The sequence below is a fragment of the Onychostruthus taczanowskii genome, unplaced genomic scaffold, assembly GCF_017590055.1.
Source record: "Onychostruthus taczanowskii isolate IOZ18803 unplaced genomic scaffold, ASM1759005v1 scaffold61, whole genome shotgun sequence".
Taxonomy (NCBI): Eukaryota; Metazoa; Chordata; class Aves; order Passeriformes; family Passeridae; genus Onychostruthus; species Onychostruthus taczanowskii.
In genome coordinates, this window is record NW_024503790.1 from 5,129,242 (window position 1) to 5,199,794 (window position 70,553).

Here is a 70,553-nt window from a genome sequence, read left to right on the forward strand (position 1 = left end):
GCTCCTCCCTGAGCAGGACATTTCCCTGGGCTGTGCCACCTGGTGCTGAGCTTTGCCTTGCCCTGCTGCCCCCCTGGCAGCGTTTGGAGCCCTCTGCTTCCCAGGCTGGCCTGTCCCCTCTGTCCCCAGCAGCCCTGAGCTCAGTCCTGGGCCAGGAGCAGCCCCCCCAGGCAGGGCTCGATGGAGAAGTTTGAATTTAAATTTGTCAAAAACCAGGAGTCCTCGGAGGAGGAGGAGGGAGCTGCAGCAGGGGATGGGAAAAAAAAAATAAATCAGGAAATGTTGCAGAAATGGAAGGGAAGGAGGGGTTGGGATAGATGGAGATGGATGTGCAGTGGGCTGAGCTGCAATTAATGATCTCCCTCCTGCCCTGGCCTGGCCCACGGGGTCGGGCAGACCCAATAATTCACTCAGAAATGTTTGCCCTCCTCCCCTCTCCTCTCCTGGCTGTCTCCTTCCCCAGTCTGGGTGGAATTGTCCAGCTGGATGTGAGTGCCTGGCCCTGGAAGTGCTCTCCAGGAGCTGGAATTTGGGTTTGAGGGGCTGGGGCTGTCCCAGGGGTGCTGCTGTGGGCAGGGAGGGCTGGCTCTGCATGCCAGCCTTGCACGTGGAGAGCATCCCCAGCTTGGAAAACTGCTGCCTCTGCTTGGGAAGGGGAGCTGAGCCCTGCCAGGCTGTCCTGGGTTATTCCTCAGCCTGATCCCACTCCCTGGCACTGGGATCAGCTCTGCCAGGCTGTCCTGGGTGATTCCTCAGCCTGGTCCCACTCCCTGGCACTGGGATCAGCCCTGGGTGATTCCTCAGCCTGGTCCCACTCCCTGGCACTGGGATGAGCTCTGCCAGGCTGTCCTGGGTGATTCCTCAGCCTGATCCCACTCCTGGCACTGGTTCCTCATCCTGGATCCCACTCCTGGCACTGGGATCAGCCCTGCCAGGCTGTCCTGGGTAATTCCTCAGCCTGATCCCACTCCCTGGCACTGGGATGGGCTCTGCCAGGCTGCCCTGGGTAGTTCCTCAGCCTGGTCCCACTCCTGGCACTGGGATCAGCCCTGGGTGATTCCTCAGCCTGATCCCACTCCTGGCACTGGGATGGTCCCAGCTCCACGCTGGCACTCCCCTGTCCCTGTCCCTGTCCCCACCTCCAGCTCTGGCTGGAGCTGCTGTTGGTCCCTGGGGAGCTGGCAGGCAGCAGCTGTGCCAGGCTGTGCCAGGCTGTGCCCACCTCCTGGGGGCTCTGGGGGCAGCCAGGGGCACGGCCAGCAGGGCTGGCTGCTCCTCACAGAGCTCCTGGGCTCTGTCCTGCTGGGCAGGGCTGAGCTTTGCCCTGTGCTCTCCTCGGAGGGAGCCTGGCCCAGCAGGACGGGCACAGGCAGTGCTGTACATTGGGTTAATTGGGGTTTTAGCCATTCTGCACCTTGTTTTTGCAGTGTTTTTAATCATTCTGTACATTTGCAGTGCTTTAAGCATTCTGTACATCGTTTTTGCAGTGTTTTAGGGCATTCTGTACATTACTTTTGCAGTGTTTTGTAGCATTCTGTACATCGCTTTTGCAGTGTTTTAAGCATTCTGCACATTGTTTTTCAGTCTTTTTGGGCATTCTGTACATGGTTTTTGCAGTGTTTTAAGCATTCTGTGCATTGTTTTTACAGTGTTTTTAAGCATTCTCTACATTGCTTTTCGCAGTGTTTTTAACATTCTGCATAGTTTTTCGGTGTTTTTGAGCATTCTGTGCATTGTTTTTGCTGCCCCAGGGATGCTCCTGCTGCCCCTGGGATGTTCCTGTATTAACCATTCTCTACATGGTTTTTGCAGTGTTTTTAACCATTCTGTACATTGTTTTTGCAGTGTTTTAACCATTCTGTACATAGTTTTTGCAGTTTTTAAGCATTCTGTACATTGTTTTTACAGTGTTTTTTGGCATTCTGTACATCGTTTTTGCTGCCCCAGGGGTGCTCCTGCTGCCCCTGGGACATTCCTGTTTTAACCATTCTGTACATCGTTTTTGCAGTGTTTTAACCATTCTCTACGTCGTTTTTGCAGTGTTTTAACCATTCTGTACATTGTTTTTGCAGTTTTTAAGCATCCTGTACATGGTTTTTGAGCATTCTGTACATTGTTTTTGCAGTGTTTTTTGGCATTCTGTACATGTTTTTTACAGTGTTTTTGGGCATTCTGTACATCATTTTTGCTGCCCCTGGGATGTTCCTGTTTTAACCATTCTGTACATGGTTTTTGCAGTGTTTTTGGGCATTCTGTGTGTTGGCAGTGCCTGGCAAGCCCAGGACAGGGGGGAAGGGAAGCAGCCCCAAGTCCAGGCGCTGCTGGAGGCTGATCCCCCCTCTCCCTTCCCTGGGTCAGGGCACTGGGGCTGTTTGCTGTGGTTTCAGGAGTGATTTGCTGAGTGAGAGGGGCTGGGAGCTGCTTCTGAGCTCTGTGGTGTCCTCTGGGAGCTGTGGCAGCTGTGAAAAGTTGTGTTTGAGGGTCCCAGGGCGAGGGAGGAGATGAGAATCTTGACTCCATGTTTCAGAAGGCTGATTTATTCTATTATTGTATGATATTCTATTAAAATGCTAAATTAAAATTTAGTATAGTATTCTCTACTAAAAAGAATAGAGGGAAAAGGATCCATCAGAAGGCTGGAAAGGACAGGAATGGAATGATGACAAAATCTTGTGACTGCTCACAGGTGGCTGGGATTGGTCACCAAAAAAAAAAAACAATCCACATGGACTAATTGAAGCTGCACCTGTTGGCAAACCAACACCAGACCACATTCCACAGCCATCAAATAGTTAACTGTTTACATTTCTTTTCTGAAGCTTCTCAGCTAGAATAGGAGAAAAATCCTAGCAAAGGATTTTCATAAAAATATCATGGTGGCACCTGTGCTTTGCCAGGGGTGTTTGATAGGGAGGTTAACTCGCTGCAGCATTCTCCAGTTCCAAATTAGCAATATCAGTGATAACCCCAAATTTACTCCAACTAATATTAACAAAACTGTGGCATTCCCATGCCCTCTGAACAGAGAGAAGCTGTGAGAGAAGACATAAAAATTGTTTTTTCCTTCTTCTCTGCTTGCCTCACAGCTTCTCTCCGTTCAGAGGGCAGGAGAATACCACACAAAACTACAGTGGGATTTAATATTAATAATAAATAATCTAATAATTTATTATTATTAATAATAAAGTATTAAAAACCCCATCTGCAGTTGCTGACCACCCAAAGATGAATCCCACCGGTGATGATCTGCATTTTGCTTTGCAGAATTTTGGTTATTTCTTTTGCACCACGTTGGGGTGGCTGCCCTGGGCCTGGGGCTGTGGCAGCACCCTCAGCTCCTGGGGCATCTCCCTCCTAAAGCCACTTGGAAAGCCAAAAAACTTCCAGAGCGTCTCCCACTTGCTTTTGGTGAGGATCTGCTTTTTCTGAGCCGGTTTTTCCTTGGTGTTTTTGGCTGGTTTGGGAGCTCAGGCTGCCCTGGTGCCCGTATTTGTAGATTTTAGGTGGCCCTGAGGCTCTGCTGGGCAGTGTCCCTGCTCTGCTGGCCCAGCCGGGCGTTCCCCCGAGCTCTGAGAGGTGACAAATGTGTCACCTGGGCAGGTGAGGTGTCACCGCCGGGAGGGCAGAGCTGCCAGCACCCCCAGGGCGTGGGAGAGCAGCCGGAGCTGGGAAAACTCTGCTGGGCAAGGAAGGGGAGCTGGGCTGGGCTGAGCTGGGCTGGAGAAGCAGCTCAGAGCCAGGGCTGGCACCTGAGAGAGCTGCTGGCTGTGACAGGGACAGTTCCTGTGGCACATCAGCCTCAGGAAGGGGGGACAGCCTGGGGTGACAGGCAGAGGTGACAGACAGGGGTGACAGGCAGAGGTGACAGACAGGGGTGACAGCATGGGTGACAGCATGGGTGACAGCCAGGGGTTACAGCTATGGGTGACAGCATGGGTGACAGCCATAGGTGACAGGCAGGGGTGACAGCGTGGGTGAAAGCCACAGGTGACAGGCAGGGGTGACTACCAGGGGTGGCAGCCACAAGTGACAGCCTGGGGTGACAGCCTGGGGTGACAGAGAGGTGACAGACAGGGGTGACAGCGCGGGTGAAAGCCACAGGTGACAGCCATGGGTTACAGGCAGGGGTGACAGCCACAGGTGACAGGCAGGGGTGACAGTCACGCTCCCTGCAGGGGTGTGGCTGCTGGAGCTGATCCCCGGGTGAGCTTGGCACTCTCCATGCCAGTCTGTGGAGGCTCCAGGCTTTCCAAACCCCTGTGCCAGCCTGTCCAAACTCCCTGTGCCTGTGCCAGGCTTTCCCAACCCCCGTGCCAGGCTGTCCCAACCCCCGTGCCAGGCTCCCAGCCCGCTGTCCCTCCCTGCCCGGGCAGGGCTGTCCCCAGGGCTGGCCAGGACTGCTCCATCCCAGGCAGCAAAGGGTCCCTGTGCCAGGAGCTGGCTGCTGCCACGCACAGCAAAAACACCAAAGGGTGTCCTGGGGGAGCAGTGACACCTGGGGGGAGCAGGTGACACCTGGACAGAGCAAGGAGCCACCAAAAGAGCCCCGTGGGCTCCCAAGTGGCTGCTCCAGAGAGAGCAGGGCCCTGCTGAGCTCTGGTGTGTTTGCTCCTCGTCTCTGCCCTTCTGGGTGACCTTGGCTGTCTGTCCCTCCCAGGAGCAGGGCTGGCAGTGGTGGCAGGAGTGTCACCTGGGTGCCAGCAGCCTGCAGCAGGGCCCTGCCAGCCTCGGGCCAGCCCTGCTGCCCCAGGGATGCTCCTGCTGCCCCAGGGATGCTCCTGCTCTCCCAGGGATGCTCCTGCTCTCCCAGGGGTGTTCCTGCTCTCCCAGGGGTGTTCCTGCTCTCCCAGGGATGCTCCTGCTGCCCCAGGGATGGTCCTGCTGCCCCAGGGATGTTCCTGCTGCCCCAGGGATGTTCCTGCTGCCCCAGCGATGTTCCTGCTCTCCCAGGGATGCTCCTGCTACCCCAGGGATGTTCCTGCTGCCCCAGGGATGTTCCTGCTGCCCCAGGGGTGTTCCTGTTGCCTCAGGGATGCCCCAGCCCTGCTCCCTCAGGGCTCTGCCCCAGGATGGGAGGGATCTGTCCTGAGAGCAGAGCCTGGGGACGCTGCCATGCCCCAGGCTGGGCACAGGAATGTGTGAGGAGCCTGCTGAGAACATCCCCAGGGTCAGGCGGGGAGGGGACAGGGTGACTCTGCTTCTCCCCAGCCCCCCCGGGCCCCGGCTGAGCCCCAAATCCCCAGATCCCCAAATCCGGCCGCGGCTGCCCCGGGGCAGGGCTCGGTCCGGCCGGGATGTGGCGGCTGCAGCAGCAGCCCGGCACATGTGACGTGGCTGCCACTGTCACCTGCCCGGGAGGGAGCCGGGCTCGGCCGGAGCAGCGGCGCCTCCCTGTCCCCATCGCTGTCCCCATCCCTGTCGCTGTCCTCGTCCCTGACGCTGTGCTCAACCCCATCCCTGTCCCTGTTCCCCATCCCTGTCCCCATCCCTGTCGCTGTCCTCGTCCCTGACGCTGTGCTCAACCCCATCCCTGTCCCTGTTCCCCATCCCTGTCCCCATCCCTGTCGCTGTCCTCGTCCCTGACGCTGTGCTCAACCCCATCCCTGTCCCTGTTCCCCATCCCTGTCCCCATCCCTGTCGCTGTCCTCGTCCCTGACGCTGTGCTCAACCCCATCCCTGTCCCTGTTCCCCATCCCTGTCCCCATCCCTGTCGCTGTCCTCGTCCCTGTCCCCATACCTGTTCTCATCCCTGTCTCTGTCGCTGTCCCCATCCCCGTCCCCATCCCCATCTCTCTCCTCTCCCTGTTCCCGTCCCCATCCCCACCCCTGTCCCCCATCCTGTCCCCATCGCTGTCCCCATCCCTGTCCCCATCGCTGTCCCTATCCCTGTCCCCGTCCCCATCGCTGTCCCCACACCCGTCCCTGTCCTTGTGCCCATCCCTGTCGCTGTCGCTGTCGCCGTGTCCAGCCCCCCGCGCCTTTCCCCGCCGCGCTGTGGCTGCAGCAGCGCCGCTCACCCAAGGTCACCGCAGGGGACAATAGCGCTGGGGACAGCCCGGCAGCGACAGAGCCCGGAGCCTCCCCTGTGCCACAGCGGGCACACACGCCGACCTGTCTGTCTGTCTGTCTGTCACCCGAGCCGGGTGGCAGCAGAGCCACCGGGAGCTGCTTCGGGAGCTGCCGGCCCGGCTGGGCTGGGATTTCTGTCCCTGCCACTTCTGTCTGTCCCTGCCATCTCTGTCTGTCCCTGCCACTTCTGTCTGTCCCTGCCACTTCTGTCTGTCCCTGCCACTTCTGTCTGTCCCTGCCACTTCTGTCCCTGCCATGTCTGTCCCTGCCATCTCTGTCCCCTGTGGAAGCTCCAGCACAGCCAGGGTGGGCACAGCTCGGGATATTTTGGGGTCCCCTTAAAGGTCGGCACAGCTCGGGGAATTTTGGGATCCCCTTAAGGGTGGCTCGGGGAATTTTGGGATCCCCCGAGGGTGGGCACAGCTGAGGACAGGAGGTGGCACAGGGCCAGCCTGGCAGCAGCTGGAGCTGCCCAGGAATTGCCCTCAGGAATTATTTGATTCGTCCTTCTCTTGTGAATGATCACAGGCAGAGCCTGGGCTTGGCTGGTGAGGGGCACGTGTGGCACCTCTGTCACGGGGATTTGGGGACAGTGGGAGACGTGTGGTGGGATTTGGGGACAGTGGGAGATGTGTGCAGGGATTTGGGAACAGTGGGAGATGGGTACAGGGATTTGGGGACAGTGGGAGCTGTGTGCAGGGATTTGGGGACAGAGGGACACGGGAGGTGCTTGCCTGTGCTCATGGGACCCCTCCCAATCCTTTGGGGTTCCCCGTCCCTCCTGCAGCCCCTCCCCGGATTTCCCAGTGCCAGGAGAGGGACAATCCCCGTTCCCAGCCGGGGGAGCAGGGCACCCTCAGCCCTGCTGCCACCAGAGCTGCCACCTCCCGTCCCTCCCTTTCCCGGTGACAATGGGGGCTGCGGGGGCTGGTGGCCACCGCGGGGCCCGTGCCAGGCCCGTGCCAGCCCCGTGCCAGCCGAGGTGGCACCGGTGGCCCCGTTAGGGCACGGCTGAGGTCGAGGCTGTCTGGGGAAGGCTCTCGGAGCTTTGTTTGTGTCAATATTTGGACTTTTCTCAGCCGTGATTATGGAGCAACCTGCGCCTCATGAATATTCAGAGCATCAGAGCCTGCCGGGCTCTGCCAGGGGAGGGGACAGGGACGGGGACACGGGGACAGGGGACACTGGGACAGCCTGGACTGGGGGCACTGGGGGTGCCAGGGCTGTGCTGGTGGAGGGCAGTGGGGCTGGGCATCACCTGCATGGGGGTGTGGTCACTCCAGTGCCACCAGTGCCATCTGGGCAGGGACAGTGCCACCAGTGCCACCTGGGGCAGGGACAGTGCCACCAGTGCCACCTGGGCAGGGACAGTGCCACCTGGGCAGGGACAGTGCCACCTGGGGCAGGGCAGTGTCACCTGTGCCCATGCTGGGCAGGGACAGTGCCACCAGTGCCACCTGGGGCAGGGACAGTGCCACCTGTGCCACCTGGGGCAGGGACAGTGCCACCAGTGCCCATACTGGTATCATCTCCCCACACTTTAAAGGATTTAGACTCTGAGTTTAGGATGAAATATGGCTTGAGGTTTTCTGATTTATTTCTTGCTTGCTTTCTTGGATTTTGGGTTGTTTGGGGGTTTGTTTTTTTTGTTGTTTTTTTTTTTTTTTGAGATTTTGGGGATTTTTTTCGGGGGCTTTTTTGTTTTTGTTTGTTTGTTGGGGGTTTTGTTTGCTTGTTTGTTTCTTATTTATTTCTAAATGTATCTCACAAATTGTAGCCAATAATTATATTACAGCCATTATAGCCAGTAAGGATAAAAGGCCTAGACTCAGGGATTTTTGTGCTTTCCCTCCTTTTTTTTACTTTCCTCTGCTGCCAGCAGCTCAAAAAGCCAGGGCAGCTCTTCTGCTGCTGGGAGAGTGGGGGGTAAAACCAAACTAAGAATTCTCCCTGATTTTCCCCTTTTGCCCCTGTTTATGCCCAGGCCCCACGTGCACTATATGATCCTATACATTGTGCTTTCCCTCCTTTTTTATACTTTCCTCTCTGCCGCCAGCAGCTCAAAAAGCCAGGGCAGCTCTTCTGCTGCTGGGAGAGTGGGGGGTAAAACCAAACTAAGAATTCTCCCTGATTTTCCCCTTTTGCCCCTGTTTATGCCCAGGCCCCACGTGCACTATATGATCCTATACATTGTGCTTTCCCTCCTTTTTTATACTTTCCTCTCTGCCGCCAGCAGCTCAAAAAGCCAGGGCAGCTCTTCTGCTGCTGGGAGAGTGGGGGGAAAAACCAAACTAAGAATTCTCACTGATTTTCCCCTTTTCCCCCTGTTTATGCCCAGGCACCACGTGCACTATATGATCCCATACATTGTGCTTTCTCTCCTTTTTCATGTTTTCCTCTGCTGCCAGCAGCTCAAAGAGCCAGGGCAGCTCTTCTGCTGCTGGGAGAGTGGGGGGCAAAACCAAACTAAGAATTCTCACTGATTTTTGCCATTTTCCCCCCTTTTTGGCCAGGCACCACGTGCACTACTTGTGCTTTCTCTCCTTTTTCATGTTTTCCCCTGCCGCAAGCAGCTACAAGAGCCAGGGCAGCTCTTCTGCTGCTGGGAGAGTGGGGGGCAAAACCAAACTAAGAATTCTCACTGATTTTTGCCATTTTCCCCCCTTTTTGGCCAGGCACCACGTGCACTACTTGTGCTTTCTCTCCTTTTTCATGTTTTCCCCTGCCGCAAGCAGCTACAAGAGCCAGGGCAGCTCTTCTGCTGCTGGGAGAGTGGGGGGCAAAACCAAACTAAGAATTCTCACTGATTTTTGCCATTTTCCCCCCTTTTTGGCCAGGCACCACGTGCACTACTTGTGCTTTCTCTCCTTTTTCATGTTTTCCCCTGCCGCAAGCAGCTACAAGAGCCAGGGCAGCTCTTCTGCTGCTGGGAGAGTGGGGGGCAAAACCAAACTAAGAATTCTCACTGATTTTTGCCATTTTCCCCCCTTTTTGGCCAGGCACCACGTGCACTACTTGTGCTTTCTCTCCTTTTTCATGTTTTCCTCGGCTGCCAGCAGCTCAAAGAGCCAGGGCAGCTCTTCTGCTGTTGGGGATGGTGGGGAAAAAAAAAACAAACTAAGAATTCTCACTGATTTTCGCCATTTTCCCCCCTTTTTGGCCAGGCACCACGTGCACTATATGATCCCATACATTGTGCTTTCTCTCCTTTTTTATACTTTCCTCTGCTACCAACAGCTCAAAAAGCCAGGGCAGCCCTTCTACTGCTGGGGATGGTGGGGATAAAAAACCAAACCAAGAATTCTCACTGATTTTTCCCGTGACCCCCCATTTTTGGCCAGGCACCACGTGCACTATATGATCCCATACATTGTGCTTTCTGTCCTTTTTTATACTTTCCTCTGCTGCCAGCAGCTCAAAGAGCCAGGGCAGCTCTTCTGCTGTTGGGGATGGTGGGGAAAAAAAAAACAAAATAAGAATTCTCACTGATTTTCGCCATTTTCCCCCCTTTTTGGCCAGGCACCACGTGCACTACGTGATCCCCTACGACGGGGACCAGTCGGTGGTGGACTCCTCGGAGAATTACTTTGTGACCGACAATGTGACCAAGCAGGAGATCGACCTGATGCTGGGGCTGCTGCTGGGCTTCTGCATCAGCTGGTTCCTGGTGTGGATGGACGGCGTGCTGCACTACGCCGTGCGCGCCTGGCGCGCCAGCCGCCGCTACGGTACGCTGGCCTTCGTCCTCCTCTTCGTCGCCTTCAGCTTCCTCCTCCTCGTCTGCCTCATCTTCTTCTTCATAGTCTTCGTCTTCCTCGTCCTCGTCTTCCTCATCTTTGTCTTCATAGTCTTCATCATCTTCTCATCTTCTCATCTTCATAACCTTCCTGGTCTTCATCATCCTCTTCATCTTCATCTTTATCTTCATCTTCCTCTTCATCTTCATCTTCATCTTCCTCGTCCTTGTCTTCCTCATCTTCTTCTTCATCGTCTTCTCATCTTCGCATCTTCATCGTCTTCCTGGTCTTCATCATCCTCATCATCTTCATCTTCATCTTCATCTTCATCTTCCTCGTTTTCATCTTCCTCATCTTCAGCTTTCTCATCTTCATTGTCTTCTCATCTTCATCATCTTCATCTTCCTCATCCTCATCTTCCTCATCTTCTCCTTCATCGTCTTCTCATCTTCGCATCTTCATCATCTTCTTGGTCTTCATCATCCTCGTCATCTTCATCTTCATCTTCTTCATCTTCATCTTCCTCATCTTCATTGTCTTCTCATCTTCATCTTCCTCATCATCTTCATCTTCCTCATCCTCATCTTCATTGTCTTCTCATCTTCGCATCTTCATCATCTTCCTGGTCTTCATCATCTTCATCTTCATCTCCATCTTTGTCTTCATCTTCATCTACCTTGTCTTCATCATCCTCATGTTTATCTTCCTCATCTTCATTGTCTTCTCATCTTCTCACATTCATCTTCCTCATCATCCTCATCTTCATCTTCCTCATCCTTGTCTTCCTCATCTTCTTCTTCATCGTCTTCTCATCTTCACATCTTTATCATCTTCCTGGTCTTCATCGTCCTAATCATATTCACCTTCATCTTCATCATCTTCTTATCTTCTCATCTTCCTCATCTTCTCCTCTTCCTCCTCCTCCTCATCTTCTCATCTTTTTCCTCATCTCCTCTTCCTCCTCATCCTCCTGGGGACAGAGAATCCTGGGGATGGACACACAGCCCTAGGGGACAGAAAAACAGAGCCTTGGGGACACCGAGCCCTGGGGACAGACACACAGTCCTGGTGACACCGAGCCCTGGTGACACCGAGACCTGGGGACAGACACACAGCCCTGGTGACACAGCCCTGGTGACACTGAGCCCTGGTGACACCAAGGCCTGGTGACACAGCCCTGGTGACACCGAGACCTGGGGACAGACACACAGCCATGGTGACACAGCCCTGGTGACACCGAGACCTGGGGACAGACACACAGCCATGGTGACACAGCCCTGGTGTCACCAAGCCCTGGTGACATAGCCATGGTGACACCGAGCCCTGGTGACAGACACACAGCCCTGGTGACAGACACACACCCCTGGTGACACCAAGCCCTGGGGACAGACACACAGCCCTGGTGACACCGAGCCCTGGTGACACTGAGCCCTGGTGACACACAGCCCTGGTGACACAGCCCTGGTGACACCGAGCCCTGGTGACACCAAGCCCTGGGGACAGACACACAGCCTTGGTGACACCGAGCCCTGGTGACACTGAGCCCTGGTGACACAGCCATGATGACACCGAGCCCTGGTGGCACACAGCCCTGTGTCCCCGAGCCCTGGTGACACCGAGCCCTGGTGGCACCGAGCCCTGGTGACACCGAGCCCCTGGTGACACCGAGCCCTGGTGACACAGCCCTGGTGACACTGAGCCCTGGTGACACAGCCCTGGTGACACCGAGCCCCTGGTGACACCGAGCCCTGGTGACACAGCCCTGGTGACACAGCCCTGGTGACACCGAGCCCTGGTGACACAGCCCTGGTGACACCGAGCCCTGACCCGTGTCCCCGTTCCCCGCAGACTCCTCGTGGTCGTGGATCCCGCGCTTCTGTAAGCTGAAGGAGCTGCGCAAGCGTCACCCGCGGCAGTACGAGGAGCCCACGGGCAACATGGTGCACATCAAACAGAAGCTGTACCACAACGGGCACCCCAGCCCCCGGCACCTCTGAGGGACCCAGCCGGCTTTTAACCACACACAGGACTCCTCTTCCTCCCGGGAGCTGCCTCTGGATTGTCCCCAAGCCAGCCGAGGACACGGATTTCTTTTCGGGATGTCCGCGGGTGGACGCGCCACCATGCACAACTAAGCCGGTCCTGGGGCTTTGCACTGTGTTCCACGTTTTATTGTCAGACTCGTGTATATATGTAAAAAAAAAAAAACAAGACAAACAGGAAAAAAAAAGAGAGAAAAAAGAGATTTGCATTATAATTTCAACCCCCACCCCGTTTTCCTGGCTGTCCTGCGCATCCTGCTGGGAATGCTGGTCGAGGGATGGAGGTGGGACAGCGGCAAGAAGATGCAGAGTGTCTCCTCCAGGAGCTCCAGCCCCCCAAAATTTCTTTGCCCCTCCCGTGGCTGAAGGGCCTGGCTGGTCACAGGTTTGGATGGGGGGAAGGCACGGTGTCCCATTTTTGGGTTTTTTTTTTTGTTTTTGGTTTTTCACGTCCCGGGGCGTTGCTGCGGGGGAAGGAAGGGCTGGGAATGCGCCAGGGGTTTGTTGTTTGCGTTGCTGCCACTGAAACCTGCCTTAAGCAACCCCACCTCGGAGCCAGGGGACAGGGGCTGCTGCTGCTGCTGCTTTGGTGGCACCTTGGGTGGTGGCACCTTGGGTGGCACCTTGGGTGGTGGCAGGGCTGCTGTCTGTCACTAGAGGAGGGTGGGATGTGTCGGGTCTGATTCATCAACACCCCCCAGCCCTTGCCTGGGAGGAAAGGAGCTGCTCTGGCCCTCTTCCTGCAGGGTGAGCCTGGTTAAAACACCCCGAAAACCTGGTGAAAACACCCCAAAACCCCAAAGAGCAGAACAAAGGGGGCCCTGAGCAGGGTGAGCCTGGTCAAAACACCCCAAAGTCTGGTTAAAACACCCCAAAACCCAGCACAGAGGGAGCCCTGATCAGGGTGAGCCTGGTGAAAACACCCCAAAACCCCAAGAACAGCACAGAGAGGCCCCTGAGCAGGGTGAGCCTGGTTAAAACACCATGAAAGTCTGGCTAAAACACCCCAAAACCCCAAAGAACAGCACAGAGAGGCCCCTGAGCAGGGTGAGCCTGGTTAAAACACCCAAAAACCCCAAAGGGCAGCAAGAGGAGGTCCTGAGAAGCCTCTTCTTGTAGGGTGAGCCTGGTTAAACACCCCAAAAGCCTGGTGAAAACACCCCAAACCCCAAAACCCAGCACAGAGGGAGCCCTGAGCAGGGTGAGCCTGGTTAAAACACCCAAAAACCCCAAAGGGCAGCAAGAGGAGGTCCTGAGAAGCCTCTTCTTGTAGGGTGAGCCTGGTTAAACACCCCAAAAGCCTGCTGAAAACACCCCAAACCCCAAACCCCAGCACAGAGAGGCCCTGAGCAAGATGAACCTGGTTAAAACACCCCAAAAACCTGGTTAAAACACCCCCAAAACCCCAAAACCCAGCACAGAGGGAGCCCTGAGCAGGGTGAGCCTGGTTAAAACACCCAAAAAACCTGTTTAAAGCACCCCAAAACCCCAAAACCCAGCACAGAGGGGGCCCTGAGCAGCCTCACTCCTGCTGCACCCCCTTCTTGTGGGGCAGACACCAAGCCCAAATTCCTCCCCAAACGTCCCCAAAGTTGAGTTAATCCATGAGGAAGCTCCAAACGTGCTGCTGCTGGGGTGGGTTTTGGGGTGAGGATGGGGCCGAGGCTCCGAGGGCAGTGTCCCCACCCCAAAATCTCCTTTAGCAGGGGCTGTGGGGTGGCTGCTGCCTGGGCTGGGCTGGGCAGAGAGGATTTGTGAGCAGGGATAAAAAGGGAAATTCCACCCCCAGGAATCTGAACCCTCATCATTTCCCCTCCTTTCATCGTTTTGTGTCCTGTGGGTTGGTGCAGAAATGGGGAAAACATCCAGAACTAAAGGATTGCCAGAAAAATCTCTTTTTTTTTTTCTTGACACTCTCAGTGGCCTCCTGCTGTTTGATGGCAGGGAAAGGACACCACAACTCCTGCTCGCCCCTCCCTGCTCCAGTTTCTGTGTTTTGGGGTCATTTTTAAAATTCCCTATGCCCAGTTCAGTTAATTACAAGCCCCAGAACTGCCCAAATATTCCCATTTTTCTGCCATACCCACTTTTGTTATTCCCTAGTGCCTCTTGTCTTGGAGCCCCAGGTTTTTTTCTGGACCTGAATAATTTCCTGGTCCATATTTCTGTCTGTCTGTCTGTCATTCCTGGCTGTGATGTCCAAAATTCCTTAGGATCCAAGGAATGACTTTTCCTAGAGCAGTTATCAACAAGTGGGGACAACATTTTGTAGGGGAGAAAATTCCAATAGGAAAAGGACAAATATTGAGTCCCTGGAACTGTTATGTGAAAAAAGGGAGAAAAAAAAAGCGCTTTAAATCAATTTTTCCACTGACTAAACTCAGACTGAATGTAAAGCCTGGCTCTGCCCTGCTCCAGCAGCTGAGCTTGGTTGAAATATTAAAAATTAAGCAGTTTGAAATATTAAAAATTAAGCAGTTGGAAAGGGTGAAGTGGTGGCTCACACCTGTTAAGTTTGATCTGGTTGATCCATGGCAAAATTTCATAAAAAATTGAGGCTCTGGAAGAGGAGAAAAAAATTCTATATAATAAAAATGTTCCTGTTGTATAAAAAGAGATTTTTTTAAAAAATCTGCTGGGTCTGGAGCTCTCACCTTTTGAACCTTTCTCTTGCTCAAACTTAGGCAAAAAAAACCCAAAAAACAAACAAACAAAAAAAAAAAACAAAAAAAAACAAAAAAACAAAAAAACCCCCAAAAAACAAAACCAAAAAAATCCCAAAATAAGAAATATTCTCAGTGCAATTAAATGTACTGGGAATAATTCACTTTAATCCAGGGAAACCAGTCAGGTTTTGTGGAGCACACACAAAACCAGTGGGATTAATCCTGGAGAATGATCATTTTTTATTAATGAGGGCCAAAATTCCTTCCTGTGCAGGGAGAGAATCCTGACCCAACAGATCTGCACACCAAAAATACCCCAAAAACCCCCAAAATAGGAGAGTTTTCCCCAAAAGCCACAGGTCTGCCCTGCCTCCTCTTTGGGGAGCCAGGTGCCAAGACCCCAGAGAAGCAGAAGGTGAAGGAGGAAGCTGAGTTTGGGATGTTAGAGCTGAGTTTTGGGGTGTTAGACCTGGTTTTGGGATGTTGGAGCTACGTTTTGGGATGTTAGAGCTGAGTTTTGGGGTATTAGATCTGTTTTTGGGGTGTTAGAGCTGAGTTTTGGGGTCTTAGAGCCGAGTTTTGGGACATAACATTTGGCTTTCGGGTGTTAGAGCTGAGTTTTGGAGTGTTAGATCTGGTTTTGGGGTGTTAGATCTGGTTTTGAAATGTTGCAGCTGGTTTTTGGGGAGTTACAGCTGGTTTCAGATCTGGGTTTAGGGTTTCAGGTCCGGGGCTCAGATTTGGGTTTTAGGGTTTCAGGTCTGGGTTTCAGGGTTTCAGTGGGATGGAAAGCAGGGAATTGGATTGTCTGTGGTGTTAGATCTGGTTTTGGGGTGTTAGAGCAGGTTTTGGGGTGTTAGAGCTGAGTTTTGGGGTGTTAGAGCTGGTTTTGGGGTGTTAGAGATGGTTTTGGGGTGTTAGAGCTGAGTTTTGGGGTGTTAGATCTGGTTTTGAAATGTTGCAGCTGGTTTTTGGGGAGTTACAGCTGGTTTCAGATCTGGTTTAGGGTTTTAAATCTGGGTTTCAGCTCTGGGGTTAGGGTTTCAGGTCCGGGGCTCAGATTTGGGTTTTAGGGTTTCAGGTCTGGGTTTCAGGGTTTCAGTGGGATGGAAAGCAGGGAATTGGATTGTCTGTGGGACAGGGCCACGGAATTGTCTGTGGGACAGGGCCACGGAATTGTCTGTGGGACAGGGCCACGGAATTGTCTGTGGGACAGGGCCACGGAATTGTCTGTGGGGCAGGGACACGGGACTGCTGCTGCCACCCTGGGCTGGGTGAAGGTGACAAATCCCCGGAATTGTCTGTGGGGCAGGGACACGGGACTGCTGCTGCCACCCTGGGCTGGGTGAAGGTGACAAATCCCCTCAGCCCAGCTCCCTGGGGAGCCCAGGAGGACGAGAGGCAGAGAGTGAACTTCCTGAGGAAAAGGAGAGGAAAAACTCCAACAAAAAGGGGCAGGAGAGGAGAGAGGAGAGAGAGGAGAGGAGAGGAGAGGAGAGGAGAGGAGAGGAGAGGAAGGAAAAGGAAGCAGAGGAGAGGAGAGGAAGGAAAAGGAAGCAGAGGAGAGGAAGAAGAGGAGAGAGAGGAAGGAGAGGAAGAAGAGGAAAGGGAAGCAGAGGAGAGGGAAGCAGAGGAGAGGAAGAAAAGGAGAGGGAAGCAGAGGACAGGAAGAAAAGGAGAGGAAAGCAGAGGAAGAAGAGGAGAGGGAAGCGGAGGAAAAGGAAGCGGAGGAGAGGAAGAAGAGGAGCAGAAGAAAAGGTGAGGAAGAAGAGAAGAGGGAAGCAGAGGAAGCAGAGGAGAGGGAGCAGAGGAGAGGAAGAAGAGGAGAGGGAGCCGAGGAAGCAGAGGAGAGGGAGATGTGGCAGAGCCAGGACAGCTGCTCGCCCTGCCGGGCTGTGGGGAGCCTGCTGTGTGTCCGTGTGTCCTGAGCTGTCTGTGTGTCACCGCGTGCCCCGCACGGAGCCCGTCCCCCCTCTGTCACCCATTTCTGTCCCAAAATGGGTGTCCTGGCGCTCCCAGCAGGGTCCCTGCACTCACTCCGGGGAGGTTTTTCACTCCTGAAACACCTGGGGTGCTCTTTGCCCTGATCGTTCATCCTTTTTTTCTTTTTTCTTTTTTTTTCTTTTTTTTTTTCCCTGCACCCAAACCACTTCTGCGTGCATCAGGCAGGGACAGGCACAGCCCAGACTCCAAGAGAGAGAGAGAGATTAAACTCTGCTCTGAGTCTAACCACAGAATCATCTCTACTGTGGTTGAAAAGCAATAATGGCTAATTTTATTTTTTTTAAATTTATTTATTAAATCCACTTGCACAGGCAGATTTCACCCAGGGCTTTGTGCTCTGCAGTGGCTGAGGGGAGCAGCTGGAGGTGCAGAGAGCTTGGGGTGGGGGAGGCAATAGAAAAAGCACACTGTGATTTTATTTGGGTCAACAAGTGAGTGTATTTCAGCCATTCCTTCCCTTTCAACAAGATGTTTGTATAATAGAGAACCAGTCCAGCTCCTGGAACCAAGCCCATCCTTTGCTGTTTGTCAGTAAAATAGTTTTTTGCATGTTTTGCATCTGAGTGGTTTTTTTTTTCCCCCCAAACCTTTGAACCCAGTGAATCCTTCAAAAATTGGGGCACCCCCAGAGCAGCAGCTCCCCAGTTTTTGGGCAGGGGGGGTGACAGGGGGCTGGGAAGGTGTGGGGAGAGCTGTCCTGACCTCTGAGGAAGGGCTGTGGGATTCCCCCAGTTCTGGGACAGATTTTTGGCTCCTGCTGGCTGGGGAAACAGGGAAGCTCCGAGATCCAAAACTGATTCAAAAGGAAAATATTTCACTGTTCAATTTTGGGTGCAAGCTGCCTGCAGAGAGGAGCCTGAGCCTCTGGTGCCCCTGGAGAAGGGCAGGAAAAGCAGGAAAAGCAGGAAAAGCAGAGGAATTTCAGGCCCTTTGGTACAGAAAAGAGAAATGGGATCATTTCCCATCCCAGCAGGACTGAGATCTGCAGCCATCTCCAACATCTGCTCCTTGCTGGCCCCACAGAGCAGCTCCGAGCCCGCCTGGGGCTCCCACCCTGCACAAAAATGCTGCTGCAGGATCTGTCCCGCCGCTGTGGGCACACCTGGGCACACCTGAGCACACCTGGGCACACCTGAGCACACCTGCGCACACCTGGGCACACCTGAGCACCCCTGGGCACATCTGGGCACACCTGGGCACCCCTGGGCACACCTGGACACACCTGAGCGCACCTGGGCACACCTGAGCACACCTGCGCACACCTGGGCACACCTGAGCACCCCTGGGCACATCTGGGCACACCTGGGCACCCCTGGGCACACCTGGACACACCTGAGCGCACCTGGGCACACCTGAGCACACCTGCGCACACCTGGGCACACCTGAGCACCCCTGGGCACATCTGGGCACACCTGGGCACCCCTGGGCACACCTGGACACACCTGAGCGCACCTGGGCACACCTGAGCACACCTGCGCACACCTGGGCACACCTGAGCACCCCTGGGCACATCTGGGCACACCTGGGCACCCCTGGGCACACCTGGACACACCTGAGCGCACCTGGGCACACCTGAGCACACCTGCGCACACCTGGGCACACCTGAGCACCCCTGGGCACATCTGGGCACACCTGGGCACCCCTGGGCACACCTGGACACACCTGAGCGCACCTGGGCACACCTGAGCACACCTGCGCACACCTGGGCACACCTGAGCACCCCTGGGCACATCTGGGCACACCTGGGCACCCCTGGGCACACCTGGACACACCTGAGCGCACCTGGGCACACCTGAGCACACCTGCGCACACCTGGGCACACCTGAGCACCCCTGGGCACATCTGGGCACACCTGGGCACCCCTGGGCACACCTGGACACACCTGAGCGCACCTGGGCACACCTGAGCACACCTGCGCACACCTGGGCACACCTGAGCACCCCTGGGCACATCTGGGCACACCTGGGCACCCCTGGGCACACCTGGACACACCTGAGCGCACCTGGGCACACCTGAGCACACCTGCGCACACCTGGGCACACCTGAGCACCCCTGGGCACATCTGGGCACACCTGGGCACCCCTGGGCACACCTGGACACACCTGAGCGCACCTGGGCACACCTGAGCACACCTGCGCACACCTGGGCACACCTGAGCACCCCTGGGCACATCTGGGCACACCTGGGCACCCCTGGGCACACCTGGACACACCTGAGCGCACCTGGGCACACCTGAGCACACCTGCGCACACCTGGGCACACCTGAGCACCCCTGGGCACATCTGGGCACACCTGGGCACCCCTGGGCACACCTGGACACACCTGAGCGCACCTGGGCACACCTGAGCACACCTGCGCACACCTGGGCACACCTGAGCACCCCTGGGCACATCTGGGCACACCTGGGCACCCCTGGGCACACCTGGACACACCTGAGCGCACCTGGGCACACCTGAGCACACCTGCGCACACCTGGGCACACCTGAGCACCCCTGGGCACATCTGGGCACACCTGGGCACCCCTGGGCACACCTGGACACACCTGAGCGCACCTGGGCACACCTGAGCACACCTGCGCACACCTGGGCACACCTGAGCACCCCTGGGCACATCTGGGCACACCTGGGCACCCCTGGGCACACCTGGACACACCTGAGCGCACCTGGGCACACCTGAGCACACCTGCGCACACCTGGGCACACCTGAGCACCCCTGGGCACATCTGGGCACACCTGGGCACCCCTGGGCACACCTGGACACACCTGAGCGCACCTGGGCACACCTGAGCACACCTGCGCACACCTGGGCACACCTGAGCACATCTGGACACACCTGAGCACACTTGGGCACATCTGGGCACATCTGGGCACACCTGGGCTCGTCCCAGGCTCGGTGCAGGCAAAGCAGAGCAGAAAATGAACCCCAGCACCCAAGGGAGACTGTGAGTGGTTTGCCCAGGAATCCATCAGGGAATTGTGGGGATTTTTTTTTTTTTTGGGAATAAAATTGGGGGTTTTTTGGGAATGGATTTGGGGATTTTTTGGGAATGGATTTGGGAAGTTTCTGGGTATTTGGGGGATTTTTTGGGAATAAAATTGGGGGTTTTTTGGGAATGGATTTGGGGATTTTTTTGGGAATAGATTTGGAGGGTTTTGGGGGAATTTTTGGGGATTTTTTGGGAATGGATTTGGGGAGTTTCTGGGAATTTTGTGGACTTTTTGGGAATAAAATTGGGGATTTTTTGGGAATGGATTTGTGGATTTTTTTTGGGAATGGATTAGGGGATTTTTTTGAGAATTTTGGGGATTTTTTTGGGAATGGATTTGGGGAGTTTCCGGGAATTTGCTCTCCAGCACAAAACACCATTCATAAATGGGAAAGAATAAAAGAATAAATTGCTGCTGGCTCATCCTCCGGCCCTGCCTGCAGTGGAGCCACCCCCTCGGGGACACTGGTGACCCTGGAGGTGACAGGGAGCCAGGGACAATCCCTGCACTGAAATCTGGGATGGGGCAGGAGGTCAGGGGGACAGGGAGCTTTCTGTCCCTGCTGCCACTTCATGGGACAGCAGCAGGGCATGGAATCACCTCCAGGAAAAGGAATCACCTCCAGGAGATGGAATCACCTCCAGGACAAGGAATCACCTCCAGGACAAGGAATCACCTCCAGGACAAGGAATCACCTCCAGGACAAGGAATCACCTCCAGGACAAGGAATCACCTCCAGGACAAGGAATCACCTCCAGGACAAGGAATCACCTCCAGGACAAGGAATCACCTCCAGGACAAGGAATCACCTCCAGGACAAGGAATCACCTCCAGGACAAGGAATCACCTCCAGGACAAGGAATCACCTCCAGGACAAGGAATCACCTCCAGGACAAGGAATCACCTCCAGGACAAGGAATCACCTCCAGGACAAGGAATCACCTCCAGGACAAGGAATCACCTCCAGGACAAGGAATCACCTCCAGGACAAGGAATCACCTCCAGGACAAGGAATCACCTCCAGGACAAGGAATCACCTCCAGGACAAGGAATCACCTCCAGGACAAGGAATCACCTCCAGGACAAGGAATCACCTCCAGGACAAGGAATCACCTCCAGGACAAGGAATCACCTCCAGGACAAGGAATCACCTCCAGGACAAGGAATCACCTCCAGGACAAGGAATCACCTCCAGGACAAGGAATCACCTCCAGGACAAGGAATCACCTCCAGGACAAGGAATCACCTCCAGGACAAGGAATCACCTCCAGGACAAGGAATCACCTCCAGGACAAGGAATCACCTCCAGGACAAGGAATCACCTCCAGGACAAGGAATCACCTCCAGGACAAGGAATCACCTCCAGGACAAGGAATCACCTCCAGGACAAGGAATCACCTCCAGGACAAGGAATCACCTCCAGGACAAGGAATCACCTCCAGGACAAGGAATCACCTCCAGGACAAGGAATCACCTCCAGGACAAGGAATCACCTCCAGGACAAGGAATCACTTCCAGGGAGAGGGGCAAGGACTGGCTTGGCAAGGCAGGATTAGGGGAGTTGGGAGCAGCAGGGCTGGGGATGAAATAACAGCACAAAGTGTGACAGGTGACAGTTTTTTTCTTATTAAAAATATTCTAATGATTTTATTCTAATTCTTATTAGTCTTTAATTACTATCAACAAATTTCTTCTTATACCTTTTTAAAATTTAAAATTTTTACTTTTGCCTGGGGAGGGAATTGCAGGTTTAGGGCACAGTCAGGGATTGGAATCCCTAAAATCATTCCTTGGCAGGGGGGGTTTAGCAGTGGCTCTGCTCAGCTCCCATCTCCTGGGGTTTGACAGAAATAATTTTAGTCAAATCATAACTGGAATTATTTCTGTCCAGCCCCAGGAGATGGGAGCTGAGCAGGAAAGGGAAAGCCTGGAATAACTAATCCTGAGCCAGGATTAACCAGGAATAACCAGTCCTGACTGAAGGACAACTGACACCTAGGCTGAAAGGGAAGGGGAAAAAAGGGGGGTTTGAGTAATTTTAATAATCCTGAACACCAAATGTGTGGTTTGGCTGGACAGAGATTCCCTCCCCAGCCCACAGCAATGCACAGGGCCACAAAAATTAAGAGCAGCTTCTCAAGTGCCTCTCCACGTTCTGCCAAGGGAAAATAGCAGGGAATTTTGTGGGGGATGCTGGCAGCCCGGGCAGGGAGGGTTTGCAGCCACAGGAATTATTTCCTGGTGTCCCACAAGGACAGGGACAAGAGGAAATGATTCTCTCACCAGCTCCTGCCAGGGAAGAGCTCAGGATGGACCAAGTGGGGCTGGTGGCAGCTCCTGGGTGAGAACAGCTCAACAAGCCGCTCAAGGGCACAGATTTAGGTCAGGCCAACGTGCTTGAGCTGTGTAGCTACAGAAGAGGCCTCAGAGCAGAGCACAGAGTTCAAATCCAGTTCAAACACAGAGAAAAAAAAAATCAGGAGATTTTCTAACCAGTCTCTCATATGCACAGAAGAACAAATGTCATCTCATCAAGACAGGCTCGTGCTCAGGGTTTGACAATGGCACATTTTCCCAGCTGTTCCAGAAATGCAGCAGAAAATTTGTGTGGCAGGAGGAGCCTGATGGCAGCAGTGGGAGCAAACAAGTCCCACTCATCTCTCTCTTCAGACCATGCTGCATCTGTGTGCCCCAAACTCATCTCTCCACAGGAAAAAGTGGTTTAGTTGGGGGAAAAATATGTGGGGCTGCTCTCAGACTATTTGTGTTGACTCCAACTCAACCAGTGAATCCCCCCCAAACCACATTTCTAAGAAAAATTTATTCTGAAGGGTAACTCAAGTGAGCAAGGAGCTGTGTCATGGGCAGGATCTGGGGATAAAAGGGTGAGAAATGGAGCACAAACCCTACAAATGTCACTGTGTGGGAGTGTCAGGCTTGGACAATCCCAGGTTTCCACAGGTGCTGGGACACTGCAGCAACAGCTCAGGAGGATTTGGGGTCAGGCCATAGAGACCAACACAGCCAGTGGTGTTTCACCAAGGGGTCCTTTAATAAATTCAGTTGTTTGTACCTTATTGAACCCTTTTTTTTTTTTTTTGTTTTCTGGTGCACTTCAAAACCACGAGACCCAGGCAGGCTGAGGCAGCAGCTCCTCCCTGGCACACAGGGCTGCTCTCCACCAAACCTTCCCCTTTTCCCTCTGCTCAGGTGAATCTCTCACACCGGTGTCCCCTTGGGGAAAGGCAGCAGGGGGTTCCTGGCAGTCTCTTTGTTTGCTTCAGCACCTTCTGTTTTCAGCCACTCCATCTTCTGCCGGTGCTGCCGCACGGCGTCGGCCACGCGCGCGTCCATCATGGCCTCGGTCAGCACGCCGTCCTCCGAGGCGTAGGCTGCTGCCTGTGGGGACAGGGACACCTCAGACAGCTCAGGGGTGGCGTGTCCCACCATCAGGGGACATCCCAGGGACATCCCTGTCTGCTGTTCCCTTCCCCACGTGGGATTTCCCCCACAAGGTTCTCATTCCTAGGGGCGCGCAGAGATCACCAAGGAGCTCTGCCCATCTCTGCATTTCCTGGGAACCAAATCCTCTGTTTCCAGAAGAAAAGATCCCACATTTTGCTCCTTTAAATCTCCTCTCCTGCTCTAAAACAGCTGCATGTGTGAAGCCTGGTTTCCAGAAGAAAAGATCCCACATTTTGCTCCTTTAAATTTCCTCTCCTGCTCCAAAACAGCTGCATGTGTGAAGACAATAAAGTGAAGAGAGGTGGGTGCAGGAGGGTGATGGAACAACTCCATCCAAAGCAACAAAAAATTGTTTAAACACTTGCACAGCAGAACAAACAGCAGTGCTGGGGGGAACATGGGCAACGTGGTGCCTCTAAAATGATGTTTAATGTGCCTCTAAAATGATGTTTAATGTGCCTTGTCCTGCTTTCCTCATGCACTCCCTCAGGAACATCCCCTGCATCACTTGTGTGCTGTGGCAGCTCCCACCCTGCTCTGATGCCCACAGGAGCTGCCCAGTCCAGTTCTGCTGGCACAGGCAGCACAGAAGTGACCACAGCTCCTTGTGGGAAGGGCTGGCAGCTCCTGCCACCCCTGTCCCACAGGGGAACAGGCCCGTGGGGCAGCAGAGGGACTGTCCCTTGTGCAGGGGACACACATGACAGCTGAGCTGGTGGCACAGCACACGAGGGAAGGATGCTTGTGCTGTCAGCTGCACCCATCTCCAAGGTAACAGAGCAGCCCCCGAGCTGCAGATTTCTAAATCTGGTTCCTCCCTCTGCAAGTGCTCCCGTGAGCAGCTCGGGGAATGAGGGAGCTTGGCTGTAGAGAGATTCCTTGGCTGCACAGGGATCCTTTGGCTGTACAGAGATCCACTGGCTGTACAGGCATCACTTGGCTGTACAGAGATCCACTAGTTGTACAGAGGGTTGTACAGAGATCCACTAGCTGTACACAGATCCCTTGGCTGTACAGGGATTCCTTGGCTGCACAGGAATCCCCTGGCTGCACAGAGGGTTGTACAGAGATCCCCTGGCTGCACAGGGATTCCTTGGCTGTACAGAGGGTTGTACAGAGATCCCTTGGCTGCACAGGGATCCCCTGGCTGCTCACAGATCCCCTGGCTGCACAGGGATCCCCCCTGGCTGCACAGGGATTGGGATGAGGGGAGGGAGCCCTGCAGCTCCCCACCCTGCCTGGCCCTAAGAGCCCCAAACCTCACCCACACCCTGGACTGTCAGGTGCCAACCCTCCTGTCCCCTGTCCCAGTGACTTTAACTTGGATTTCAGGACACACTGCAGCGGTCCTGAGGCACCACACACAGGCTCCATCAATTACTGATGGTGCAGAACACCAATTCCAGCCAGGAACGAGCCCGACAGCAAAAGCAGCACAGGAACAAACTCAGGTGTGACCCTTTCACAGCCCCTGCCCAGGGATGTCCATGGGGCAGAAGACAAAGCCCAGGCTGAGCTGTTGCTCTGCCACCACCACAGGGTTAGAGCTGCCTGCTACATCAGTGAGGAGATGCAAGGAGAAAATATTTCTCCTCCCCACTGAAGGAGTAGAGCTGCCTGCTACATCAGTGAGGAGATGCAAGGAGAAATACCCCACTGAAGGACAAATAATATTTCCAGAATAAGCACAAGGTCCTCAGGCTGGTTTTCAGGCTCCTCTAACCTATTTTTCAGCCTTTTTTTTTGGAGGGGAAGTGGTTAGACCACCAAAAGTCTCAGGTTTTTCCTGCCAGCACCATCAGATCCTTTCCCTGTGCAAACCCTTTGCAATCCCTCCTCCAGGCAGCACTGACAAGTCAGGCTGCTGCTCCTGCTTAAAACCAGGAGTAAAGCTTGGCCTTGGGAAGGGGAAGGTCTGTAAAGAGACAATTCTCTATTTATTATTATTTATTCTCAAAGGTTTTTGTGCTGCTCTCACTGCAGGATCCTCACCACTGAGGCTGCCACAATCTGCCAAATATTCCCACAGCACCTCTCAGGGGAACACTGCAAAGGTTTTGTTCAGACCTCCCTCACCCCCTTCACATTTTTATTTTTGGTCACAGGTTTGCTCAATGCAGCCCTGGTGGGGTGGTTAAAAATGAGAAAAGAGCTTTCCTGGGATGCATTTTTGTGCTTGCAGAGCTCAGGGAGGAAGGATGCTTTGCCTGCCCATCCAGCCCAGAGTGGAACCTCCTGCAAAGCTGTGCAGTTCATGCTCTGCTGATTTTCTCAATGACTTTCTATTTTTAGAAAGCCTTAGGCCCTTGCTGTCAAGAAAGCAAATGGGAGAAGCAGCTGCCCCTTCTGGGAGTAGCTTGCACACACATAAAAATGGTACCAAGCTTCATTTATATTCATACCTCTGCCTCCTGCATGGGCAAATTTTAACCCATTTTCTCCAGTGCAGCAATTCCTGTTTTATCCCTCAAATCTAATTATGAAATAATTGTGTTTGGTGAGGATGGAACAGATGACAAGCCAGCCTGAATGACCTCATGTTTCATTTCAGCCAAGATTTGTGGTTTGTTTGAACCTGGCCAGACTCATCTGTATCATTTAAATCCCATTTATAATGAAAGTAGCCTGATGAAAAAAAATAAATAAATAAACCACAAAAATACAACAGCTATTTTTAAAATATAAACAAGGTTCAGGGAGTAAAATAAGAGGCATTTATGTCAGTGGCATAAAAGGCAAGGAAATGACAGGAAGCTCACACTGGGACATAAAACTCCTGGGAATTCTCCTGAAATGCTGCCAAAACAGTTTTCCAAGATTACAGCCTGGAACAGTGAAAGGTTGCTTTTAGGTTTTGACATTTTATCTAAAGCACATCAGCAGCTTTGAGCACAGGGCTGGGAAGTCTGCACACGACTGGAGACAGAGCTGAGGGGAATTTTTAAGGTGAAAATGCACCGAGTCCATGCTGGAGCCATAAAGGGCAATGGAAAAGCACAAGGACAAAAGGGAACGCTCAGACTTCTGCAGAAGAGATTAAAATGGATTTTTAGCACGCACACTCTTGCCTGTGCCAGACAGCAATATTTTTCCCAGTGCTAGAGGTTACACTCTTGGCTTTTCTGCTTCTTATTTTGATTTTTTTTTTCTGCTGTTGGTAAATTCAGGACAGCCAGAGCCAGACTGAAAGAGCAGTGGGTTAGAGCTTCGTGTGAGTGACAGCCAATCCATCTCCAATGCAGCTCAGGGTGGGGTTAAGCTGCCTCTGAAAGCTGCAGCTCAGTTTTACTGAGATGGTTTTTCAAGGCAATATTGGCAGGAGAATCCTCGTGGGAACTCCCTGCAAGGGCACAGGACAGAGAGGCCACTGCTGCTGGCCCAGGGAAGATGCTTGGGATGCTTTCACCCCCTAAAGCTTCAGAATTTCCCCCAAAACCATCTCTGGGATGCAGTTCGTGATCCCAGAGGCTCCAAACTCCACCAGGGCCACACAAACCTTCCTGTGGGCAGGATTAAGGCTGAGGTGTGCACTCAGAGGGGCTGCTCAAGCAGGCACAGGGTGAGGAGATGGGCTCTGACCCCTGCAGGGCCCAGAGCTGGACCTGGATGATCCCTGGGGGCTTTTCCCAGCTCAGGATATTCTGTAATCAGGTTATTCCCCACCTTTGGCAGGCAGCACCTTGAATGAAAAGGGAATTAAAAGACCAGAAATGATCTATTGATGTGAGATATAAGAAATACAGAGTGTATTTCACCACCCAGCCTGATGAGGATTTTTGGGAGTCATTTCTGGTTCCTCCAGCCCCTACCTACCCCGAGCACTGTAGCTATGCAGTTAACTCATCTTGCCAAGCTATTTTTATCTCTGCTCAGCTCCCTGACCCAGTTCAGAGCACAGCCATCCACAGGGGTGCACCAGCACCACGGGAAGGAGAGCAGGAAGGCAGGAAAACACTGCCAGAAAGGCTTGAAAACTGCAGCCTTAAACCTTCCCTGGTCCTACAGAGAGTCAGCAGTGCTAAAACAGGGCCTAAAATGCCAACAGCACCCAGGAGAGCAGCTGGGGGTGAGGAAATTCACCTGCCTGGAGAGGGGCTTTGCCCCCAAAGCTGCTGAGGCAAACCCAAAGGCAGGGGGACACGTCCTGCCAAAGTTCCTGGCAGGAACAGCAGCTCCAAGCTCCAAATTCCCCGTCCAAAAAATGGACAACAAGTCACAGGTTTTCATATTTTTGTAAGTTTGGTTCATTTGCATATTGGGGTTTAATCTTCCAATTACAGCTTCAGGTAATGAAGGAATTTATTCTGAGTTTGCTCCCCCCAAATTCATTTTTGTTTAATTTTTTTTGGGGGCCTGAGGCAGTGAGGTGCCAGGCCTGGAGAGGAATTGTTGTGTCTGCCCCAAAGGGGGAAGCAGCAGCTCCCTCTGTCCATGGAATTTAGAGTTCTACACTAAAGAACTGCAGCATTATAAATAGATGAAAACCACAAAAGCTCAAATCACAATCAGGCATCACAAGTGAGTGAAGAAGAATTCCCAGAGCATCAACAGCTCCCAGACAATTCTCATCCCAGCCTGGATGGCCTCATGTCCAGTGATCCCTGGCACATCCCCCTGCCCTTCCTGACCCACAAGAAATGAGCTCCCTTTGATTTTCACTTTGATTTGCACTTTGATTTTCACACAAATGAAGTTTCTTGCTACATCCAAGCATCTCTAATAATTTCTCCCCATTCCCCTCTCCTGAGTGGTTTTTATTTAAAGCTTTGAGTGTTTCATGAGAGCAGAGAGGAGCACAACAACTTCCTGCAGCAATTTCACATCAAACCTTGTTAACAGTGCTGGCAGCACGAGGTACATTTTTAAAAGCTGTCAGGGAAAATTAGTCACCCCCACCTTTTTCCTTCCTTCACCAGCACTTAAAGGATAAATGATAAAAGCTGAGGTCATTCCTGGGGAGAAATGACAAACTTGCTGATAAGGGGTGATAAAAAGCAAAGGATCATTTATCACAACTTCTTATTACAGGAAATAGTTGGCAGCAAAGCCTTTCACATACGTGGGGCAGATGACAGCACACATTTTGAAATATGATTCAATATCACAAAAATTATACAGGAAAATTAACCAGCTGTGTGCTACCAAAGAGTAAAATAAGAACTAACAGCACTCAAATTGGACCTCAGCTCATGACTGCTGCAATCAAAATTAATTTATACTAGAAAGGATAAATATTTATGTTCCTTAAAAGGTGGAAAATCAGTGGTAGAAGGAATGAAATGCACAAACTTCGTCAGATGTTTGTGAGCTGCTAAACTAAATTAAACATTTAAGAACTAAACAAAAAGCCACTTTGTTTTTACAAGCCCTGAAAGGAAGCTGACATGAGTAGGCTACATGACACACAAATTGGAGCACATTCCTTCAGTTGGTATTTCCAGGTTAGTTTATGAAAATACACAATCCAGTAAGAAACTGGCAGCTGTGACAAAAAAAGGTGAAAACCTGATTTAAATAAAAAAACCCCAGCACTAAAGTTTGCTAAGCACGGGGATAATTGTACTCCAAGTGAGTGCATTTCTTATTTTTATGCATGGAACAAATATCTATGGTTTTTTTCAGCTCCAATTCCAGCCAGTTTTGTTTCTTTAATAGCTCAAATTGCAATGAAAGGTTTGGAACAAAGGAGGATGGTTCAGGGCCCTAATGGGGCACCAACATCAGGCTTTGTTCTGCTGAACTTCCTGAGCTGGAGCATGAGTGTGGCCAGCAGGGACTGCCCAAACTGCCCCCAAACTCACCTGCTTGACCCAAATTCCACAAGGGATTGCCCACTAGGATTATCAAAACTGCTCCTGTGTATGGGATGGGGAATTGTGCTGATATTGCAACACCCACCCCAGAGCCAGCAGGGAGCTGGTACCACCCTATGGACAAATGGAACTTGCACAGGGAGAGGAGCTGAGACTGCAGGATCAAAGCCTGAAGCTTCCCAGGAGGGGAAAGGAAAAGGGAAAGGAAGGGGGAAAGGAAGGGGGAAAAGGAAGGGGGAAAAGGAAGGGGAAAAGGAAGGGGAAAAGGAAGGGGAAAAGGAAGGGAAAAGGAAGGGGAAAAGCCCCACTCACCTGCCATGCCACAGCAAGCTGGGAGATCTCCCGGCCGGACATGCCCTCGGTCAGCCTGGCAATCTCTGAGCACTTCTTGCCATAATCAAACTGGGCCAGCTTCAACCTCCTGAAAGGCAGAACAACCTTTTGGCTGATGTGTAGCTCCTACAGATTCCTGCTTGCATTACTGCCTCCTGAATTTTAAGGGCACAACAAAAAAATCTGGGATGGCATCGCACTGAGACAGCAAGAGGCACCTCCCAAGTCTTTTGCTGCTTGTTGAAAGTGGGTTTGTAGACAGAATACACAGGAAAGGGGATGAGGGAAAACAAAGAAAGAAAGGGAATTCCCCAAGGTGGGAGAGCTGGGAGGGGTACTCACTGTTTGCCCTCTGTGGCTGGCTTCAGGACGTGCTGGTCGAAATACATCCTGACGAGCCGCTCGCGCTCCTCCAGCTGGGGCAGCTCAAAGTTCACCATCTCATCTATCCTGTCATTGATGGCCCAGTCAAACTGCTCAGGCTGGTTGCTTGCTTATACAAGCATAAACCTGGAATTAGGGGAAAAAAAAAAAAAAATAAAGGATAGACTGACAAAGCCATAAAAATAAAAATCGATGAGGTAAGTCTGAGCGTCGGGAGCTGCCGTGGTTGGGATCCAAGATGTTTCATCACCTGAAGAAAAAAACTTGGATTCCTTAGAAATAGCTTTAACAGCATCTCAAGCAGCACACTAAAATGTGTTTTGGGCTGTTTAGAACAGTCTGAAGTTTGCAGCCCAAGCTCTGCTCCACGGTACAGATGTGCTGCTCCAGGTCCTGCTGCATTTTGGAGCTGGAAACTCTTTTTTTTTTAATTGCTTTGTAATGATGCTTCTTCCCTGTGCCAATACTTTAATGCTTTAATTGATGTCACCAGTTTAACAGTGCCTAATAATTTGAAATGGGCTTTTAAGCACAGCTATTGGAATATTGATGTTCCTGCTGTCTGGCTGAATCATTGGCTACAAGGGGCCGTGTTCTCTGCTGTCACTTTTGGAGATAACTTGGCCAAGACAAGTCTGTGGCTTTTCCACCAACAAAGACTTGCAGAAACACAAGCCTGGATTAAGGACTGCCATGCAGCCTGATATTCAGCCAGCCAGCTACCCCACAAGATGATTTTGGGAAGTTGAAAGGCAGCAATTCCCAATGCTGGAGGAAGAGCTCTCCTCAGGGTCTCACCAAAGCACCCCATTTACACAGCCCATTTCACCCATTCCACTGAGCTCCCACTCATGGATGCAGGGCTGCTCCTTGCCCAGAGCAGCAATAAGGCTGCTCAGAAGTAAAAAAAAGCAGTGCATGAATCACCAGGGCATGTTCAGTGTCCTCAGATGGCTCATGGTTGAAATCGGGGCTGAATTCAATGTGAGAGCTCATTGAGAACGAGAGCTCAGCTCTTCTGGGCATCCCCAGCACCCCAAAAAGCACCCCCAGAGTGCTCCAAAGCAATTCAAAATCAGGGGAAAGAAAAAAACATCCCCAGCACCCAAAAAGCAGCCCTTCTTCAGAGCTCTTCTGAGGTAATTTAACATCACCGGAAAGAAAAAACATCTCCAGCACCCAAAAAACATCCCGAGAGTTCCTCCAAAGCAATTTAAAATTAGGGGAAAGAAAAAAACATCCCCAGCACCCAAAAAGCAGCCCTTCTTCAGAGCTCTTCTGAGGTAATTTAACATCACCGGAAAGAAAAAACATCTCCAGCACCCAAAAAACATCCCCAGAGTTCCTCCAAAGCAATTTAAAATCAGGGGAAAGAGAAAAACCATCCCCAGCACCCAAAAAGCACCCCCAGAGCTGCTCCAAGCCAATTTAAAATCAGGGGAAAGAAAAAAAAAACATCTCCAGCACCCAAAAAACATCCCCAGAGTTCCTCCAAAGCAATTTAAAATTAGGGGAAAGAGAAAAAAACATCCCCAGCACCCAAAGAACATCCCCAGAACTCATCTGAGGTAATTTAATATCAGGGGAAAGAAAAAACCATCCCCAGGTCCCAAAAAGCACCCCCAAAGCTCCTCCAAGGCAATTTAATATCAGGGGAAAGAAAGAACCATCCCCTGCCTGTCCCTGATTTGCAGGACAAACATTTCTTGTATTTTATTTCATAATATTTTTGCAAATATTACAAAATAATAATAATTATACTGAGCAATTTATGGAGCAACTCCATGGATCATTTCAGAAGAGATCTGCTCTCCCCACAAAGGGAAAAGCAAGGTTCTTGCAGGATCAACACCTTGCTTTCTAGCAATTTATTTATTTTAGAAAAACTACCTCTTCCCAGGCACCTCTGGGACAGACACACAAGCAATTATCAGTCACAGCTGCAAGGGTTCCAACAAGTTCAAGAGACCTCAAGGACAGAAAATTCCTGGAACATTTTGACCTTCCAGGATATTTATTTCAATGTCATGAGGTTACTTAAAAAGTCTTTCAGGAGTTCATCATTAAAAACCTCACTTTCCCCACATAAAGCCAGAGACAACTTTTCTTGTTGGCTCAATTGTGACAGGAGAAATTCTAACAAGTAAGTAAAGTTCACACCAAAAAAAAAAATAAATCAAATATGATTTGAGAAAGGTGGAGGAAAGGTCACCTCTCTATTATGACAGACAGGAAATGGCTTTGGCTGAACTGAGCAGTGCTGGGCAGGGAGTTCCCAGGGAGGTGACAAAGTGGGGACAGTGACACTGCCACTCTGTGCTCAGCAGGGAGGGAACAGCTCTGGGATCCCATGTGGGAAAAATGGAGTCAGATGGAAATTCATCAAAGCTCTGCCCACACAAGCACAAGATGGGAAGAGGTCACTGGAGAGGAGCAAGCAGCACTCAAGTGTTTTTCCAGGGAACATGAAGCACCCAGCCAGGATAATCTGAATTTCTGTGGTAGTGATTTTCCTGGGCTCTTGAATAAACAGTAACTTGCCAAGACAGAAAATATAAACATCAAGACACTCAAGATGTCCAAATATCACCAAAGTTTCAGGAAAAAAATTTTCCTTCTGTTCTGGTTTCCAAGTGGCAGGAAAAGCTGAAGGAGGAACAAGCTACATTCAGCACATGAAGTAAACCAGGGATATTCTCTGCAGATTTTGTTCAATCCCTCAGCAGCACAGATCATTTCCAACTTCCATTTGTACACCAGAGACCCTTTAAAGACTTTCCTCAACCAGGGAAATATCAGCTGCTGGAACTGGATACTCACTTGTTGCTGTGCTGCCCTGTTCTGTGCAGAAATGCATTTAAAGTTGCTCTGAGATCTTCACTGATTTTCTCCTGCAAAGATGAAACCCAAAGGAGGATCAGCTGCTGAGGACTGCAGAGAGGTCAGAGCTTTAATCAGCATTAAGGACAAAGGGAATTCTGTTATCTGACAATTTATTTATATTCCTTTATTTAAGGAGGAGCAGAAGCGGGAAAAGGAGAAGGAGCAGGAGCAGAGCAAGGAGCAGAGCAAGGAGAGCAGGAGAAGGAGAGCAGGAGAAGAAGCAGAGCAGGAGAAGAAGCAGAGCAGGAGCAGAGAAGGAGCAGGAGAAGGAGGAGAGCAGGAGCAGAGCAGGAAAAGGAGCAGAGAAGGAGCAGGAACAGAGCAAGGAGAAGGAGAAGAGCAGGAGAAGGAGGAGAGCAGGAGAAGGAGAGAAGGAGGAGAGCAGGAGAAAGAGAGAAGGAGGAGAGCAGGAGAAGGAGAGAAGGAAGAGAGCAGGAGAAGGAGAAGAGCAGGAGAAGGAGCAGAGCAGGAGAAGAAGAGAAGGAGCAGAGCAGGAGAAGTAGAGAAGGAGCAGAGCAGGAGAAGTAGAGAAGGAGCAGAGCAGGAGAAGGAGCAGAGCAGGAGAAGGAGCAGAGCAGGAGAAGGAGCAGAGCAGGAGAAGGAGCAGAGCAGGAGAAGGAGCAGAGCAGACACACACCCAGCACTTACTGTGGCCCTTTTCCTCAGGAATGCATCTGCCTCATCCACGAAGAGCAGGAGGCTGCAAAAGGAAAGCAGCCACAGTAACAGGACAGGGTAAGGCAGGCCTGGGGAGTCTGTGCTTCCTCTTTGCCAGGGTTGGGATTAAATGGACAAGATGAAATTTCTTGTTTGGACTCAGATGTTTTTTAGTTCTTATCTATGTTAGAGTCTCACAAGCCCTGAGTTCTGCAGCAGTTCACTCCAACAAACTACAAATGGAGCCCTGTCTCTCTCTACAAGACCTTTTAGGGATAAAGTGTCCAATTAGAAATGACACCTAAATTATTTTTACTTTTAACCCAACAACCAGCCACCCATGGTCTGCAATGTGGGCTCTTTATCCTATTACACAAAACCACCCAAACCCATGGAGAAGAAGGTGAAGGAGAAGCAGAAGGTGCAGAAGGAGAAGAAGGTGAAGAAGGAGGACAAGGTGAAGGAGAAGAAGGACCAGCCTCTGCCCTAAACCCTCCATTTTGCTTTATATATATTTATATATATTTTTAATATATTATAATATTTATATATATTATTCTAAACCCCCAACCTCTCAGTTTCCCACCCTGTGACCTCACACCCTTCCATCCAAACCCCACACCCACACTCCCAGCTCCAACATTCGGTTCTGTAAGCTTCTCCACGGCCCCAGGTCAGCGCAGGGCTCTCCTGGGGGTCAGTGCCTGCCAGCACAGAAAGTCTGGAATTTCCAGCAGCCAGAGGCTCAGCTTGCTCCAGGATCCTCCTGCCCCACTGCCAGGCTGCCAACACCCAAAGAATTGCACAAGCAACCTCATTTCCTGAGGCAGCATTTTGGAGCTAAGTTGCAGCAACCTGTCCATGGTGTGCACGTGGCCCAGCCCAGCAGCTGAGAAATGGATTTATTTCACACACCTCAGGCCACAAATCTGCCCCCAGGCCTCTGGAGCTCTGTTCCTGCTGTTCAGAAGCAGACTGAAGCAAGACTAAGGCACGTGGCCTTAAACTCCTTGGATTTTGAAATGCAGGTGGGAGTTTCCATAGGCACAGAGTGCAGTTTGTGGCTGGCAGTGCTGGATGTCACTGCCACTGAAATTGAGGAAAGGAGAGGAAAGTCTGAGTGACACTTCAGCATTCCCTTCTCTTTATAGAGATGTGTGCAAAGGCACAAATCAGAAATCTTGGTGACAATGACACCTCCCTGCAATTTTTCCTCCTTATGCCACTGTGAGAAGTCCAACCAGAGTCCTGTCCTCAGCCTGCTTTGTTATTTTGTGAGGTTTTTCTTCCCCAAACCACAGCAGCACTAATGTAATGGTTTTACTACCTGTGGAGAAGTGAATTAATAAAGTCCATGAATTATTCACCAAAATAAATTCACTTCTAACCCAAGGGCAGTGCTCTTCCCAAGGGACTGAGCCTGTAAAGATGTTTATCAATAACAGAACCAGGTTGCTCATAAAGCTGTCACAGCTTGTATTACTTCCTTGCCTAACTTCAAACCCAGCTTTCTTCCAGGGGATTTCAGGCCTATTAACACCTTCCCCCCAGCCCCAGCTTCTCCCAAATATTCTCTGCACAAAAGTGTCAGTTATCACAATTTCAGCTAAATAGGAAACAGCTAACACTGGTGGATATTCAGAATTAAATATGCTTAAATACTTCAGTGCTGCTGGAGGTGAGAATATGGATTTTATGGACACATGTAAGCTTTGAACAGGCAGTGTAGGAAGCTGAAATGTACACAAATTTTTATCAGGGCAGAGAGATTCAGAGCCAGGCACTGTTGTAAGAGAATTCCTTGATGGAAGCATCCAGCTGAGTATCCTCACATCTCTTCCAACTTCTCACTTAAATTCTAAGCTCACTTAAATTCTAACACCTCTCCTTCTATAGCTCCTCAGGATAGAAGCTTAAAAATTTAAATCCTGCTTTTAAATCCCTGCTTTTTTTCTTTGCAAGGGGAAATAGAAAGATTTAGGTGATGAATGAAGCAAGGATTAAAAGAGACACTGCAAGATAATGTCCATCTCAAGCAATCAGAGAACACATAAATCACTGGGCAGCCACACTTACAGATCTGAGCTCAAAGCAGCACAAAACCCAAAGTGACACCTCCTGAAAGTTCAATATTGAATTTTACCATCCTGGCTGGACAAACAACCTCTGCTCTGCAAAAATCCATTTACATTGGTAGGAGCAAATTAACCACACACTCCTACAAAATCAGGGAGCCAAAATTCAGCCTCAGCCTGAGGAGTCTCTGCAGATAAAAATTTGCTTTTAAAGGTGACTGAAAAAGCAAAATTTGTTTGTGATTTTTAGTCCTGATTTCAATGACTTTAGCATCCATCTCCTCCTTAACCTCTTTTATTTCTAATAATTCACTCCTCCTGCTTGAGACTCAAAAGTAAACCAGAAGCTGGATTTAAATACTATCAGTGTTTAAAATCTGAGCAGTTGCAACAGGGAACATCCAGAGTGTGAACACCTGATTTGTGCTAATCTTCTAATTACTGCCAGATCATTAATCACCCTGAAGGAAATTTGTCCCAGCTTTCAAGTGGGCAGGAAGTCTCCTCCTGCTTGGGTGAGATCAGACAATCAAATTATGACTGATCTGGAAAAGCTGGTGTAAAAATGGTTTGAGAGAACAGAAAAGCAAACGTTTTCAGCTTTTAAAATACTACTAATTAACAAGGATTCACCCATTCTAGGAAAACTTCAGGAGATTCTGTGTTACCTCACTCAATAACAGGAACTGAGGGGCTGAGCTACACTGTTGTAGCTGTGGGTGAGGGGTTTTGGAGCAAAACCACTGTTGTGGTGAGGATTTTTTGAGTAAAACCGAAATTGAGGATTAAAGAAAAGCTCAACTTACCCTCTCCTACTGGTGTTGGCCCAGTCAAAGAGTTTGTGCATGGCTGTGACCCCTTCCCTGCCCATGGGGGCCACATCCCCTCCTGTCATGATGGCATAATCCATGCCTGAGTGCACAGCTAATTTCTGCAATGGAACAAAAACCAGCAGATTCAATCTCTTCTTTCACTGCAAGGCCATGGAGGATGAAGAGGGAATTAAAGCAGTTTAGTCCTGTCAGTGCTGGTTTGAAGAGGGGAGGTATTGGCTTCTTTATCACTTAGTGGCAATTTTTTGTTTAGGGCAAAAAATAAACCATATAAACCCAACAGAGGTGGGTATGAAGGGGCTGCTGCTGTGATTTTGTTTATTTTTTCCATTTCTGTCCATCTCTATAGGCTTTAGAAACCCAAACTTGGTGGCTTTAGAAATCCAGTAGGTGCCATACAAAGCTGTAGGTGCCATAATCTCAAAAAACTATTTGGGTAGGGGTTTAATGTACTGATAGAGGGAAAAAAAAATCCAACTTGCATCAGTTTGGCAAATCTGCCACTGTTAAAAAGTTGATGAAACCTCACACCTTGTGGACAAGCACTGAAAAGCAAGGAAAAAAAATCAAATTCTGCCTCCAATCCATATAAAAATCATCCTGGCAGTGGCTCTGCACATGGAGCAGGAAAGAGCCATTTAACCAAGGGCACAAACCCAGCAGAGGTGGCCAGGAAGTGGCTGCTGCTGCTGTGATTCCCACAAATCCCAGTTCCAAGGGCTTTTCCCAGATGGAAAGGCTCCTGTGGCTCCTCTCAGCACCACAATCCAAGTGGCTGCACTGATTCAGAGCTGCCCTTCTTCCCTCCCCAGCAGGAACACAATGTTTATGCAACACTCCAGCCCAGGGAGGCTCCTCAGGCCCTGGAATTTTCAGAACACTTTGCAAGGTGCAGGTTGGCAGAATCTTGGCAGGGTTTTACCTTGGCAAAAAGAGTTTTCCCAGTGCCAGGGGGACCGTACATCAGAATATTCCTGTAGAGGCTTTTGTTCTTTTTTGTGTTTCTTGTAGCTATGGCAATGTCTCTCACACGTGCTTCCAGCTGGGGCTGCAAGGAAAGAGTTAAATTTAAGGATCAAAAAGTACCTAAAGAGCTGCACCTACCAGGTTCCCAAATCAGTACCTGCAGGAAGGAGGCAGCACTCCAGGCTCAAGCTTTTAAGTCTTAACTTCAGCTGCTCATGACTCCACACCAAGGTCATTTCCTGTCCTATGTGAGGATTTACTTGATTTTCTGTCCACTTGGCTACCATTCTTTCATAAGAAAAAGCAGCAGTGCAGGAAGGAGTGCAGTGACTACTCTAGGAACAGATAACACCTAAATATTCACTTCCTAATGGACGCCCTGGGAGGGATATGTCAAAACATAAGCAACTCTTTGCAGTGCTAATTCCTTCTCAAGTCATAAACTCATATTTTATTACTACTGCATTTGGGGGTACTGGGTGAGAGCTATTCCTGCAGGAGCATTTTCTCTCAGCAGCTTCAAGCAGCTCTTAAATTTGCCAGGAATCAAATTCAGAAGTAAATATAGAGAAGTAGCATGAATTAGCAAGTTAAGAACCAATCTCAGGGTGGGCAAATGCACACAATATTTAGATTTTTTTGGCCTAGAAGCTGGTTTGGGTTCAGTAATCCTTAACTTCAGATGGCACAAGTGGAATTCTGAATCTTCACATGCTGACTACAGAGAGAAACTGCAGCAGAGCAAGGACTGAAGTAAGGCTTCCAACTGCTTTTCAAAGAGGAAAAAAAGGTGAACAGGCTGCTTAATGCATGTCACACTGAACACAGGAGCTTATTTATGGTCTCAGTGTCCCAAGGGTGCTGTGACTCCAAAATTGCTGGAATTACAGCTTTAGAAGTGAGTTTAAGGAACCAGCAGCTCTTATTTGGAATCCAAAGTCATCCTTCACAGCCCAAGACAGGAAAACAAAGTACTCACACTGAGAACAACTCCTTCAAGGGCATCCTGAGCCTTGCTGGTGAGACGTTTGCCAACCTTGAGAGGACAAATTCAGTTACTCACAGGCAGAAAAAACCACATTTTCACAATTCACTTGGACTAAAACACCTTAAAGAACACCAGTGGGCCCAGCCCATCCCTTCTGCCTCCAATATTCCGTTTATTCAGACCCACTGACAATCCCAGCCTGAGTTTTGCTGAGTGTAACACAGAACCAGAGGTGAATTTTACCTTGATGGGATGTTTCAGAGCCTCCAGCACCGTGATCCTGGAGGTCTCCCTCACCAGGGAGGGTTTGCCCAGCCTTGCCTCTATGTAACGCCCTGCTACAGCCGTGGCATTTTTGGCAGAATAAACCCCCACTGCCAGCAGGGTGAGGCCTGCCACCTGCAAAAAAAAAGGGGGAAAGATGAGCAAAAAACACTTGGCAAGGCAGTGCTGTTGTGTGCAGGCTGCCCTGTGGTGGGGAATTAAGATTCAGGACAAATGCTGAGCAGGAGGGGTTTATTTTTGGTAAGGTTTGTTTTTTTTTATCCCTGTTCAGACAGTCAAGGTCTCACACTCCCTGTTCACTGAGTGCTCTTGCACAGCAAAAAGCAGAGGAAGCACAAGTGAAGCATTTAATCCTGAATCCAAAAGTACATCCTGCCCAAAAAAAAAAAGTGGGGATGTCCAGATTTTCAAGTAAATTTGAGTAATGAAGATAAAACAGCCACACCAGCCAAAAAGTGTGGGGCTGAATTTTCAACTAAATTGAGTGAGAAAGATAAAACAGCCACACCAGCCAAAAAGTGTGGGGCTGAATTTTCAACTAAATTGAGTGAGAAAGATAAAACAGCCACACCAGCCAAAAAGTGTGGGGCTGAATTTTCAACTAAATTGAGTGAGAAAGATAAAACAGCCACACCAGCCAAAAAGTGTGGGGCTGAATTTTCAACTAAATTGAGTGATAAAGATGAAACAGCCACAACAGGCAGGTGCTGCCTGCCAGAATGCCCCTCACCACACCAGAAAATGCAAGCTGAATTTCAGCTGCCAAGGTAAAACAGCTGAATTGTGGCTGCCACCAAGGCAGGGCACAGTGGGGAACAAAAAGGGAATAGCTGCTGGAGGTGAGAGCTGTGCCAGCCCCAGCAGCACAGGGAATTAGGGGCTCCAGAGGAACAACAGAGCCAAAACCACCATGGGAATGGGAATTACCACCATGGGAATGGGAATTACCATCACTCACTGGGCTGTTCCTTCAGAAACCCCACAAAATGAGCCATTCCCATCAATTTGCCAGTGAAGCAGAAACACTCCAGACTCTGGAGTCAGCTTAAAGCTGATGCCAATAATTTATATCAGAGAAAAGAGCAAACTGCAGCAATTGCTTTTAAAATAAGCTGACTTCTCCTGCAAGTACAGATGAGGGTCAAAAGCCTCAAGGACAACAAGGATGGCACTGTTCAATAAAGCATGAGGCACCATCTGCTAGCTCTCACTCTGCTGAAATGTGTGACATCACTTCTGCTCTGGTGGAAACACGGAGGGATCAGAACTGTGAGTTCCAGGATGCAAAGAGTGAGGGATCTCCACGCCCAGTTCAGCTCAGATACAGAACACAGAACAGATTTCACCTTTTTAGCAGCCTCCCTCTAAAAACAGAGCCATGATCTCATGCTCTCTTGGACCATCCTGCACAAAGTTTCCTGTGCCTGGGTGGAACTGATGTCATTTTCTCAGACTTTTGGACTTCACTGATGTTTATGTCACAAGATACAGAGAAAGAGAGCTTTAAAAATTCTGTATCAAACAAGAACCCAACTGCCCACTCTAAAAATCAGTCTGATTACAGTCTGCCTTTTTGTCATACAGTATCAAGCAAAGGAATGGGTCTCTGATCAGTAAATAAAGTGAATTACACTAAAACCACAATGAACCAAAAAACTTGAATTAGAACCCTTGGGGTTCTGCTTGGCTGGGGAGAGGTAGAGAAAGAGCAGCACTTAGAGCTGAAAATTCAGGTTTTATTTACAAGAACCTTAAAATAACTGACTGGTTCTTACCTTATAGTAATTTCAAACCTTTCAAAAGCAACAGAAAATATCAGTACCAGCTGTGTTATCTCCTTTCCAAAAATACTTACCTTTTTATTTATTTTTTTTTAAGCTAAATGTCCCAAATTCACAAGAGAAGAGCATGTCAGAAGCCAAAATGACAACTGGTATGTGGGTCAAGTGAATGCACAGCTCAAAGCACCAAGCACTGATCTACAAAAGGCTCTGAAAGCTGCAGACACCCCAGGTACAGATGACAAAAGGAGCCACTAAAAGCTTGGCTTGTTCTCCCCAGTGCTCTCAGGCAAAGGATGTTTTGTATCAGCCTGTGTGTATAAAATCAGAGGGTGGAGCAGATGGTGGTGACTGATTTAAAGCAGAATTTCTATTTTAACCAGCCACGCTACCAAAAATATATTTTCAATATATTTTGTTTTAAGTATTACACTGAGAAACAACTTGCTGTCCCCAAGATTCCATTGCCAAGCTCTTTTGTCCTGTGAACAGATGCTGGTCTGGCCTTTAATCAATTTATTTAGCACAAATAACAGCTCTCTAAGTGCTCTCTAGGCTACATCAAAATTAGATTTAAAGCTGTGACACATTCAGGAGTTTCACACACATTTACAGACAGGTTTTTCTGGAAGTTACTGACAGGTTTCCCAACCTTACCGTGGCTGTGACTTTATCCCAGTCTGTCACAAAAGCACGGAATCCTTCCCCAAAGAGCATCCCAGCTGTCCTGTGGCAAGCAAACAGCAAGGCAAACAGGAGAGAAAGGGAATTCAAGGACTGAATTGATACATTTTAAAGTCAGGCTTTCAGATTGTGTTACAGTTGTTCATCTTCTTCAGAATAAGTCAAAGCTAAGGGCTCACCTCAGAACTGGAACATGAACAAGCATGGGAAATATATTTATAATCCTCTGATGCCTACACCTGAGCTGGGATTAAATCCAGAAAAGCACCTGGCCTTAAGATGGCATCAATTTACTTCTTTAATGCATGATTTGTGCTGAACTGGAGGTATTTAAAGCTTTTTTGTTCAAAATCTCAAAGGACCTAAAACTAACCAATTCCAAAGCTGAACACCCAGGCCTGAGGAGCCAAATGCATGATACCTTTGTGATGGATGTTCTGGAAGAACTGAGGGGAACTCAAAGAACCGAGGGGTTCTCAGAGCTACTGAGCCCCAGGACTAGAGAAAAGGCTTGAAATAATCTGTTAGAAAAATTGTATCACTCTAAATGTCTCTGGTTATCATTCAGGTGACAATGTAGCGAGACAAGCCAGAGAGGTCACACAACACTGGAATTCCTTGGAGGAACAAACCCCAGGGTCTCCCACACGTGGGAGAAGCACCAGGCTGAAATTCCTTGGAGAAACAAAGCCCAGGTTCTCCCATGAGCTGGGACACACTTGGAGAAGGACCAGAGGAACAAAGCCCAGCTTGTCCCACATATGGAGACACACTTGGAGAAGCACCAGGCTGAAATTCCTCAGAGGAACAAACCCCAGGGTCTCCCACACGTGGGAGAAGCACCAGGCTGAAATTCCTTGGAGAAACAAAGCCCAGGTTCTCCCATGAGCTGGGACACACTTGGAGAAGGACCAGAGGAACAAAGCCCAGCTTGTCCCACATATGGAGACACACTTGGAGAAGCAGCAGGCTGAAATTCCCTGGAAGAATAAACTCCAGGTTCTCCCTGATGCTGGGACACACTTGGAGAAGCACAAGAGGAACAAACCCCAGGTTCTCCCAGGTGCTGGGACACAACTGGAGAAGCACCAGAGGAACAAACCCCAAATTCTCCTCCCCAGGCTGGGACACACATGGAGCAGCACCAGAGGAACAAACCCCAGCTTTTCCAACATGCTGGACACACTTGGGAGGAGCACCAGGCTGCAATTCCTCAGAGGAACAAACCCCAGGTTCTCCCACGTATGGGGACACACATGGAGCAGCTCCAGAGGAACAAACCCCAGCTTCTCCAACATGCTGGACACACGTGGGAGAAGCACCAGGCTGCAATTCCTCAGAGGAACAAAGCCCATGTGTGCTGGGAGACACTTGGAGAAGCAGCAGAGGAACAAACCCCAGGTTCTCCCAGGTGCTGGGACACAACTGGAGAAGCACCAGAGGAACAAACCCCAGGCTCTCCCTGATGCTGGGACACACTTGGAGAAGCACCAGGCTGCAATTCCTCAGAGGAACAAAGCCCATGTGCTGGGACACAATGGAGAAGCAGCAAGAGGAACAAACCCCAGGCTCTCCCTGATGCTGGGACACACTTGGAGAAGCACCAGGCTGCAATTCCTCAGAGGAACAAACCCCAGGTTCTCCCACGTATGGGGACACACATGGAGCAGCTCCAGAGGAACAAACCCCAAGTTCTCCAACATGCTGGACACACTTGGGAGGAGCACCAGGCTGCAATTCCTCAGAGGAACAAACCCCATGTGTGCTGGGACACACTCGGAGAAGCAGCAGAGGAACAAACCCCAGGTTCTCCCTGATGCTGGGACACACTTGGAGAAGCACCAGGCTGCAATTCCTCAGAGGAACAAAGCCCATGTGCTGGGACACAATTGGAGAAGCACCAGAGGAACAAACCCCAGGCTCTCCCTGATGCTGGGACACACTTGGAGAAGCACCAGGCTGCAATTCCTCAGAGGAACAAAGCCCATGTGCTGGGACACAATTGGAGAAGCACCAGAGGAACAAACCCCAGGCTCTCCCTGATGCTGGGACACACTTGGAGAAGCACCAGGCTGAAATTCCTCAAAGGAACAAACCCCAGGTTCTCCCATGTGCTGGGACACACTTGGAAAGGCACCAGAGGAACAAACCCCAGGTTCTCCCAGGCGCTGGGAGCTACAAACTGCACCGGAGGGGCACAGCCCAGGCTGTCCCAGGCTCGGGTGCAGCAGCTGCAGGCCCTGCCCTCACCCACCGGAGGGACTCGAGCACGGTCTGGCGGTGCTCGGCGGCCTTGAGGCGGATCTGCTCGCGGATGATGTCGGCGTTCTCGCGCTCGGCCTTGGCGCGCGCCCGCGCCTCCGCCTCCACCCGCAGCATCTCGTTCTTGTGCCGCAGCTCCATCTCCCTCTCCACGGTGGCTTGGGTAAAAAAAAAACAGCAGAGAGGTGAAATTTTTGGGTGGATTAATGTCAGGGAGGAGGAAAACGCCAGGGAAGTTGCAGTGCGCTGGAAGGAAGAGAAGCAAAACGGAGCTGCCGGTCGCAAAGGGGATTTTGGAAGGTCTGTTACTTCAAACATGGAATTGTGTGAGAGGAGAATGAATGAGAAATTCAGGAGTAAAATAACCCAACCCTCCAGGGTTTCACATGGGGGCTGTGTTATTCAGGCTACATTTCCCTCACTGGATGGCAGCACAGCTGGCCACATCTGTGCTCAGAGCAAACAGCCCTTCCCATCCCAACCAGTTAATGAACAGGAACATTTCTTAACATTTCTGAGACCTGCACCCCAGGGGAGCTCTGCAAACCCAGGAATTCTGGCAATTCCCAACAACAAAAAGAAACTAAGCAAGTTTCACACCACAACTTTTTTTATGTTCTGCAGGAAACTGAATGGGGATGAGGTGACACAGACTCAGCCACTCCTCACAGATGTTTTGCTTCTCTCCCCTCCTCAAAACTGGTTCCGTTTTAGAAATCAGTATGAAATCAGAATTTCCTGAGTTGCTGACAGTTCACTGGGAAATCCAGGAGTGACAGGGCAGATGTTTAGGAGTGCAGCCCTTTCTAAAACTAACCTTGGAAGCAATTGGTAATTTTAGCACTCCTGGGATTTACCTGCTCTTGCCAATCTGCCATCAAACACAGCAAGGACACAAAGATCAGCACAAGGACTCCACATGGCCTCACACCCTCAGCAGCTAACAAAACACTCACCTCGCCTCATGGCCTCCTGCTTCTGCACAGATTCCTCCTGCTTCCTCAGATTTTCCTCGTTAGCAAGTTGCTACAGGGAGAGATGACAGCAGAAGAGATGTTGATGTTGTAATGACTCCATCAAGTGTAAACTTAAGTGCTTCTGATGCCTTGGGTTTTGGCTTTTCTATTTTCCAGGTTCTGTACTGATGCCTCAGGTTTTGGCTTTTCTGTTTTTCACATTCTGTGCTGCTTTAGTGTGTGGGTCTGGGTTCATATTATGGGATGTGAGCTCTCTGCACAGAGCAGGGAGACAAAACAATTCCTGCTCCAGCTGGGCACCAAGGACAAATGATCCAAATCTCAGCCCAAGAGCACAAACCCCGTGGGCTGGAGAGAGAAAAACAAGGATGGGAGTGCAGGGGCTGAGCTGGAATTGGACACTGAACTGCAATGTGAACATGGAGCCGAGCTGATCCCAGGGAGAGACCCCATTACCAGTTGTGCATTTTGTGGCCATTTGGGTTCATCTTGGGTTCATTTTGGGACCATTCTGGTTCACCTTGGGTTCATTTTGGGACCATTTTGGTTCATTTTGGGACCATTCTGGTTCACCTTGGGTTCATTTTGGGACCATTTTGGTTCACCTTGGGTGCAGCCCTGGCTGGGCTCTTGTGCTGCCCAAGGTGGATCCATGGAGGAGATCCTTTTCATAAATCCCTGCTTTATTCTTTAACTCAGCCTAGTCTGTTCTAGGTCAGCCTTCCCAAGGCATCACTCCAAATATTTCCAAGAAGCTGCTGCTCAGGTTGAAGTGTGTTTTCCTCTCCCCATCTCCCAGATTTCTCCTCCTAATCCCAAGCAGCTGCTCTGTCCTAATGCCCAGCCCTTGATGTGCACTGCTGATGCTGAGCAGATAATAAACTTCACCCAGCAGGACAGGGCACAGCTCCAGAGCATCTCTTGGATTTCAGAAGGCTCCCAGCCATTCCCAGCTGGATCAGAGCAGGAACCCACCCTACCTGCTGTCGCATCTGCTCGTCGTAGCGCTGCCGTGCCAGCTTGTCCTGGTACTGGGCTCTCTTCAAAAAACAAAGCACAACACACAGATTAGGCAGTTAAAAATAGCCTGCTCCTCAGGCAAATGAGGTTCAGGAGGAAAGAGAACCAAATAAAATGGTAAAATCCACACAAACAAAAATTATCCTGGACTCGAATGTGAACAGGGCAAAATATCCTCAGTCAGCATCAAAAACTCCTCTGTGCTAAGAAATCTCTACAGTCTGACTTCATTTTATGGTATCACAGTTGTCAAAACAGAGAGCAAGGGTTTCTTAGCCCACAAAAGGATACTTCAGTGGGAAAAATAAGGTTTTCATGTTCTAAACCACTTTATCTGGACTGGTGACTGCAAGCAATAGAAGTGCCAGGATGTCCTGATGGGCTCTGGTTTTGATGAAGATTTACTTGTTCCTCATTAATTGCTCTTTTCAATCACTGTAACCCCAAATAAACCCAAGTCATCTCCACTGAACTGGAAGTGGGCTGAGGATCCACACCCTGGAGGACTCTGTGTCAGGGGTGACACCATCCTCCACTCCAAACACAGGGATAGCAGAACAGCTTGGGAATTATCTCCTCAGCAACAGTAAAACATCATGGAATAAACCAAGACTGAATTTGCTGTGATTTCAGATAACCCAAGAGTTTGCTGTGACCTCAAATGATGCCCTGTGAGCAGCAGGAGGTGAAGAACCAGCCCCTGAGAGCAGCTGAGTGTGCAGCTGCTGCCTGGGCCAGCCCTGCTCAAAGTCCAAACTCTGCCAGGGTAAAAGCCCCACGTGCCAAATAAACAGTTCTAGCAAACTTCCCAAGCTGGAGAATCCATTAGAATTAATCAATTCCCTCATCTCCTGTGCTCTCAGAGTAAGAAATCCCCATAATTTAGCTTTTAACCTTAAGGCCAGACTTTGTTTTCCCTGTTTCAGGATTATTGCCACATCAGCCACTCAAGCTAAAACAAACCAGGAAGGACCAACACTGCTCACAACAACTCAGATTTGCATCACTTCTCTTAAGATATTTTTTCCTGTTTAATTCAGAATAAATAGAATACTTAAGACTGAAATCTAAATAACTTCAGAGCCATTTCACTGTCCAGGCTAACATAAACAGTTGATAAAGCTGTATTCCCTGAAAAGCCCTTAGGAAAACCCCCAAAAACACAGATCGAGAGAAATTGCTACCAGCAATTCCTTTGGGTGTTCAAGAACTTGGGAACAAAAGTCCAAGAGCATTAAAAATCCAGCTCAACATCACAAATCCAGGACAGAACAGGGGCTCAGCCTGTGAACACCCCCAGAGCCCTTCTGTCCAAAAAGGAATAATTAATGAAAGAGATAATGAAAGGGATAATGAATGCATCATTCCAGGACAGAACAGGGGCTCAGCCTGTGAACACCCCCAGAGCCCCTCTCCCCAAAAAGGAATAATTAATGAAAGGGATAATGAATGCATCATTGCCTTTTGTGTAAGGGAAGACACAAACAAGCTGTCCCCTCACTTGGCCTCCCCCTCACTCCCTTACTGCTTGGTGCTGTTTGGTTTCTTCATTAAGTGTTTTCCTCCTCTCTTCTGCCTGCACACGGATCTGCTCATTCTTCAGCTGCTCTATGGCAGCCTCGTACTCCTGGGGCACAATCAGAGAATTTAATTGTCACAAACTCACAGATCATCCTCTGCAGAAATGCTGCTGACAATCCCATGCCAAGAAATCCCTCTGTATTCAGAGTGGTGCCTTTAAAAGATGGCCGCTGACAGAAGAAAGTTAAATTGGATAATAAATAGAAATAATGAAAATAAACAGAAATAAGAAAATATTACAATAAAAGATGATACTAGAATGTGATAATAAAATATGATAATTAAATATAGCACTAGAATATGATAATAAAATAATTATAATAAAAATTAAATTCTCAGTGATCATACGAAATACCATAATCAATCATTTCAGGATTAAACACAATTAAAAAAAATAAAAATAAGAGATCAACCAACACCCCAACAATCCCTAAATTCCTTTATAAGAGAAACAGAAGTCTGTCCTTCACCCAGCTGCTTCACAGTTCCCACAGAAAGCCCCTGTCATTCCCCAAAACCAGCAGTGACACTCCAGGAGTTACAAAACCACCCAGGACATGCAAGTTTTAACCAAAACCACAACAAATTGTGTCAGAATAGGCCAAATTAGCTGAGATTCACCTTCCAGAATTACTTTTTTTTTTTTTTTTCTCCTAAAGGGAAATAACTACAATTTGAACTTCTGTCCCTCCCAAACCTGGACCTGCCTGAGGAGTCCCAAGGTGAGGAACTGCAACCCACCTTGAGTTTGGTTTGCTGCTCCAGCTGCAAGGTCTGCTCCTGCATCTGGGCCAGGCTCAGAGCATCTTTGGCATGGCCTGCAGGAGGGGAACAGATCGTGGACAGGTCATGGCTCAGCTTTTAATTTTTGGATTTTCCAGATTCTGTAGTGATGCCTCAGGTTTTAACTTTTCTGTTTTCCAGATTCTGTACTGATCTCTCAGGATTCAGCATAAAGCTTATGAATTAATTATGAATGATGAATGAATGATGAATAATTGGACAATGAACTGCAATGTGCACATGGAGCAGAGCTGATCCCAGGGAGAGACCCCGTGACCATCGTGCATTTTGGGGCCATTTGGGTTCATCTTGGGTTCATTTTGGGACCATTTGGGTTCACCTTGGGTTCATTTTGGGACCATTTGGGTTCACCTTGGGTTCATTTTGGGACCATTTGGGTTCACCTTGGGTTCATTTTGGGACCATTTGGGTTCACCTTGGGTTCATTTTGGGACCATTTGGGTTCACCTTGGGTTCATTTTGGGACCATTTGGGTTCACCTTGGGTTCATTTTGGGACCATTTGGGTTCATCTTGGGGGCAGCCCTGGCTGGGCTCTCGTGCTGCCCAAGGTGGATCCACTGAGGAGATCCTTTTCATAACTCCCTGCTTTACTCTTTAGCTCTGTCCAGCCTTCCCAATTCCTTTGGATGTTCAAGAACTTGGGAATAAAAGTCCAAGAGCATTAAAAATCCAGCTCAACATCACAAATCCAAGACACAACAGGGGCTCAGCCTGTGAGCACCCCCAGAGCCCCTCTCCTCCAAAAGAAATAATTAATTAAAGGGACAATGAACAATCCAAGACAGAACGGGGGCTCAGCCTGTGAGCACCCCCAGAGCCCCTTTCCCCAAAAAGAAATAATTAAAGGGACAATGAAAGGGATAATTAATACATCATTGGCTTTTTATAAGGGAAGACATATTCTTTCTTATAACTACAGAAACATAAGTTTATGATTTTTTTTTTTGCTTAACATCTGTGTATTGTATTTTCACACAAATCCAAGCTTCTTCCAAGGCTGTAGATGAAATCCCTCAGTGGGCTTTAAAGGTAGATGAAATCCCTCAGTGTCTGTGGCAGTTTCTGTTTGTCTGATTCTCACTCACCCCCTCTCTGCTCCCTGCTCCAGAGTGGAACAACCCCTCAGGTGGAACAATCCCTCAGGTGGGGAACAACCCCCCAGGTGGAGAGCAATCCCTCAAGGGTGGCACAACCCCTCAAGGGTGGAAGAGCCCCTCAGGGGTGGAATAATCCCTCAGGTGGAACAATTCCTCAGGTGTGGAACAATCCTTGAGGGGTGGAACAACCCCTGAGATGTGGCACAATCCCTCGGGGGTGGAACAACCCCTCAGGTGTGGCACAACTCCTCAGGTGGAGAAATCCTTGAGGGGTGCAACAAGACCTCAGGTGTGGAACAATCCCCCAGGCGTGGCACAACCCCTCAGGTGGCACAATCTCTCAGGGGTGGAATAACCCCTCAGGGGTGGAATAATCCCTCAGGTGTGGCACAACCCCTCAGGGGTGGAATAACCCCTCAGGGATGGAATAATCCCTCAGGTGTGGCACAGCCCCTCAGGTGTGGCACAGCCCCTCATGGGTGGCACAGCCCCTCAGGTGTGGAACAATCCCCCAGGTGTAGCACAGCCCCTCATGGGTGCCACAGCCCCTCAGGTGTGGAACAATCCCCCAGGTGTAGCACAGAACCCCCCAGGTGGAGAGCAATCCCTCAAGGGTGGCACAACCCCTCAAGGGTGGAAGAGCCCCTCAGGGGTGGAATAATCCCTCAGGTGGAACAATTCCTCAGGTGTGGAACAATCCTTGAGGGGTGGAACAACCCCTGAGATGTGGCACAATCCCTCGGGGGTGGAACAACCCCTCAGGTGGAGAAATCCTTGAGGGGTGCAACAAGACCTCAGGTGTGGAACAATCCCCCAGGCGTGGCACAACCCCTCAGGTGGCACAATCTCTCAGGGGTGGAATAACCCCTCAGGGGTGGAATAATCCCTCAGGGGTGGCACAGCCCCTCAGATGTAGCACAATCCCCCAGGGGTGGCACAGCCCCTCATGGGTGGCACAGCCCCTCAGGGATGGAATAATCCCTCAGGTGTGGCACAGCCCCTCAGGTGTGGCACAACCCCTCATGGGTGCCAGAGCCCCTCAGGTGTGGAACAATCCCCCAGGTGTAGCACAGCCCCTCATGGGTGCCACAGCCCCTCAGGTGTGGAACAATCCCCCAGGTGTGGCACAGCCCCTCAGGTGTGGCACAGCCCCTCAGGTGTGGCACAGCCCCTCAGGAGTGGAATAATCCCTCAGGTGTGGCACAACACCTCAGGTGTGGCACAATCCCCCAGGGGTGGCACAGCCCCTCAGGTGTAGCACAGCCCCCCACGGGTGGCACAATCCCCCAGGTGTGGCACAACCCCTCAGATATAGCACAATCCCCCAGGTGTGGCACAGCCCCTCAGGTGTGGAATAATCCCTCAGGTGTGGCACAGCCCCTCAGGTGTGGAATAATCCCTCAGGTGTGGCACAGCCCCTCAGGTGTGGAATAATCCCTCAGGTGTGGCACAGCCCCTCAGGTGTGGAATAATCCCTCAGGTGTGGCACAGCCCCTCATGGGTGCCACAGCTCCTCAGGTGCCACAGCCCCTCAGGTGTAGCACAGCCCCCCATGGGTGGCACAACCCCTCAGATATAGCACAATCCCCCAGGTGCCACAACCCCTCAGGTGTGGCATAGCCCCTCAGGTGTGGCACAGCCCCTCATGGGTAGCACAACCCCCCAGGTGTGGCACAGCCCCCCAGGTGTGGCACAGCCCCCCAGGTGTGCCACAGCCCCTCCATCCCTCACATCCAGGCGGGATCTCCGGCCACCCCTTCCTGCCCTTCCCTCTCGTTCCACGGAGCACATCCCTCTCCCCGCTCCCAGCCCCTCTATTCCCCCCACACCCCCCGAGCCCTCCCGGCCCGTCCCCTCACGCACGGGACGCGTCCAGCTCCCGCGCCGCCTTGGCCGCGCGCTCCAGGCCCGTGGGGTCGAAGTTGCTCCATTTGTCCTTGGGCGTCTGACGGTCCCCGGCTCCGCCGCCACCCCCACCAGCAGCGGGGCCGGGCGGCAGGGAGAGGCCGGCACCGCTGCCCGGGGATGCCGCATCCCCGCCGCCGCCCGGGGCAGCCCCGCGGTTCAGCCCGAACAGCCACGACATGAGGGCGGCGGCGGCGGCTGCACGCGGGGGACGCGCCGCTGCCAGCGCGCATGCGCCGCATGCGGGCGGGCCTCCCATTGGCTCGCCGGAGAGCCGCTCCGCGCTCTGATTGGCGGAAAGGAGCAGCGTGTGGGGTTTGATTGGTTGGAAGAGGAGGGAAGGGAGGGAGAGAAGTGTGCGGGACGGAGAGCCGGGAGGGACAAATGGGGCGGGCGGCGCTTCCGCATAGCAACGGGAGTGAGGGGCGTTGCTAAGGGCCGCGAGGCGGCGCGGCCTTGGGTTATCCCGGGTTTAACTTGGGTTATCCCGGGTTAACTTGCGTTATCCCGGGTTTAACTTGGGTTATCCCGGGTTTAACTTGGGTTATCCCGGGTTAACTTGCATTATCCCCGCATGCGCCGCATGCGGGCGGGCCTCCCATTGGCTCGCCGGAGAGCCGCTCCGCGCTCTGATTGGCGGAAAGGAGCAGCGTGTGGGGTTTGATTGGTTGGAAGAGGAGGGAAGGGAGGGAGAGAAGTGTGCGGGACGGAGAGCCGGGAGGGACAAATGGGGCGGGCGGCGCTTCCGCATAGCAACGGGAGTGAGGGGCGTTGCTAAGGGCCGCGAGGCGGCGCGGCCTTGGGTTATCCCGGGTTTAACTTGGGTTATCCCGGGTTAACTTGCGTTATCCCGGGTTTAACTTGGGTTATCCCGGGTTTAACTTGGGTTATCCCGGGTTAACTTGCGTTATCCCGGGTTTAACTTGGGTTATCCCGGGTTTAACTTGGGTTATCCCGGGTTAACTTGCATTATCCCGGGTTTAACTTGGGTTATCCCAGGTTTCTCTTGGGTTATCCCGGGTTTCCCTGAAAATCGGCTCCAGACTGGTGTTATCCCGCATTTCCCTTAGGGTTATCCCGGGTTTCCCTGGAAATCAGCCCCAGCCTGGCGTTATTCCGGATTTCCTCCCAAATCCTCTCCTTGGAATGGCAGAGAGGATGGGAAAGCAGAAAAGGAGAAACCTGTGGCTGTGCTTATGTGGGATAAAGAGCAGGATTTCCCTGGAAATCAGTTCCTAATCCAATGTTTTGAAATGGGAAAGATGAGACAGGAGCCTCCTGAAAAGGGGAGCACAGGCAACCCCAGTGCTGTGATTATCTGGGATAAAGAGTGAGGATATTCCATGGAAATCAGCTCCCAGTCCATCATTTCTGAATGGGAAGGATGAGAGGAAATGGGAGTACAGCAAAATCAGGAACATGTGGAATTCTGCAGCCTGCAGTGGTGTAAAATGTAGAACACAGCTGGAGCATGCCCAGCCCTCAGCAGCAGGCTGGGGACACCTTTCAGATCTTTTATTTTTTTCTCTAAATGTTCATTTTTCTTCTCAAATTCACACTTATATCCATGGAAACACAGAATATCCTGAACTGGAAGGAATCCACAAGGATCAGAGTCCAGGACACCCCAGGACACCTTTCAGATCTTTTATTTTTTTCTCTAAATGTTCATTTTTCTTCTCAAATTCACACTTATATCCATGGAAACAGAATATCCTGAGCTGGAAGGGATCCACAAGGATCAGAGTCCAGGACATCCCAACAATCCCACCCTGTGCGTGAGCACAAATATTTACCAGATCTGCCAAGATTTCAGGGTAAAACAATCCTTTTGGAACTGAGGCTTTATCAGGACCAATATATTTCTATTTTTTACATTTCCCTCACATTTTTTGGGGGAAGGGGGAAAAGTTTGGAGTAAACCAGGCTATTCAGGCACGGGTAGAACATGCACTTCATTTAAAATTATGATTGAACAGGGTGATCTCAGCAGTTTTTCCCAACTTTTATGATTCTGTGAATGCCAGCTTTTCAACCCCCGGAACAAAACCCACAATTCCCCCCAAAAAAACCCCACAGATTTGCCAGCAAGCACAAAGGAACCATTCAGTAGCTCTTGTATTTATATTTAATTGTCTTCAGAAGGGTGTGTTACAACTTGAGGGGGGGATGAAAATTAATGCATTAATAAACTATGCAGGGAGTTGTGCAAACTTAATTTCTGTCCTACAGCGAGAAGAAACAAAATCGTTTTATTGCATGAGCAGTTCCAGGGGCTTTGTCATCCTTTCAGCACTGAGATTAATCAGTGACAAACACACATTCCAGAGGAGGACACAAATCACGTGAAAAATCTCTTTATAGAGTTAATGAATGACTCACCTCCCTCCTCTCCTGAGCAAGGCAGCCCAAGGAAAAATGCTCCAGAAAGGTGGAGATGAAGGATTCAGCTCTCAGGAGACAAAGTTAGGAATAAAAGTTCCTCTCAGCTCCAAAAGGAGCTGGTTGAAGCTTTTTAGGAAGGGTTTGTGGGGCTGCATGGGGCTCCCCACAAACAGCACTGCTTCAAAACCAAGTTCTACACGGAGGGCAAATAAGCAATAAATTTAAAATAGAGCAGGAGTTACTGAGGGAGGGTGTTCCCACTGATGCTGGGGTTTAGCAGAGAAATATCTACATTTCTTTACAACCCTAAGCCCTGAACTTTGAAACCATTTGCTTGGTCACTAGGTATTTATAATTAATTTTTTTTTTTTTCTCAGCTCGCCTTTCCAGAGTGGCTTAGAGACAGCGAGTTCAAGCTTAGGGGCAAAGGGAAATAATCAGATTTACTCTTCTGCCTTAAAAACATTGATTTTTAAGTGTAGCTCAAGCTTAGCACTGGGTGGAAGCCCAAGACAAGACACCAGAGATGTGCTGTGTGTGTTCAGAGCTCAGAGGAATGACAGTGCTGGAGACTTATTGCCTGTAATTAGTCACAGAACAGGCTAATTAATCCCCACGAGGAGAGCAGCACTCCCGTTTGGTGAAGAGGGTTTGCAGGAATGCCAGAGCAATGATCCAGGCAGGAGCACAGAAACAAAAATAAGTGCTTTAGGTGGTTTTGTCTGGCTTTTCTGGGCTCTCAGCTGCTCCTGGAGGGAAGCACACTCCCAGGATTTTGGGTTTCCTGCTCTCTCATTCCTTCCAGGCTCCCTGGAGGGAATGGATTGGACTCAGGAGTGGATTTGGCCAGGTGGAACCTCTCTCTGAGATGAACAGCCGAGTCCTGGCTGTGCTCCTGAGCTGCAAAAGGAATCCTGGATCAACCTTGAGCAAACAGAGAATGGGCAGCAAGCAAGCAATGGTGAGGCTCCACCACTCCGCCTCCGTTTGTCACTCGCGTTGCTACGACATGGGGACACATTTGGCATCTTTTAGTCACACTGGCTGCTCCATCCAGCCAGGCCAAGCCTTTAAACCCTGGCAGAGCTTGGGCTGGACAAGCAGGACACCTCCAGGGACAGCACAGCCTGGGAGATGAGCTTCTTCCTCCCCTGGTTTCTCCTTGTTTTTGTCCAAATCTTTGTCCGTTCAAGACCTTTGCTCTGCTGGGAGTCAGCTCACTGCAGCCTGTCACGTTCTCTGTGCTGGTATCCTTGGGCCTCTGTGGCTGGAAGGACACAAGGAATAAAAATTTCAGAACATAAGGAATAAAAATTTCAGAATATAAGGGGGAAAAAATGTCAGAATAAAAGGAATAAAAATGTCAGAATAAAAGGAATAAAAATGTCAGCTTTAGCCAGCCATTCTCCACGTCTGTCCCAGATCTCACCTTTTAGTTTTATGCATTAAATGCATAAATAAATGTTAATGAATAAATTTATTTTCTTATTTAATGTTTGCATAGCATTAATTATTTTATTAATTCTTAATTTTTAATTAATTAATAGTTATCAATTATTAATTAATAAAGAACATTAATGTAAATGGCTTTAATTGTTATCTGTCCCCTGCCAAGTGAAGGGCAACCAAGGCTGGTTGATTTTTCAAATGATTTTTCAAAACCAAATGATTTTTCAAGAGCACTTTCAGCAGTGTTCCCACCCCAGTTATCCCAAAGTGGGATCTTCTTCCTCCTGACTGCAAGAAACTCCACTAGGAGGAGTCTTACTCCTAAAAACGGGGGGAAAAGCCCAATTTTGGTGAAACAAGAGCGGTGATGAGCACAGAATATCCCAGCCCTCTGTGGTTTTGGAATGCATGAAACAGAAACCCCTCAGAGAGAGAAAGGAATGCAGGATTTGAATTTAGAGAAACTGAAATCTATTAAGCCACACAGCAGGAGTGTAAGTTTTCATTTTAAATAAGTAGAAATATATTTTAGGTCCCTTAAGAGAGTAAAAAGCCATAAAGCCTGAAGTTCAGTAGTGCTCCCTTTCACAAAATTGACTTGGCTCCAGACATAACGAAATTGCTTACATTTCTAGATAGAACAAATAGAAATATTTGTGTAAATTTTGTGTAAGAACTGACACTACTTTCCCACATTGGAATTAAGCTCAGACAGGTGCAAGAAAAATGCTTTAGAATTGAATTTTTAGCTGATTGGGTGATTTATGAATAAAATCCCCCTGTACTGGGGTGCAAAAGAAGTGGTAGTGGCTTCTGCTTGGAATATTGGGACTCTGCTGATGCCTCAAGCATCACTCCAAATATTTCCGAGAAGCTGCTGCTCAGGTTGAAGTGTGTTTTCCTCTCTCCATCTCCCAGATTTCTCCTCCTAATCCCAAGCTGCTGCTTGGTCCTAATGCCCAGCCCTTGATGTGCCCTGCTGTTTATGAGCAGACAATATTCTTTAACTCTGCCCAGCCTCTGTTCCAGCTCAGCCTACACAAAACATCAATGCCAGAAAGCTTTCAGCCTGGACTTCAATCCTCTGCATTCTTCGCCTTTGGGGCTGATGTAATCCTGCCATAAACAACTGATGTATTCATGCAGTAAACAACTGATGTATTCATGCAGTAAACAACTTTACAACCACCAATCCTGTCTCTCTGAAGAGCCCAAACCCTCTCCTAAGTGCAAGGACGCCCTGAGCTCACCTGGCTGCCGGAGCACGGTGCGGCAGAGCCTCTTGCCAGGCTGGTTGCTGTACACGGGCTGCACACACACCCTGCCCCTGCTGCCCGAGGGCAGGTCACTGAGCAGCACGCTGTGCACCTGGGAAACACGGTGGGGGAGAAAGAATTTTGGTAAATTTTAGTGAGGGATACAATAAGAGAGAGAAAAAACGTCCGGCGCTGGGGCGCTCCTGGCCAAGGGGCAAAGAACAGCCTGGTGTATACAGGGTGTTATCACCCTCCTGTGGAAATGGAAAAAGGTTAATAAAGGACAAAGGAGACAAAAAGCATAGAGCAAAAAATGGGAAAAGTTTAATAAAGGACAATAAGAGACAAGGAGCATAGAGCAAAAATGGGAAAAGCTTAGTAAAGGACAAAGGAAACAAAAAGCATAGAGCAAAAAATGGAAAAAGTTTAATAAAGGACAAAGGAGACAAAAAGCATAGAGCAAAAATGGAAAAAGTTTAATAAAGGACAATAGGAGACAAAAAGCATAGAGCAAAAAATGCAAAAAGTTTAATAAAGGACAAAGGAGACAAGGAGCACAGAGCAAAAATGGAAAAATTTTAATAAAGAACAATAGGAGACAAAAAACATAGAGCAAAAATGGGAAAAGGTTAGTAAAGACAAAGGAGACAAAAAGCATAGAGCAAAAATGGAAAAAGTTTAATAAAGGACAATAGGAGACAAGGAGCATAGAACACAAATGGAAAAAGTTTAATAAAGGACAATAGGAGACAAAAAGCATAGAGCAAAAAATGCAAAAAGTTTAATAAAGGACAAAGGAGACAAGGAGCACAGAGCAAAAATGGAAAAATTTTAATAAAGAACAATAGGAGACAAAAAGCATAGAGCAAAAATGGAAAAAGTTTAATAAAGAACAATAGGAGACAAAAAGCATAGAGCAAAAAATGCAAAATGTTTAATAAAGGACAATAGAAGACAAGGAGCACAGAGCAAAGGTTATTGGGTCACACTGTTCTCTTCAGGGATATCCCTTAAATACCTTTTAATTACATCAGCCTGTTGCATATTCATAAACAATTCTGCATATTAAACTGTTCCCCAAACTAATTTACATATTCCAAGAACTGTTTAGCACGGCTCCTCCTCTGTTCCACCTTTTTAGAGGATCCGCATTCCTTGGGTGTGGTTTTGGTCCTTTTTTATCCCCTCCAGGTTTTTTGGGCCCTGGCCCACGCTGCCTTTAGACCTGAGTGCTGATGGTTGGCAGATCTGCACACGTGTCCCCATCCTGTGTTGGCAGATCTGCACACGTGTCCTCATCCTGTGTTGGCAGATCTGCACACGTGTCCTCATCCTGTGCTCATCGGGTGTTATCCCACCCCAGCAGGCATTTTAATTGATATAATTTATATAAATATAAATATATATGGATATGGGTATAAATATCAATATATATGAATATAAATATAAATATAATTATAAATAAATATGAATACGGGTATAAATAAATACAAATATCAACATCAACATATCTTTACGACACCACACATATAAAATCCATGTTACCATTTGCAGAAACCCCCCATTACAACACGTATCGCTCCCTGCTCCCCTCTCCACGCACCTGCGGGGACACGCTGAACGCGGAGGAGGCGCCGCTCTGCCGCCGGCAGCGCACCCGGTAACCGAGCACGGCCCCGTCCGCCGAGTCCCACGAGGCTCGCAGGCTGCCGGCACCCGCGGCCTCGAAGCGCAGGTGCCTCACCCTGGAGCCCTCTGCGGGGAGAAAGCCGTGAGAGGCAGGGCATGGTGCCCCAGGGATCCCTGCTCCCCCGGGGGCTGGCCTTTGGTGAGAGGGGAAATCGCCCTGCTTCTCCTGCTGGAGGAGATGAGGGGACACAGGCTCAGGGTGCACCAAGGGAAATACGGGTTGGATATTGGGGATGGGTGCCGGGGTTTAGCTGAGGGGTTGGGGCTGGGTTGGATTCCATGGTCTTGAAGGTCTCTCCTAACCTGGGGAATCTGTGAATTCTGTGAAAAAGACCTTTGAGATCCACACAAATTGCAGGAAAATCAGGCTCTTAGAACCACTCTTCCAGCACTGCAGAGTGCCAAAGCCTTCCAGCAAAAGGAGAAAAGGAGACTCAGGGGTGCCCTCATCACTCTCTACACTCACTGAAAGGTGGCTGTGGCCAGCTGGGGTTGGGCTCTTTCTCCAGGAACTGACAGAATCAGAGGACACAGCCTTAAGCTGTGCCAAGGGAAATGCTGGCTGGATATTGGGGAAAAGTTTTTTATGGAAAGGGTGATGAAGTTCTGGAATGGCTGCCCAGGGAGGTGGTGCAGTCACCATCCCTGGGTGTGTTTAACAAAGCCTGGATGTGGCTGAGGTGTTGGGGTTGGGTTGGACTTCAGCCAAACCCTGTGGGTGCCAGGGTTTAGCTGAGGTGTTGGGGCTGGGTTGGACTTCATGGTCTTAAAGGTCTCTTCCAGCCTGGGGATTCTGTGAATTCTGAGCTCAGACTAATTAGTCCTTAACTTTGCTCTGGTAACAGCATAAAATTCTTCATTTCTCTGGCAGTCATCTCCCACACCCTCAGCTCTGTCATCCCCTGAGCTCCTCACTCCTGAGTCCTGATAAGAGCCAGACTTTGCCTCCTGCAATATCCTCACAGTCCCTTCTCCTGCAATATCCTCACGGCTCCTTCTCCTGCAATATCCTCACAGGTCCTTCTCCTGCAATATCCTCACGGCTCCTTCTCCTGCAATATTCTCACAGGTCCTTCTCCTGCAATATCCTCACGGGTCCTTCTCCACAGAGCACAAGCTTCTGCTCATTAACTTCATCAACTCCTACCCAAGGAACAGGCACAGAGGAGTCAGGAAAGGCACTTTTCTTCCTTCTTTAGGGAGATTCTTGGATCTGCAGGGGAGCCAGCCCCATTAACAGCTGGCACTGTGTGTGTGACTCCCTTCCAGCCCTGACACATCTGCTACACATCCAGAGCTGCTCATGCAGCTCCCCCACCCCATGGGCTGCATTCTGAATAATAAAATACTGGATCCTGAATAATAAAAATCCACCCAGGGGCTGGATTCTGGGTCCTCTGGCCTCACCCCGAGGCGGGTGCCCCTCTGGGGACACTCCTTGTGCTGCCACTTGCCCTCCTCACCTTCCTGGGTGCAGGCCTTGGCTGACAGGGATTTCTCCTTCCCAGATCTGTAGATGGCAGTGACTGTCACCAGGTAGGTGGTGTTGGGTGCCAGGTGCTCCACCAGGGTGCTGTTGTGCCTCCCATCCACCTGCAGCACCTTGGCTGAGTTCCCTGGGAGCGGCCCGTACAGGACCTGGTAGGTGGCCACGCTGTCCAGCACAGGAGCCCAGCTGACGTGGAAGCTGTGAGGTCCAGAGTCTGAGATGAGAACCTGAACTGGGCTGATTTCCTCTGGAAGCAATGGAGAGAGGTGAGAATGAGGGTTTAATGAGCATTATTGACCTGCAACATCTTGGGCTTCAAGGGTGTGGAATTCAAGTCAACCCAGCGAGGAATAGAAATCAGCCAGCAAGGAACTGAAATCAACCCAGTGGAATTAAAATCAACCAGCAAGGAATTCAAATCAAGCCAGTGGAGTTAAAAACAACCCAGTGGAATTGAAATCAACCCAGCAAGGAATTCAAATCAAAGGGTTTAGCTGAGGTGTTGGGGCTGGGTTGGACTTCATGGTCTTAAAGGTCTCTTCCAGAAGCCAGTGGAGTTAAAAACAACCCAGTGGAATTGAAATCAACCCAGAAAGGAATTGAAATCAACCAGCAAGGAATTGAAATCAACCCAGCAAGGAATTCATATCAAAACAGCAAGGAATTCATATCAACCCAGTGGAATTCAAATCAACCTAGTGGAATTAAAATCAACGCAGCAAGGAGTTAAAATCAACCCAGTGGAATTGAAATCAACCAGCAAGGAACTGAAATTAACCCAGTGGAATTGAAATCAACCAACAAGGAATTGAAATTAACCCAGTGGAATTGAAATTAACCCAGTGGAACTGAAATCAACCCAGCAAGCAGATGTTGATACTCATGACACAGCTCAGCCCAAAGGGTTTCTCAGCCTTTCAGCCAGAACTGTTCTTGCATGCAGAAAATTAATATTGTGTACAGGTCCACCCTGACATTGCCACCCCAGCCCAGTTTTTCAGTTTGCCCCTTTCTGCAGGCTGCCCCCCAATAAAATCTGAGTTATTTCTGCACAGAGAGGCTGATCCTGCTCCGAGTTCTTCCCCTCTCAATCCCAGATTCCCTTAGGTCATTCCAGCATCCTCTATCTTAACTTTGCCCGGGTACCAGCATAAAATCCTTCATTTCTCTGGCAGTCACCTCCCACACCCTCAGCTCTGCCATCCCCTGAGCTCCTCATTCCCGAGTCCTGGTAAGAGCCAGACTTTTCCTTCTACAATATCCTCACGGGCCCTTGTCCTGCAATATCCTCATGGTCCTTCTCCTGCAATATCCTCACAGGTCCTTCTCCTGCAATATCCTCACGGGCCCTTCTCCTGCAATATCCTCACGGGCCCTTCTCCTGCAATATCCTCACAGGTCCTTCTCCTGCAACATCCTCACGGGCCCTTCTCCTGCAATATCCTCACGGGTCCTTCTCCTGCAATATCCTCACAGGCCCTTCTCCTGCAATGTCCTCATGGTCCTTCTTCTACAATATCCTCACAGGTCCTTCTCCTGCAATATCCTCACAGGTCCTTCTCCTGCAATATCCTCACGGGTCCTTCTCCTGCAATATCCTCACAGGCCCTTCTCCTGCAATATCCTCACGGGCTGTTCTCCTGCAATATCCTCACAGATCCTTCTCCTGCAATATCCTCACTGGTCCTTCTTTTACAATATCCTCACAGGTCCTTCTCCTGCAATATCCTCACGGGGCCTTCTCCTGCAATATCCTCACGGGGCCTTCTCCTGCAATATCCTCACGGGGCCTTCTCCTGCAATATCCTCACGGGGCCTTCTCCTGCAATATCCTCACGGGGCCTTCTCCTGCAATATCCTCACGGGGCCTTCTCCTGCAATATCCTCACGGGGCCTTCTCCTGCAATATCCTCACGGGGCCTTCTCCTGCAATATCCTCACGGGGCCTTCTCCTGCAATATCCTCACGGGGCCTTCTCCTGCAATATCCTCACGGGGCCTTCTCCTGCAATATCCTCAGGGGCTCTTCTCCACAGAGCACAAGGTGGGAGCCCCAGGTGGGACACAGGGATGCTGTCGCTGTCCCCAAGGCCCAAGCCATGCCCTTCGTACCTGGCAGAGTGGTGACCCTGGTCCTTTGGGCAGGGAAGTAGTGCACGTTGGACTCGGGGATCAGAGCCACCTCGTAGGTGGTTCCTGGTGCCAGGTTGGTGAGCACGAGGCTGCTGAGGGCCCCCGACACCTGCAGTGTCCTGGTCCCCGCGGGGTCCCCGCTGGGGGTGTACTGCAGGCTGTAGAAGCCGCTGTCCTGGGACAGCAGCTGGGGCCACACCAGGCGGAAGCTGCTGGAGGTGACGTCGGTGGCGTGGAGCCGGTTGGCTTGGATGACATCTGGAAGAGGGACAGGGACAGAAATCAGTGCTGGCATCAACGACCACAGCGCGGAGCAGGCCCAGCCCTTCTGGAGCAGGGGTGCAGCTGGCAGCACCCCTGAAGTCACCGAGGTGTGCTGTTGGATTAAGGTTTTTTTTTTTACTCAGAGATGGAGTGCTCAGTTGAGAGGTGATTTAAAAGCTTTTATTTTTTAGGGTTTTTTTTAATTTTATTTTATTTTATTTTATATATTTTTTATTATTATTTTTTAGTTTAATGTGAAGGATGAGACAATACAGATGTTATAATTTACATTAGCACAATCAGAAGCCAACTATTTCTTAATTATAATACATTATAAGTGTTCCTGAGCCTATCAGCTTTTATAACACTATGCTGTAAATGCCTTAAAGCTAATTATCTAAAATTACCTTTAATGAGTCTTTTTACAATGTATCTTTCACAGTTTTATTTCCCTGAAGCACCTGGTCTAGAGCTCTAATCTAGATCTAGAGATCTAGTCTAGATCTAGAGATTTAGAGATCTGGTCTAGATCTCCAACCTAGCGTAGAGAGTGAATTCTCTACAAATTCATTTCCCCGTGGAAATTCCCAACCAGTGAATCCAAATCAACAAATCCCTGCACAGGAAGGAGCCCAGAGCATGAAGAGCTCCATTTCTCCCTTATTTCTCCCTTATTTCTCCCTTATTTCTCCCTTATTTCTCCATTTCTCCCTGCTCTGGGCAGTGCCCAGGAGGAAAGGGCAGCACGTGGGCAGTGCCAGCCCTGCTGAGCCAGCTGGACTCAGCCCCTGCAGGGCTCACAGAGCTCCCTTGTTCGGTGACATTCAACACTCAGAGCCCTCTTGTGCCACCTCACCTCTCCCTGGCCCTGAGTCACACGATTACAGAATCACAGAATTCACAGAATTCCAGAATTACTGGGTTGGGAGAGACCTTCAAGATCACGGAGTCCAACCCAGCCCCAACCCCTCAGCTAAACACTGGCAGCCAGTGCCACATCCAGGGGTGGTGACTCCAGCACCTCCCCGGTTCCTGGGAATTCCCAAAATTCCCCCAAATTCTCAGAATCCCCAGGCTGGAAGAGACCTTCAAGACCATGGAGTCCAACTCAGCCCAACTCAACCCTGGCAGCCAGTGCCACATCCAGGCTTTGTTAAACCCACCCAGGGATGGTGGCTCCAGCACCTCCCCAGTTCCTGGGAATTCCCAGAATTCCCCCAAATTCACAGAATTCTCCCAAATTCTCAGAATCCCCAGGCTGGAAGATGCCTTCAAGACCATGGAATCCAACCCAGCCCCAACACCTCAGCTAAACCCTGGCCCCCAGTGCCACATCCAGGCTTTGTTGAACACACCCAGGGATGGTGGCTGCTTCTCTTCGAGGCTCCAGACCACAAATGCCAGGCACAAATCCCTCTGGTGGTGCTGGGCAGCTCCCCCAGCCCCTTGACCCTTCTGACATGCCCATTTTGGGCAGAATTCCGGTGTTTTCTGACCTTCCAGAGAGACACAAACACACAGGACTTTGTTTCTAACTCCTGGGAAGTGACATGGAGATCTCTTCTGTTTTTAAAGGATTTCTAAGAGCACCCTAAGTGCTCTTAGAAAGTGCCCCTAAAACTCTTGAAGTGCCCCTAAATCCTTATAAAAGAACCTTCCAGCTCATGCTCAGGCACTCACAGAGCACTCCAGGCAGCCCTCACTGTCCCCCCATTGCACAGGGGTGAAGGGAGGCACAGAATTCCTCCCAAAGCTGCAAGCTGGGGCTGCTTTTCCCTCCCAGACTCGTCCTTTAGCTGGGAGAGGATCAGCTCTCCTCCTCCGAGCTGCTCCGAGCCCTGCCAACTCCTCTGTACCAAATAAAACAGCCTCAGTTTTTCCTCTGAGCTGTTCCCTGGCTCTCCCAGGCAGGCAGGCAGGAACATTTCCCTGCTCTGTGCCCATCCCATCCCATCCCATCCCAGCAGCCCTCCACCCACTCACGGCTCCTGGGGCACTGCACCCTTTTTGGGAGCCCCACAAACCTTCCACGAAGGAACAGGGAGCACAGGAAAGGTCTCAGCGCTGCCAAAAATCCTGCCAAAAGCTCAGGGAATGGAAAGAAGTGAGCTGGGAGGCAGGGACACTGTGGATCAAAGGGCAGGAAGCCCACAGCAAACAGCTCTGCCCCTTGTTGCCAGAGCCCTGGAAGCCTTCAGCGTATAAAAAGGGCAATAAAGCACAGAGAATAAAGAAATAAATGCCCACAGTGGTGAGAAATGGATTTATAGAGAGTTCTCAAAGGCAGACAGAAGGCTCACACAGTGCAAACCTGGAGATAAGAAATGCTGGTTTAGAAATGCCGTGGGACAGGACAGGCATTGTGGAGAGAGAAGTGGAACTAGAAACAAGTTTCAAAAGATGACCTTACAAAAAAGATTAGACACTTTGGAGAAACAGAACTATGAAAGATGCATTGTAGTAGGGCCCACGAGGGGTAATTTTAGAAGATTGGCTTTAAAACATTTACAACAGAGCGCAGCTAAATCTAATAAGCCAAAAAACATTTATAATGTACTGTAATTAAGAAATAGTTAACTCCTGATTGTAATAGCATGAATTAGAACATCTGCATTGTGTCACTCTTCACATGAGACTGAAAATAGAATAAAAGCTTTTCAAACACCTCTCAGTTGCCCCATCTCTGGGTCAGAAAAGAGCTCAATCCAACACACAATGTGTTTCCCAGCCCCTCTGTTCCCAGAGGCAAGCAGCAATCATTAATAATAATTAATAATAATTAATATCCTGTACAGGAGCCAGGCAGTGCCTGCCTGGTGACACTCAGCTGGTGACACTTTCTCTCCTCCTCCAGACACTGCCCTGCAGCCACTGGAGAGATCAGGGTCAGACCTGCAGGAATGCTGCTGGTTTCATGATGAGGGTGAGAAAAAAACAGCAGCAAGAGCAGCAAGAACAGCACAGATTTGTCCCAGATCCCAGCTGCAGCTTCTCAGACCCAGATTAGGACAGGTTCTCCTGCAGTTTCTCAGATTAGGACAGGTTCTCCTGCAGTTTCTCAGATTAGGACAGGAACTCCTTCAGTTTCTCAGCTAGAGAAGAACTCGCCCTCAGTNTGCAGTCTCAGACCCAGATTGGGACAGGTTCTCCTGCAGTTTCTCAGACTAGGACACGTTCTCCTGCAATTTCTCAGATTAGGACAGGTTCTCCTGCAGTTCCAGACCCAGATTAGGACAGGTTCTCCTGCAGTTCCAGACCCAGATTAGGACAGGATCTCCTGCGGTTTCTCACACACAGATTAGGACAGGATCTCCTACAGTTTCTCAGATTAGGACAGGTTCTCCTGCAGTTCTAGACCCAGATTGGGACAGGATCTCCTGCAGTTTCTCAGATTAGGACAGGTTCTCCTGCAGTTTCTCAGATTAGGACAGGTTCTCCTGCAGTTTCTCAGATTAGGACAGGATCTCCTGCAGTTTCTCAGATTAGGACAGGTTCTCCTGCAGTTTCTCAGAACCAGATTAACACAGGTTCTCCTGCCTGGCTAGAGAAGAACCTGTCCTAAACTGGGTCTGAGAAGCTGCAGCTGGGATTTGGGACAAATCACTTCTGGTTCTGTTGGATGTGAGTGGGGAAATGCTCTGATTCTGGGAGCGGGGATTTCCCTTCTGCATCTGCAGGGTCTGAGGTGTGCTCACCTGCTTGGATCAGTGCCAGGTGAGACCAGCAGAGCTGCAAGCCTTCCCTGCAGCAGCACTCCCCCAGGAGCTGGTTTTGGGTCAGAAATGCACTGCCCTGAGCACGTGTGGGGTGTGGGGATGCTCAGGGCTCCTGCAAAGCCTGGCTCGGGAGCTGGTGCCAAAGGCTGGAAGGAGTCAGCAGCCTGAGCTTAGCTGAGCACAGAGCAAGTGGCTGCAGGCACAGGGCTGATGTCACCTCGGAGGAATGCCTTGGTTTCACAACCAAGGGGGTCCTTCCCCAGCAGGAGAGCACCAAATGCCACAGTTTGGGCACATCTGAGATCCAGCAGAAGGAGCCTGAGCTCCTGCACAGCCTGAGAACCTTCCCTCCCCTCTGGGGAGGGCGGAGGTGCCTGCCAGGAGCCAGCTGTGCCACAGCCAGGCTGGCTGGGAGCTGCATTCTGCACAATTCCTGCATGGGCCGAGGGAAAAACAGGCAGTGAACACCCCCAGCCCCTGTCCTGCCCCCCTCCCAGAGCAGCAGCAGCAGCTCTGCAGCAACATTTCAGCTCCAACACATCTCAGGAGTGTCTCCCTGTGGAGGCTGAGGCTCCTCAGCCCACCTGAGGCTGCAGCAGCTTGGAGGAAGCCTTGGTCTGGAATTTCTGTGGAGCAGGCAGGACACAGCCCATTCCTGGAGAGGAGGTGGAAGGAGGAGAGCAGCTCTTGACAAAGCTTGTTTGTGCCTCTCCAAAAGCCTCCTCTGTTTTTTTGGTTTGTTTTTGCTTTTGTTTCTTTTTTTTTGTTTGTTTTTTGTTTTTTGTTTTTTTGGTTTTTTTTTTTTTTTTTAAACAGTAGCAGGAGATGAAGATAAGTGATAAATAAACCAGTCTGGGCCATTCCAGAGCTGGAATTAATTAATTCCTGCCTGCCAAGATGTCCCTGCCATGCCAGGAGGGGTGGTGGCTGAGGGCTGCCTCCTCCAGGCAGGCAGCATTGACTTAAGTGGCTTTATTAAGATGAAATCAGGTGATGTGGCCAAAATCTGGCACTTTGCAAGCCCTGGATCCGTGTGGGAATCTCACCTGGCATTAAAATCCCAGCCCAGGAGGTTTTAGACCTGCTGGATTCACAGAATGCTGCTCTCGGGCACAGCAGCTGTGACCTGTGCAGATTTTATCATCTCCTTTGTTCTTTTGGGGTTTAACCCCAAAGGACATGGCTCTGACACCCCAAACCTTCGTATTTTGGGGTTTAACCCCAAAGGACACGTCTGGGACTCCCCAGACCTTTGTTCTTTTGGGGTTTAACCCCAAAGGACATGGCTCTGACTCCCCAGACCTTTGTTCTTTTGGGGTTTAACACAAAAGGACACAGCTGTGACTCCCCAGACCTTTGTTCTTTTGGGGTTTAGCCCCAAAGGACCCAGCTGTGAGTCCCCAATCCTTTGTTCTTTTGGGGTTTCACCCAAAAGGACACGGCTGTGCCTCCCCTTTGTTCTTTTGGGGTTTCACCCAAAGGACATGGCTGTGCCTCCCCTTTGTTCTTTTGGGGTCTCACCCAAAAGGACACAGCTGTGACTCCCCTTTGCCCTTTTGGGGTTTCACACTGGTGCTCCCATGCCGGTGGCTCTGGCAGCAGTGTCATTCCCAGTGGCATTCCAGTGTCATTCCCAGTGGCATTCCCAGTGGCATTCCCGTGTCATAGCCAGCGCTGCAGCCCCGTGAGGAACACAGAGGTAACACTTGGCTGCTGGGGCAGGGCTGGGCTGTTCTTCCAGAGGCTGTGCTGGCCAAGGATCTGGCAGATGTGGAACACGTTAGAACAGGGGATTTATGGAACACAAACATTCCTTTCCTATAGTCTCAATGCTGACAGCAGGAACCGTCCTTAATTTTATTTTCTGAGAGAACAACTGCAGGAGTTGGAGGTCTCAGCCCTTGGTGGAGCGTTTTAGGGAGTCAGATTTATCCTAAATAAGAGTTGGAGGGAGCTGACAGGACCAAATCCTTGCCAGGGACACACACATCCCATTTCAGATGTGTTCAACACGTTTGTGTTCCTCCATCAGCTGGCACAGAGACAGAAACTTTTGAGAGAAAAATAATAAAAATCAACCTGAATGTGAAAATCAACTCAGGGGGGCTCAGGCACTTTGTGTCCACAATCTTGCTGAGGTGAAATCACTCCTGTTTGGGAAACCTTTGGTTAACAGCCTGTGCAGGTGGGGGCATTTTCTGCCTGGGGTGTGCAGATGCCTGACCTGCATGACTCATTTCAAAGACTTGTGGGGTTTTAAGGAATTCAGATATTTTGCTGCCTGAGTTCCTCATTCCCAGCTGAACTCCTCACAAGCACAACTTCAATTCACTGGAGGGAATCTGTCCCACTCTCTCAAATATTCCAAGGGCAAATATTTGTCCCAGACCTCCCAGAAGCCTTGGTTTATATTTGGACCTGTGGCACGGTGGGCAAACCCCACAATTTGCCAGGGCAGGGCTTTGGGGTCAGGATGAGTGTGGGATTTGGGGGATTCTCCCACTGCCCACCCCACAGAACCAACCACAAACCCACCTGTGGAGCCCCCCGAATCCTCCCCCCTCAGGGAAACCCCCGGGGTACAGCCTTGGAAAAATTTACTGTAGAGTTTTCCCCACTTAGGCTGAAAAAAAGACTTCCCCAAGGAGTCTTGCACAAAGCACTCCTGTTCCCTTCCCCAGATGCCCCAAACTCTCATGGTTTGTCCTTCCCCTGTTCCCTCATTGCTTGTGGCAGCCCTGGTAGCCCTTTGCCCTGCCCTTTGTGCCACCCCCTTTTTAACCCTCTGCACACCACTTTTGTCCCTGATTTCCCTTCAGCAAGCTGGAATAAACCTTTGATGGAATTTATCCTGCAAAAGGCCCTGCTGCCTCTCCTGGCTGAGCTGGCCGTGGTGAGTGTGGTGTGCCTGAATTTCCCACAGGAAATTTTCCCCCCAGGCATTGTCCACAGGAGATGCTTATTGGGGAATAGGTAACTGTGGTATTCACACACTCTTTGAACGTAATTCTCCCTCCCAGGATTTCTCCTGGGGAGCTAAAAGCCTGTGAGAAAGCTCAGACAAAAGAGAAAACAATTTTTATCTCTGTTCTCTGCTCCTGTTGTTTTTGCACACGCGGAATGTGTTAGGGAGATTGTTTACCTGAAGGGATTTGGTAATTAGATTCTGGTGATGGTTGTTTATATTAATTAACCAATCACTCAAAGCTGTGCCTAACTGGCTGGAGAGAGTCACAGGTTTTTCTTTAGTATGAGAATAGAATAGAATAGAATAGAATAGAATAGAATAGAATAGAATAATCTCTTTTGTATAGTTATAATATAGCATTAATGTAATATAACATAATTTTAATAAAGCAATTTTTAAACCTTCTGAATCATGGAGTCAGAGCACATTATTCTCTTTTACATAGTTATAACATAGTAGTAATGTAATATAGTATAGTTTTAATAAAGCAATTGTTCAGCCCTCTGAATCATGGAGTTAGAGCACATTATTCTCTTTCATATATTAATGTAATATAGTATCTATTAATATTACTAATTAATATGCTAATTAATTAGCATATTAATGTAATATAGTATAGTTTTAATAAACTATATATAGTTCACCTTTTATAAACTATATATAGTTTAATAAACTATATATAATTCACCTTTCTAAATCACAGAGTCAGAGCACATTATTCTCTTTAGCATAGTTATAATATAAATGTAATATAGTATAGTTTTAATAAAGCAATTGTTCACCCTTCTGAATCACGGAGTCAGAGCACATTATTCTCTTTAGCATAGTTATGATTTAGTATTAATAGTTATAATATAGTATTAATAGTATAATATGAAACTTTTGTGATAAGGAGACAGCAATATGGAACTTTTGCAATAAAATGACAACACAAGTGTCTTTGGTTTCCTGCCAGGATTCCCCAGCCTGGGGCTGGAGCCACCCCGAGCGACGTCCTGGCTTCCGACAGGCATCCCCCACCTGAACCCCACATCACCCCCCAGCCCTGGCAGCCTACCTAGGATGGCATCCCTGAGCTCCTTGGTGATGATGGGCAGGTCATCCACGTCCACGAAGTGCAGGTGTTTGTCCGAGGGCTGGCTGGCGGCCGCCGAGAGCTCCAGGAAGTTCCCGCGGCCGGTGCTGACGATGAACACGGTGACGCCCCTGTCCTTCAGCAGCTGCATGGGCTCCGAGATGTCATCCGTGGAGAAGCCGTCTGTCACCCACACCAGCACCTTGGGCACGTCCGGGCGGGCCCCGGCCTCGCCGCTGAAGAGCTTTTCCTTGGCGTAGGACAGCGCTTTGCCCGTGTTGGTGTCGCCCATCAGCTGCCGCGTGTCCCCGATGGCTTTCCGCAGGGAGCCGCTGGTCAGGTGCTGGTCAAAGGGGAACTCCATGGTGGGAGTGGTGCTGATGTGGATGATGCTGGTCTGCACGTCCCTGGGGCCAAAGGTGAGAGGGTGCAAAAGGTCCCACATGAATTCCTTGACTTTGGAGAACTCGTAGTGGGAGACGCTGGCGGAGCTGTCCAGCAGGAAGAGGAGGTCGCCCTCTGTGTTGGAGGCGGATGGCTGGGGACCTGGCAGGGCAGAGACAAGGAGCAGCATCAGTGGAGTGCTGTGAACCCAAAACCTGCACAGGCACCCGTGGGAAGGACATTTCATGCTGTTCTTGTGAGCCAGCGAAGGCTTCCTGGAGATATCTTCCTGGAGTCACCATCCCTGGATGTGTTTAAAAAAAAAACTGGATGTGGCACTTGGTGCCGTGATCTAATTGAGGTGTTAGAACATGGGTTGGACTCGATGATCTTAAAGGTCTCTACCAACCTAGGAATTCTGTGATTCTGTGGAAGGAAAGCCCCGTATCTTTCTCAAGGAACACATCAAGGCTATCACTATGGCAACATGATAGAAGAGGGAAATTTAAAAGATACAGAGGTTAGCTGGCTCACAAAATGACTCCCTGGTCACCTATTAGGAACTTTTTGTTTCTTTCTTATTACCAATGGGCAATGTATGTTTCTGTTAGGTAAATGTAAATATCTTGAAAAAACTATAAAAGCAGCATGTTGCTGTAATAAATCTCTCTCCCATGCACCCTTCTGATGGAGTCTGGCTGCTTTGTGCCCTGTCGCGCTCTGCAGCCACAGGCACCTTGCTGCCAGACCCCAGGGATCAGGGAGAGGTGAGGGATCTCCTGGAGCAACAGGAGAGATCAGGAATGGAGAGAGTCAAAGTTACCTGGGAGCGACTGTTGGTGAGGGCATGGAGTGACAGGGTGAGGGGGATGGCTTCAGACTGACAGGGTGGTGGCTTAGGTGGGATATTGGGAGAAATTCCCAATGAGAAATTCCCCAAATGAGGGTGGTGGCTTAGGTGGGGTATTGGGAGAAATTCCCAATGAGGAATTCCCCAAATGAGGGTGGTGGCTCAGGTGGGGTATTGGGAGAAATTCCCAATGAGAAATTCCCCAAATGAGGGTGGTGGCTTAGGTGGGATATTGGGAGAAATTCCCAATGAGGAATTCCCCAAATGAGGGTGGTGGCTTAGGTGGGATATTGGGAGAAATTCCCGTGGAGAAATTCCCCAAATGAGGGTGGTGGCTTAGGTGGGATATTGGGAGAAATTCCCAATGAGGAATTCCCCAAATGAGGATGGTGGCTTAGCTGGGGTATTGGGAGAAGTTCCCAATGAGAAATTCTGGAGGTGTCCCTGCCCATGGCAGGGGTGGGATGGGATGGGATTTAAGGTCCCTCCAGCCCCAATCATTCCCTGATTCTGTGCCCTGCACCCCAGCTGGATCCTGGCCAGTTCTGCGTGACCCAGCACAGCTCACCCCGAGCCACAGACACTCCCCTGCAGCA

General features: G+C 50.0%; 3 protein-coding genes across 3 annotated transcripts in view; 1 reads left to right on the plus strand and 2 right to left on the minus strand.

The window, feature by feature from the left end:
* The window catches only part of TMEM240 (transmembrane protein 240), a 13,927-nt gene extending 2,124 nt beyond the window's left edge, over window positions 1–11,803 (plus strand). The window contains exons 3-4 of the mRNA XM_041419809.1: window positions 9,589–9,797; window positions 11,655–11,803. Coding sequence (XP_041275743.1) covers window positions 9,589–9,797; window positions 11,655–11,803 — 358 coding nt within the window. The remainder of the gene's footprint in view (window positions 1–9,588; window positions 9,798–11,654) is intronic.
* Window positions 11,804–22,533: 10,730 nt separating this feature from the next.
* ATAD3A (ATPase family AAA domain containing 3A) lies at window positions 22,534–50,514 on the minus strand. The gene is given in 16 exon segments (XM_041419740.1): window positions 22,534–22,904; window positions 29,096–29,204; window positions 29,459–29,626; window positions 32,321–32,391; window positions 33,032–33,083; window positions 35,922–36,046; window positions 36,871–36,996; window positions 37,894–37,950; window positions 38,146–38,301; window positions 40,626–40,695; window positions 42,907–43,072; window positions 43,871–43,940; window positions 44,872–44,931; window positions 46,437–46,538; window positions 47,234–47,310; window positions 50,259–50,514. Coding segments are annotated over 16 exon segments (1,812 nt in total). The 5' UTR covers window positions 50,482–50,514; the 3' UTR covers window positions 22,534–22,724.
* A 1,898-nt stretch (window positions 50,515–52,412) lies between these two features.
* VWA1 (von Willebrand factor A domain containing 1) overlaps window positions 52,413–70,553 on the minus strand; it is a 23,053-nt gene continuing 4,912 nt past the window's right edge. The window contains exons 2-7 of the mRNA XM_041419822.1: window positions 68,706–69,269; window positions 60,680–60,958; window positions 58,543–58,815; window positions 56,994–57,145; window positions 55,385–55,502; window positions 52,413–53,952 (exon numbers count right to left, since the gene is read on the minus strand). Of these exons, the coding sequence (XP_041275756.1) occupies window positions 53,903–53,952; window positions 55,385–55,502; window positions 56,994–57,145; window positions 58,543–58,815; window positions 60,680–60,958; window positions 68,706–69,269 (1,436 nt within the window). The 3' untranslated portion in view covers window positions 52,413–53,902. The remainder of the gene's footprint in view (window positions 53,953–55,384; window positions 55,503–56,993; window positions 57,146–58,542; window positions 58,816–60,679; window positions 60,959–68,705; window positions 69,270–70,553) is intronic.